This window comes from Lactuca saligna, chromosome 9 (assembly GCF_052625555.1).
Source record: "Lactuca saligna cultivar CGN05327 chromosome 9, ASM5262555v1, whole genome shotgun sequence".
NCBI lineage: Eukaryota > Viridiplantae > Streptophyta > Magnoliopsida > Asterales > Asteraceae > Lactuca > Lactuca saligna.
Genome location: NC_136425.1, coordinates 118,704,060 through 118,776,148, shown reverse-complemented (window position 1 = coordinate 118,776,148; position 72,089 = coordinate 118,704,060).

Here is a 72,089-nt window from a genome sequence, read left to right as displayed (position 1 = left end):
CATATAGTTTTGTGTATTAAACTATACTTTGTGATATACAACTGACCTTACAATTAGGAAAATATGGGATTTTCCTGGGGTAAAACACAACACATAATCGAATTGGTAACAGATGATAACTAAACCAACTTCACATAAGAAAATATGGGATTTTCTTGGATAACAAACCTTTTCAGAAACTAAAGGAAACCGATACATTTTCATAAAACAAAACCGCTTATGAACTCACCAGCTTTATGCTGATTTTCAAACCGCTTGTATTCTCAGGTCTAAATTAGACAGGTACCCGGTGATCTCTTTTGGTGAAGACGAAGTGCGTGGAAGACTCGCCTCAACTTTTTTTATATGATGCATATGTATATCTTGTATAACTTTACTTTTGAAAACAAATGTAAACTTTCATATATATGTAATGTAATGGTTGTTTACTGTGATTACTATGTACATTGGATTTGATACACAATGTGGTAGTCCACCCCGGAAATGTTTCCGCCTTCGATTTTCGGGGTGCGACAGATTGGTATCAGAGCCCTTGTTTATAGTGAACGGAGTATACCAAACCTTACATGGTATAGAACTATAAACACAAAAGGGCCTCAGTGCTCTGAACTAAAAGTATCTTCAAAACTATAAGTATTTTCAAAAGTATACAAGTATACCAAACCATTGAAATCCGTAACTACAAGTAGAACAAAACATAAGTAAATGGGTGTTGTACACTGCGGTTAAACCTGGGCAGTTATGTAGTCGTGTCTAGGATCAATATAGCCTGGCCAACTATATTCGTTCGAGACACGGCCAACATGTGCTTGGGAGTGACTGTGGTACGCAGCATGCCTAAAACTTACCTAATATCTCAAACAACGAGTCGTCGCTGCAGCGAACCATGAAATACTATGGGAGTATTTCTCGAGTCAATCCTTCGTAGAAAATCCTCGTATACGCGATGTTATTTGATCATTCCTCTAGCGATAAAATGTTCTGTCTTGATAACTCTTTCCTGCTTTATCGCTTAGTATGATGTTATATCTGTCTTGATGAGATATCCCCTGTTCCATATCTCTTGATACAATTCAGAGGACTTATAATCCTCTCTTTCCTGATCTTTTTAGATCAAGATGCCTCCGAGAAAGAGACCCAGCTCGAAGAACAACGACAATCCTCCTCCGCCACCACCTTCTCCTCAATTTGATCTCGTATCACTTCAAACAGTTCTGACTGCTGCAATGGTGGCAGCCATGTCACAAATGAATCCCGGTGGCTCCAGAGGTGGTCCTCAACCCCAAAATCCAGAAGACAGCCAGGAACACCGAAGAGGGAGTTCCTACAAAGACTTCATGAACGCGAAGCCCACAACCTTTGATGGCACTGGAGGTTTCATTTCCCTAACTCGATGGTTCGAGAAAATCGAATCAATCTTCGAAATATGTGCCTGTTCGGAGTCTGACAAAGTAAAATTCGCCGCCTGCACTTTCCTTGACAAAGCCCTGACTTGGTGGAACGGCCGAGTCAAATCCTTAACTCTACCTGAAGCGAATGCCAAGGGTTGGGAAGCTATGAAGGAGCTTCTTCTCGCAGAGTATTGCCCTCGGGGCGAAATTCAGAAACTAGAACACGAACTCTGGAACCTTAAGATGAAGGGTTCCAACATAGCTGCTTATACTTCAAGATTCAATGACCTGGCATTACTCTATCCGGGAATGGTTACCCCGGAGAGTAAAAAGATCGAAAGATTCATCTGGGGATTTACCGAACCAACTAAAGGGAATGTCTTGGCTGCAAATCCAGACACGTACGACAGTGCTAAATGCCTTGCAAAAATCTTAATCGATCACGAAGACAACTCCAATGAGGAAGCTACCACTCCTGATTCGGAAACAAGCTGAGGTGAAAGTAAAAAGAAATCTCAGAACAAGCAAAAGGCCCCGAGTACAAAAGGGTCTTCTAAGAAACATCAAACGGTAGCAGTCCATGCTGCTACTGCCCCTATTGCTGTCTCAGCTGTTGGATCCACAGCCCAAACTCCCACCAGTGGATACACTGGTAGTCTTCCGTGGTGTGGTAAGTGCAACTACCATCACCGCATTCCTGGCCCATGTCGCGAAAGGATCTGCGACAGCTGTGGCAAGAAGGGCCATCTGTCTCGAACCTGTAGAAAACCGGCCAAGTCAACGAACCAATCATCGGGGGTAGGAATCAGTCCGGCCTGCTACAATTGTGGTGAAGCAGGGCAATTCAAAAGGAATTGCCCCAAAGCAACTACCACCACTGATCCCTCTGTCGCCGCAAGTATACTTCTCTTTGATAACTCTTATGCCTGCAACTCTTTTCGATTCCGGTATTTAGAGGGAAACATGTTACCTATCTATTTGAACGTTCTCTAAACTCCATCCTTCGTATGTGATCAAAATGTGTATCATCGAAACGACTAACCAATGAGATTGAGAACCCTAACTTCGTACCTATAGATTAAATCCTCGGTCCGAAGGACTAATCTGTTCCATTCGATTTAAAAGGGGGAACACTTTTCACGAGAATGCTTTGATGCTACGTTTAACATGGAATGACTGAGCCTCATTCATGTTGTTATCTTGGTTTCGAGAGGGTCGCCTGTCCATATCTTTTCCCCGACCTAACTCTCATGATCTTCGGCATCAAACTTTCGTATTGTGTCATGCTTTAAAACTCAAGAGTTTTCCTGATACGAATTATCACACATCCCTCGTTTCTGTGATCATTGAGAAACGAGAAGTTAGTAGCCCTTTTCTACTAAATGTTTGTCCCGAAGAGTTTCTGGGAATTTCATTCGAACGTCAATTTTAGTCTCACCTTAGACTTTTCAAGGTCTTCGTAGAGATTGATTCTGCAATCTTCAGGGTTCGGATGCTCTTAGAGCTTGTTAACATCTATCCAGTACATCATGTCTCGAATTCTTAGAAGCTTCTACCCAACGAAACCCTAGTGATTCCTTGAGGAAACCGAAGTTGTCCAGAGTTGGAACTTCCATAAGAAAACCAATTGATAATATAGATTAAGAGAGAGTCAAGGTCCGAAACAAGGACACGTCCCGATAGTGAGAATTCACTAGAAAGCCCAGTATAGACCCAATTCCACTTGAGAAAGTGAAGATCCGAAGTAACAAACTCCTTCGTGTCTCATTTCAAACTCATGATCTATATCTTATTCTTTGAATTTCGGGACGAAATTCCCTCTAACGGGGGGATAATGTAACAACCCGAAATTGTTCGTCGCCAAAACCCGTTCTACCCGAAAAGTCGCCATTATCAATTTCGTTCCGTTTTCTCTTTGGAGTTAATTATTTAAACTTATATGTTTATTTTAATTTAATCAGTGTATAAATCACTTAGGAACTCACATAATTAGCCCAAAATCATTATTTTCATAAGTTTTAGAAATGTCCCCGCCGGGTGACGGAAACTTAATCGGGTGCGACCAAAAGCCGCGTTTAATGTCGGTATCGGGTAGAATTCCACCGTGTACAAGTTTTAACAACTATATAAACGTGTTTTAGCAGCCATTTGAAGCTTTTACCTTCTCTCTCTACTCTCTCTCTCTAACCTCTCTCCTAAATCCAAGTTTAAGGGTCCAAAACTCAAATTTAAGGCTTCAAATCTCTAAGGTACTTTCCTTAGCTTGTATTGTAACCTTCTTAGCCTTCGAATTCGAGTTCAAATCATGATTTGTGACCACATTCATGAGTTTACGGCCATGGAGCATTCATGGGCCATAAACTCATATTAAATGGGTTTTTGAGCCCTTAAACCCCTCCTTGACAAGTTTGGGACTTAGATATGGCTTAATGGCTTCAAGATATGGACTCTAAACAATTAAAACATGAACTTTGTGAAGTTTGAAGGAGTTTACGGCCAAGGATCATTCTTGGGCCGTAAACTCATATATCTAGGGTTTTTATGCCCTTAAACCCTTCCAAATCACTCATATGTCTTAGTTATGAATTATAGAACGTTGATAATTGCATTTGGACACTTGAAACATCAATTTTGGAGGATTATTGTGAGTTTACGGCCAAGGCTTGTGCTTGGGCCATAAACTCCATAAAACATGGTGCAAATCCATTTCTAGGGTGTTTGAAAGCCATCCAACACCACCAAAAGCCTTGGAATAAATCAAAGGACCAACCAAAAATAGTTTTAGGGCTTTACAAACATCAAAACCCCACAATTGAGAGTTTACGGCCATAGAACATGTCTCATGGCCGTAAACTCATAAAAGGGTGTCAAATGGTGCCCTAAACTCATTTCTAGGCTTGTGGGAATTTTTAGAATCACATGTGATTAATTTTAACACCTTAAAAACTATAAATCAAGGGGATTTGAGAGTTTACGGCCAAAGACCCCATGCCTAGGCCGTAAACTCCCTTAAGTATCTCAAATGATGTTTTTAATTCAATCCAAGCCTTAAGTAAAATTTATCCAAGCATTTCCAAGTGTCCATATCCATTTATGACCCAAATTTGCACCTTAAACCACCCTACCACGAGTTTACGGCCGTAAACTCATGGGGAATGGGTGTTCTGGACCAAAAACTCTTGTATAAGTTTATTCATGGGGAATAAACTCAAGTCCCAAGTCCCTCGCTTCAATTCCCATCCTTAAACGCCACCCGGGTCCCTCCAAACACTTGTATCGGAGTGTTTTCACGACTTGAAACAATTGTCCCTATCCAACAATCAATCTAAGTCCTAATTAGATACAAATGTGTATCTTTACATCATAATTAGGAACCTCGTGTGTTTACAAGTCCCGGATCAACTCTTAGCATCCAAACCGTCACATATCTCGTCCGGTGAGTTCATACCCCTACGGCTTTTTCACTGTTTTCAATGTTTTCAGGGGGGAATACAAGCAAAACTATAACTGTTTTCAAATCATAACATTGATATGTTTCAAACAATATCTGACAAACTTATAAATTCTTTTACTCCTTATGTACTATGTTGAGCATAAACAATGATTTATCAATTACAACTAAATGGATTTTAGTTAAGGAAATAACAAAACTAATCAAATTATTATGGGAATAATTTGGGGTTATTTACTGTATTCGTTTTATCATGTACTGATATCTATATAAAGTTATTAGATAAACTATGTCTGATTCAGTTTATCTCCGTATCATTTGAATGTATTGTCAGATAATTTCATTGTATGTATCTATATTTACTGTACTATGTTTCATAATCTTCTGTATGTCGATATCTTATGAGAACCCTGTGAATAGCTTAGTACTAGTTTGTGAGATAGTCACTACCCTTTATGGATGATCAGTAAATCCTCCCTGGAAGTGTAACCAGAGTCTCCTCGAGGGAGAGCGCGGAATTTGTGAATAGATCTATTCGGGACTGACAATCCCACACCTTAACTGCTAGCTACAGTTAGGCGGGCACGCCTGGGGTGACAAATTTCTGGATATCGTTTCGACGTCTGACAAACGTCAAGGAGGTCACGCTGTCGTATTAGCATGGTTACCCGACTCACAACATGTATTAATATTAGTTTATTCAGAGTTTGGGTTTTCGAATCTATATCTCCTTCGGGATAGTGATCCCATGAGTTTGTATCTATATCTTATACGGGATAGTGATCCCATGGTTTTGTTTCTATATCTCTTTCGGGATAGTGATCCCATGGTATTATCAAACTATTTTATATCTAGTCCGGGATGTCTTTCCCCATGGTCTTTACCTATAACTTGTACGGGATGTCTTTCCCCATGGTCTTTATCTATATCTTATACGGGATAGCGATCCCATGGTTTTGTATCTATATCTTATACGGGATAATGATCCCATGGTTTTGTATCTATATTAAGTACGGGATGATAATCCCATGGTCTAAATCTATATCTTGTCCGGGATAGTGATCCCATGGTTTGCAATCTATGTTTCCATATATATATCAAATTATCTCGTGTCTAGTACGGGATGGTAATCCCATGATCTTAAATCTATACTTTCATATGTGTCAAACTATCTTATATTTCTTTCGGGATAGTGATCCCAAGATTTTCATCATATAGTTTTGTGTATTAAACTATACTTTGTGATATACAACTGACCTTACAATTAGGAAAATATGGGATTTTCCTGGGGTAAAACACAACACATAATCGAATTGGTAACAGATGATAACTAAACCAACTTCACATAAGAAAATATGGGATTTTCTTGGATAACAAACCTTTTCAGAAACTAAAGGAAACTGATACATTTTCATAAAACAAAACCGCTTATGAACTCACCAGCTTTATGCTGACTTTCAAACCGCTTGTATTCTCAGGTCTAAATTAGACAGGTACCCGGTGATCTCTTTTGGTGAAGACGAAGTGCGTGGAAGACTCGCCTCAACTTTTGTTATATGATGCATATGTATATCTTGTATAACTTTACTTTTGAAAACAAATGTAAACTTTCATATATATATGTAATGTAATGGTTGTTTACTGTGATTACTATGTACATTGGATTTGATACACAACGTGGTAGTCCACCCCGGAAATGTTTCCGCCTTCGATTTTCGGGGTGTGACATCAACTGCCTCGAAGCATACGCTATCACATGACCCCTCTGCATAAGCACCGCCCCCAAACCCGATATAGAGGCATCACAGTACACCACAAAATCCTCCATCCCTTCCGGGAGTGCAAGCACCGAAGCCTCGCACAAAATCTGATGAAGCGTCTCGAAGGAGGACTGCTGCTCCGGTCCCCATGAAAACATGACACCCTTCTGGTTCATCCTAGTAAGTGGCACAACGATCTTAGAGAAGTCCTTGATAAACCTGCGATAATATCCAGCCAAACCCAGAAAACTCCTGATCTCGGTGGGCGATCTCGGCACCTCCCACCTCAACACCTCCTCAATCTTGGCCGGGTCGACCAATATCCCTTTCTGGTTAACAAGATGCCCGAGGAACTGGACCTCTCGTAACCAGAAATCACACTTGGAGAACTTGGCATACAGTCTCTCCGATCTCAAAACCCCAAGAATCTCCCTCAAATGTTCCTCATGTTGATCCCTAGTCCTCGAATACACCAGAATATCATCGATGAATACGATCACCGACCGATCCAGCATCGGCCGGCACACCCGGTTCATGAGATCCATGAACGCGGCTGGGGCATTGGTGAGCCGAAAAGGCATCACCACAAACTCATAATGTCCATAACGAGTTCTGAAAGCAAGCTTCTAGATATCTTCCTCTCAAACCCTCATCTGATGGTACCCCGACCTCAAGTCAATCTTGGAGAACCAAGATGCCCCCTGCAACTGATCGAACAGATCGTCGATCCTAGGTAACGGATACCGGTTCTTAACCGTCAACTTGTTCAACTCCCGGTAATCGATACACATCCGGTGTGAACCATCCTTTTTCTTGACGAACAAAATCGGCGCTCCCCAAGGTGAGCTACTCGGTCGAATTAATCCCTTTCCCAATACTTCCTGAAGCTGCGAAGATAACTCTTGCATTTCCGGTGGAGCAACACGATAAGGCGCCTTGGCGATGGGCGCCGCTCCCGGAACCAAATCGATACGAAACTCCATTTGCCTCTCCGGAGGCACACCCGGTAACTCTTCGGGGAACACATCCGAAAACTCGCATACAACCGGAATGTCATAAATCGAATTGGGCCTCCCCGCAGCCACTCGAGTATCCATCACGTAGGCTATGAATCCATTACATCCCTGCTGCAAACTCTGCCTTGCCCTGGCAGCCGAACAAAACGCCGACCCACACCGGGTCCCCTCGCTATAAACCGTGAGCACTCCCCCACTAGGGTCTCGAATCATCACCAGCTGTCTCTCGCAGTCAATGACTGCTCCAAACTTACTCAACCAGTCCATGCCCACGATAATGCAAACATCTCCCATAGCTATAGGAACCAATTCTATAGGGAACTCGACCCCAAAAATCTCGAGCACGCATCCTCGAATCACCTCAGTGGCGTATACCGCTTTCTCATTTGCTATAGCAACTTAGAGGGGTCGACTCATCACCTCCCGATCAATACCGATGTGCTGGCTAAAACCCAACGAAACAAAAGACTGACTCGCACCCGAGTCAAATAATACCAAAGCAGGCACATAATTCACAAGAAAAGTACCTACGCATATCATAATATAAGCACAATATCTCAGTATAAAGGTAAATACATGAAAGAATACATACCGGCTACGACATCAGGCGTCGTGCGGACCTCCTCTGCAGTCAACTGGAAAGCTCTCCCACGAGCCTTCGGAGCCTCGGCCTTCACTGGCCGAACCTCGGGAACCCTGGCAGCAGGCGTAGATCCCTGGTGAAGCTGGGGGCACTTGGCCTTCCGATGGCCGGTCTGGTTGCAATGAAAGCAAACCATGAATCCCTTGGGGCAATCCCTAACAATGTGCCCCTCCTTGCCACACTTGTAGCAAGCACCCGATCGACATGCCCCCTCGTGACCCTTGCCGCACTTTCCGCAAGTGCGGCCTTTTTGACCTCCGAACCTCGAATCGGCGAACTTGGTCCGCTTCGCTGCCGGCTGAGACTGAGCCGGCCGCCGATCCGCCCGTTGAGACTCGGCCTCCTCCCTGGCCTGGGTCTCCAACTCGATCTCACGCTTCCTGGCATTCGCCTGAAGCTCAGCAAAAGTCTGATATGACGAGTTCGATACGAACTCCTGGATATCCCTCCTCAGCACTCCCAAATACCGACTCATCCGAGCCTGCTCCGTGGACACCTGCTCGGGGCAGAACATCGCCCTCTCATGAAACTTCCGAGTGATCACCGTAACAGAATCATTACCCTGCTTGAGGGTCAAGAACTCCTGAACCAACCGTTCTCTCTCCACCTGGGGAACGTACTCATCTCTGAACATAGTAGTAAACCTCTCCCAATTCACAGCTGAGACCTCTACCAGAGTGAAGTTCGCTATCACGAACTTCCACCAATCCTTTGCCCCTAGGCGGAGCTGGTTCAAGGCGAACCGTACCCTCAGATGCTCCGGACATGAACAAGTGTAGAAGCATCCCTCGATATCAGCAATCTATCTCATCGCAGCGATCGGATCCTGCGTCCCGTCAAACTCCGGTGGCTTCGTGTTGCTGAACTCCCGGAACAGCAACGAGTCACCTCCCTGTGGTCTGGCAGCGGCCACAGCTGTGGTAGCTGCAGCGGCGGTGGCCTCAGTCAACGCGGCGTACCGCTCATCAAATGTCTCCATCAGCGTGGTCTTAATAGACCCAAACATCTCCAAAATCTCAGCTCGGATCGCTGCAGCTACCTCCTCATGAATCATTTGACGAAGCTCCTCGTCAGTCACACTACTCATACCAGGTCTGTGGCGTGGTCCAACCATGATGTCTCTGAAATACAACATAAAAATATCAGAGACTCTATCGGGCATAATCGCACTCGATAACGCAGTCCTACTCAGTCTCCGCTACCCAGGGATTCTTACATGGGTTGCCCACTGACCCGGTGTCTTTAGTAGTACGGGCCCAATACTACCAACTACACCGCGTCAGTATTCACCCCAAGTCCTCCTCCCCAAGCCCCGAATCCTAAGTACTCTATTCTTGCCATGCACTAGATACCTATTCGCTCTCAAAGCACTCATAGAAGCAGGTTTCCCTAGACTAAGGCATCGCATAATCAGGCCACTCTAGTCCTAATATGAATACCTAGTCTACTAGCATGCGTATCATATCATATCATATCTCATAATACATATTGTAAGAGTATTTTGGGGATTTTACCGTTTGGGCGATGGCTGACCGTACACACTCCTTCTTCTTTGGTTGCCTCAAAATCACTTATCAAATTTTATTGATTTATTAATTAAAATTTTCTCAAATCCCCGGTTTGAGTTCAGTTACGCCCGAAGGTGTACCCGAATCCCTCAAACTAAGGCTCTGATACCAACTTGTAACGACGTAAATTTCAAAACCAATTTTTCATTTTTACAAACATCAAAAACATCGAGTAATAAATTTAGGTTCCAATGTAAACAATATTGTCAAGACCGATTACATAACAAAGATCACAAAAATGGTTTCCCCCGAGTGTGTGTACGATCACGCCGGCACCTTCCCACGGTCCTCGCTAGTACCTGAAACACATAACACAACAACTGTAAGCATAAATGCTTAGTGAGTTCCCCAAAATACAACCTACGCACATACGCCTTTCCAGGCCCTGACCTTCCGGTCCATGTGTCTCAGGGGACTTCCGTCCCGACTGGGTAAACCTTCCAGTCCTACCCACGTCAACCTTACGGTCCATTTTACAACGCCTTCCGGCCCATAACATAATGCCTTCGGGCCCATATCAAGCATATCATACATGGCACATATAACGATTAACTTATCACACATAATGCACATATCTCATATCATATTCGACCTTCCGGTCACACAGTTAAACCCTTCCGGGTACAGTATAGTGAGAAGACTCACCTCGTATATCTCGATAACTCGCGAACCCTGGAAAATCACTCGTGCTCGAACCCCCGAGCTATAATCCTCCTATAACATCATATATCTATAATTAATACTTGTACCACTAAGGTTGACCATCCCTATCAAGTCAACACTGGTCAACAGTCAATGGTCAATTTGACCGGACTCGGCGAGTGCACTAGAGCGACTCGGCGAGTCTACGCGTTTTCACCAACTCACAAGGATTTTCCCTTTGACACGTCGAGTACTCCCCTGACTCGACGAGTTCCACCTGGGCATGAATCACGGGGCCACCGCAACTCAACTCACCGAGTCGCAAGGACAACTCGGCGAGTCCCAACTCAACTCGGTCCACCTGTCAGATACCTTTCTAACTCTCTGCGACTCACTGAGTCACCCACAACTCGGCAAGACTACGCACTGGGTGGTCTTAAGGACAATCTTCAAGCTACTCGTCGAGTCTGTTCTTCAGACTCGGCGAGTCCATGCCATGCATCAGCTAAAACTTGCTTTTACAGTCATATCCGTTCCATACACACATAGATCTGGCCTTCCCAAGCTCATTTATCACGTAAAGTCTCAATCTTGGCCGCCATGCAACACATACAAGGCTCGTTTTGGGGAAATAACCTCTAATATGGAAACCCTAGCTTCCAACTCAAAAGAATGGACATAAAGCATAACATTTGGGGCATTCTGGACCTACTAAGGTCCAAATCTAGGTTCCATATCTCCATAGGACCTTTAATACTTCAAATCCAAGCCAAATAAGGCAAGAAGAAACCCTAGATTTGACACATCAACCAAAACACGAAGTTCAGCTCTGAAAGTTACCTCAAGAAGGTTCCCTTGATGAAATAGAAGCAGATCCATGCTCCCCAACTCTTCAAGCTTGATCTTCTCCTTCCTTTCTTGCAATAACACACAAATTGATGAACAAATAGCCTCTTATCTCACTCACAAGGTCTCTCAGCCGCTTGGGTGCACTCAAGGCTCAAGGTGGCCGCAATGAAGGGCCATAAGGTCCTTTAAATAGGGCTTAGGACCGGGAAATTAGGGTTTCATTAAACAGCGCGGACTCGCCGAGTCCATCCCTTGGACTCGCCGAGTCCGGACGCGAACCTCCGTCCAAACCGCGACCCGACTCAGCGAGTTCGATGTCCAACTCGCCGAGTCCCCTCACAGAATACCAAAAATATGAAAGTAAAGATACCTGGAGATCCGGGCTGTTACAATTGGAGGGCAGAGACTACACAGGGGTAGAGGCCCATGCTAGTAGCACCAGTGCTCGCCCTTGTCTTCATTCACTTTTGAGCTCATCATAGGGTAAATCTCCTTATCGTTGGCAATCCCCATATAAATCGACAGTATAAAGAGATATTCACCAACGAACAGGCACATCATTAGAGAGTAGACCAAAGGAAAGAGGATTGGGATGGATTGTTTAATGCCTCGACTGGATGAGGCTATGGAATGAATAGGGTTTTTTATTTCCTTTTAGTCACTCTTAGCCCGCTCCTTAAGTTTCCATCATTAAACGTGTGAATCCTCTAAGATCAAGTATCTATCCATGGGAGGTCTACCGCATTGCCATATGGTTGGCCTAGATTGGGCTATACAAATATTAAAGGGAATATAGCCCATCCTACAAAACAAAGTCTTTGCGGAATAAAAGAAGTATAAAATCCCTTCACACAATGAATCGTCTCGCGCAACCAAATATCCTCCCTATAGTAGTAGGAAAATAAGACTCGTCATCTCTATGAATAAGAGTCGGAAGTATTGGCAGTCGCCTCCTTGTGCCCGTTGTTGTGACAACCCGAAAAATTTTCCGTCACGATAACCCGTTCGCGTCAGCAAAACCCGTCTATCTTTCAATTTTTCCATTAACATTTTGGATTTGGTCATTTAATTTAAGACTTTTATAATGACCTCGTGAGTGTCCAAACCCATTAGAAACACATGAAAACACCCCAAATTATTAATTGGAAAACTTTTAGTTTCGACCGCATCGGGTTAGGACAACTTAATCGGGTACGACCAAAAGCCCCGTTTAACGTCAATATCGGGTATAATTCCACCGAGCCTCAAACCTGAACCCTATTTAAAGTTAAGCGGGCTTCATTTGAAGCTTTTCCACTCTCTCTCTCTCTACTCCCTCTCTAAAAACTCAATCTTGGATCCAAAATCACCTCTTTCAAGCCCCAAATTGGTATGTAATCCTTCCAAGCTCATAGTATTATACATTTAGCTATCAAATTCGTATTTAATTCATGAAATAAGACCAAAAACATGTGTTTACGGCCCAGGAACACCCTTAGGCCGCAAACACACATAAATGGGGTTTTTTAGCCTCAAAACCCTTCCAAACCACTTTTGGAGCTTAGATATGACTTAGGGGCTTACAATACTGGACTTAGAACACCAAAACCTTAACATTTGAGGGGTAAACTTGAGTTTACGGCCCAAGAACATGCTTGGACCATAAACACCCTTTCATAGGCTGTAAACCCCTTTTAAGGTTTTAAAATTCCCCTTAAACACCTCATAAGCCATGGAATAAAGTCTAGAATCATCCAGCAATGTGTTAGGGACCATAAACATCCTAGAAACCATCCCCTAGGGAGAGTACGACTGTAAACCCCCCAAGGAATGGATCCTGGGCCATAAACTCCTATAAGATGGTCAAATGGTGCCCTAACTTCCTTCCATGGCTTGTACTTTGGACTAGAAACACTTGGACTTAACCTAGGATCACCAAAACACAATAAGAATGAGTACTTGAGAGTTTACGACCGTAAACTCCTAGTTTACTGTCGTAAACTCCATAATTGTTCCATATGTTGCTCAAGTTCCCTTCCAATGCCTTAAAACCAAGCCTAGCATTACCCACAAGAGTTTTAAGACCATTAAGCACCCAAGAACACCCCCACCATGAGTTTACGGCCGTAAACTCATGGGGACATGGTATTAGGGCCGTAATCTCCATATGGAGTTTACTCTTGAAGAGCAAACTCCATATTTAGGCCATACACACCCTTAGATGCTACCCGGGTCACTCCTAACACTTGGAATGAAGTGTTTTCGCGCCTCGGTGTGTATATTCTTATTTGATTAGTAGTTCAAAGCCTAATTTGATAAAATTATGTATTTCCTCATATTACCTAGGAACCTCGCACGCGTTCAAGCCCTGAATTGTCATTTAGCATCCAACTGACACCTTTCCCGACCGGTGAGTTCATACCCTTACACCTTTTTCCGTGTTTTTCAATGTTTTCAGGGGGGGGGGGAATACAAGCAAAAGTACAAGAATATCTTGTACTTAAAGTTATTATTTCATTTGAAATGTTTCATATTTCATATATTTATAACATTGGAAACCATTTTAACCAACTGTTTGACTTGCAGAGTTAGTTTTCAAACTAATTACAAACCTTATTATATAGTGTTATATTGTATATTTTACCAATGATTTTCCACTTCATTTATGTTAAAATCATTAACCTAGAACTTTAGAACACGTCCTCGGTAACACTCCACAGAGATACGCGAGTGGAGGACCCTCTTTGTAACCAGATTCACAAACAGGATTTTCCGCAGTATTACTTGTAAATTTGTTAATCTTAATCATTCGAGACACGTCCTCAGAAACACTCCATAGAGATACGTGTGACAACCCGAAGTTGTTCTGTCACACCCCCAAACCAAGGATGGCGGAAACGTCCGGGGGTGGAGGACTTCATGTATAGCATCATAACCACAATTTCAATAGTAATTCAAGCAAACACAACCAACATATATATAATTGAAAAAGTTACATCACTTGTATGAATTACATGTTTCAAAATCAATTACAATATGTTGTCAAAATATGAAAAGTTTGACACCTTAACGTCCCATCCTCAAAAGCACTTGATAACCTGATTAGTGTTTTCCTGTGAATACAAGTTGTTTGAAAAGTGTCAACACAAAGGTTGGTGAGTTCATAAGCTTTTATTAATAAACTTAGTAGAAGTCTTTCACATGTAAATGTCGCGTTTGTTTCAGAAAAATCCGATATTTTCCTTGAAATCCGAAAAATGTAGCCTTACAACCAAAGACTAGAATGTATGAGAAATCATCGTTTCTTAGTAGAAATGTTGTGAGTTTAAAATGAAATGGAAAGTAAATTTATTTTATCAACCTAAAACCTACTTCGGTTTTATGAAACCCCGTAAACTTTATGAATTGTTGTCTCCCTAAGTGAGTCGTTATAATCATACTGTGACTATGTGAACCTGCCACAACGTTTCTCAGGCGTCGCGAAAATGAAATGACATTTGTCACCCGTAGACCTGCAGGTCCCACTGTAGCTAGCAGCAAGGTGTGGGGTGTCAAACCCAATATAGATCTATATACAAGTATCACGTTCTCCCTCAAGGAGATTCTGATTATAACTACCAGGAATTATATCCCGCACTCGGACGTACGGGGAGAGAGAGAGAGAGTCTCACAACATAGGTTAACAAGTTTACTTGAAATGTGTGTGAATATAAATCTTTCTTGTATGAATGTACCCTTTTTGTACGAGTGCGTTGAGTGATGTATCACAAACTATACCTATTATAGTTTATCTAAAGTGTATGTAGTATGTATGAACTCTTTTATGGAAATGTATTAGTGTTATGAATTTATCAAACTATACTTTTTATAATTAAATAATCCGTGTTCTAAAATGAATGAATAATATTTAATATGAATGTCTTAGTTTCAGTTCATAATGATAAACTAACATGGAAACACATTCAAATATTGGAACTTATGATTATACACTTTGCTCAACATAATACAAAGTGTTATGATATTTACATGCTGCTGGCTAACTTTAGCCATTCTGCCCTGTTTTTGAAAAATCATAGAAAAATCATACGAAGTCAAAAACTAGATCCGTAAATTCTGAGAGTTCACAAAATGTGTCTAGTTTACTCATAATGTTTATCACAATTTTTAATGACCCCCAACTTGGGTGAAAAAGTCCAAAATCACAGACTGGTCCGGATTGTTGTTTGAAATGATAGGCAGTTTTGTAAAAATCACCATAAATTGTAGAAAAATCGTATGGAGATGTGCAAGTAGCCATTTTAAAGCTAAAAACTTGAACTATTTACACCTTGTACAGTTTTGAAAACAAAAATGTTTAAGATGCCCAAAACAGTCCGTGAATGGAGTTGAACTTTTCTGATGAAAGCTGTTAGCAAAATTTAGTTATGTTCTTAGTGTTTTAACTTGTATTCCCCCCCTGAAAACTTGAGAAAACATGAAAATGTAGGGGTATGAACTCACCTTAAGTGATTTCAGTAGATGATTGTTGAAGAATGGAAGTGTTTAATTCAAGAACACTTGGAGATGCCTTGAAGGTTTTCGAGAATCTAACATCATAGTTAGGGAGTTTGTGTAAGCAATCAAAGATTTGAGTAGAATGAAGTGAAATAATAATAGGGAGGATGAATTTTTACTTACTAAGTGTGGAAGAACACTTGAAATCAGCCTTGGATCTCGAAAATTTGTGTAGAAGAGTTTGAGAGAAAAAGTGATGTTTGTTACTTAGTGGAATGAGAGAAATGAGAGAAAATGAGGAGTGTGGTTGTTTGTTCCAGCTCAAAAACGTGGGAGTGAGTGAAATTTGAGTGTAAGGGAACATTGAAGTGACCTAGGTAAGGTGGGGAGGTATGGCTGGTCATAGAGTGGGTGTGGGGTGGTTGCTTGTGTCATAAGTTAAGGCAAAGTCAACACTCCACCTTAAATAAATCCCCCATTAGATCTTTATTATTTAACTAATGATTTTCATCAAAATAAGTTTAAATTATGAATATTTAGAGTTTATTATGTTAAAATATAATTTCTGGAGAAAATCCCGCTTTAAAATCACGAAAAACGGGCTTAAAATGTTAAAAATATCAAAAATGGGCTAAAAGTGACAAAAATGCGAAATCTGGCCGAGGCTCGGCCTTCTGGTGCTAAACCGAGAGGGAGAGAGGCAGAAACCGAGAGGGAAGGAGAAGGAGAGAAGGAACAGAGAGGGGGAAGGAGAGAACAGAGGGGGCGCGAAGAGAGACAGAGCGAGAAGAAGGAATAGAAGGCGCGAACAGAGACCGAGCGAGAGAAGGAACAGAAGGCGACCGAGCGGAGCAGAGCGTGAGCGACAGAGGCAGAGGCTCGGTCTCTGGTCTCTTAGCCACCAGAGGCTCGGTCTCTGGTCTCTAAGCCACCAGAGGCTCGGTCTCTGGTCTCTAAGCCACCAGAGGCTCGGTCTCTGGTCTCTTAGCCACCAGAGGCTCGGTCTCTGGTCCTAAGAGGCCTCTCACTCCGGTTTCGGTTCCTAAAGCCTATTTTTCTCGTTTTCGCCCCGTTTCAAGCTGTTTTTGACCCGGTTAAGGGCCGGAATGACCCGAATGATTCCAAAAAGTTACGGGAAACTTTTGAGAGAGATTTGGGAGAGATTTCTCACACTTGGAGAGAATTGGGAGAGATTTGACATTCTTGGAGAGATTTCTCATACAAAGAGATATTTGAGAGAGGTTTCACATACTTGGAGAGATTTGAGAGAGATTTGACATTCTTGGAGAGATTTCTCATACAGAGAGATATTTGAGAGAGATTTCACATACTTGGAGAGATTTGAGAGAGATTTGACATTCTTGGAGAGATTTCTCATACAGAGAGATATTTGAGAGAGATTTCACATACTTGGAGAGATTTGAGAGAGATTTGACATTCTTGGAGAGATTTCTCATACAGAGAGATATTTGAGAGAGATTTCACATACTTGGAGAGATTTGAGAGAGATTTGACATTCTTGGAGAGATTTCTCATACAGAGAGATATTTGAGAGAGATTTCACATACTTGGAGAGATTTGAGAGAGATTTGACATTCTTGGAGAGATTTCTCATACAGAGAGATATTTGAGAGAGATTTCACATACTTGGAGAGATTTGAGAGAGATTTGACATTCTTGGAGAGATTTCTCATACAGAGAGATATTTGAGAGAGATTTTAAGTGTGGCATTTGTGAGTGTTTGGCTCCGTAATGCGAGTCTCTTGAGCCCGTTAAGTCATGATTAAGGATCCCACACACTCCTAATGAGTATGCAACATGGTTTTCATCAGTTTAGTTCATTGATTAGTACTAAGGCTTAGGAAATTTTTAACACAAGACTTTTCTCAAGTGATGTTTTCCCATTAATATAGCAAGTTATACAGTACGAACATAACACAAACCCTAATACACAAGGTTTAATAGAGTTGACCGGCTTGACTTGATGACTTGACTTGACTCAAGATTGACGATTGTCACATCATCCCCCCGTTAGAGGGAATTTCGTCCCGAAATTTAAATTCGGCTAGGACTTCAAGGGTTTGGGAAAAGATGTGGATACTTTTGCTTCATTTGATCTTCACGTTCCCAGGTAAACTCAGGCCCTCGTTTCGCGTTCCAACGAACCTTCACTATGGGAATGCGACTTTGTTTTGTTCTCTTGATCTCTCGATCCATGATCTCGACGGGTTCCTCCACAAAGTGGAGATTTTCATTAACTTCGATTTCTTCGAGTGGTATTACGAGTGTCTCGTCAGACAGACACTTCTTTAAGTTGGACACGTGGAAGGTAGGGTGCACATTACTAAGTTCTTGTGGTAGCCGGAGTTTGTACGCCACAGGTCCAATCCTAGCAAGGATTTCGAACGGACCGATGTACCTTGGGTTTAGTTTCCCCCGTTTACCGAAACGTATCATCCCCTTCCAGGGGGAAACTTTTAGTAGTACCCTGTCTCCGACCTGGAATTCTAACGGTTTGCGTCGCTTATCCGCGTAACTCTTTTGTCGATCACGAGACGCTTTTAGTCTTTCTCGAATTTGAATGATCTTTTCTGTGGTTTCCCTTATGATTTCAGGCCCAGTAAGGGTGCTATCAGGGACTTGCCCTCTGGCTAGCTGAGTATCTCCAACTTCGGCCCAACACAGTGGTGATCTACACTTGCGACCGTAGAGAGCTTCGAATGGAGCGACTCCAATGCTAGTGTGATAACTGTTATTATAAGAGAATTCGATAAGCGGTAGATGGGTATCCCATGCCTTACCGAAATCTATCACGCAGGCTCTCAGCATGTCTTCCAACGTCTGGATGGTTCTCTCGCTTTGTCCGTCCGTTTGTGGATGGTAGGCCGTACTCATGTCTAACCTGGTTCCCAGAGACTTTTGTAGGGACTGCCAGAAACGCAAGGTGAATCTACTATCTCGATCCGAGATAATGGATGTTGGTACACCATGTAGTCGCACGATCTCCTTAATGTACGTCCTGGTCAACTTTTCCATCTTGTCTGTTTCCTTTATTGGCAGGAAGTGTGCGGACTTGGTCAATCTGTCCACAACCACCCATATGGTATCCATCCCACCTGATGTCTTAGGCAATTTGGTTACGAAGTCCATGGTTATCCGCTCCCACTTCCACTCGGGTATATCCGGTTGTTGAAGTAGTCCTGATGGTTTCTGATATTCCACCTTGACCTTCGCGCAAGTGAGGCACTTGCTCACATAAGTAGCAATTTCAGCCTTCATGTTTGGCCACCAGTATAACCTTTTGAGGTCTAGATACATCTTATCTGACCCCGGATGAATGGAGTATCGAGTCTTGTGGGCCTCGTTCATTACAACGTCTCGGTACCCACCGAACTTCGGTGTCCAGATTCGATTCATGAGATAATGAGTTCCATCCCCTTTGACTTCCAAATTCTTATCCATCCCCCTTAGTGCTTCGCTTGCCACGTTTTCTGGTTTCAGGGCTTCTAATTGGGCGTCCTTGATCTGGGTGGCCAGTTGGGAGTGGATGGTCATGGCTAGGGATTTTACTCGGCGACCCGAGTATTCTTTCCTGCTTAAGGCATCGGCTACTACATTAGCCTTGCCCGGGTGGTAGCGAATTTCACATTCGTAGTCATTCAGTAATTCCACCCATCTTCTTTGGCGCATGTTTAGTTCTTTCTGATTGAGAATGTGCTGAAGACTTTTGTGATCAGTGAAGATGGTGCACTTGGTGCCGTAGAGGTAGTGCCTCCAAATCTTCAGGGCGAACACCACAGCTCCCAATTCAAGGTCGTGGGTTGTGTAATTAACTTCATGTGTCTTCAGTTGCCTTGATGCATAAGCGATGACCTTTCCCCTTTGCATGAGCACACAGCCGAGGCCTTGATTTGAAGCATCGCAATACACCACAAAATCATCAGTTCCTTCTGGAAGATACAAGACTGGTGCGCTGCATAGGGCTTGCTTTAGTGTCTGGAAGGCGGCTTCTTGTTTATCTTCCCATTCGAACACCACCCCTTTCTGAGTCAAGGTGGTGAGAGGCTTAGCGATTTTGGAGAAGTTTTGTATGAATCTTCGATAGTAGCCTGCGAGTCCCAAAAACTGTCGGATTTCTGTTGGCGTTGTAGGTGTTGACTAATCTTCGATTGCTTTGATCTTCGAGGGGTCCACATGTATTCCTTCCTTGCTTACTATGTGGCCAAGGAATCCTACTTCTCGGAGCCAAAATTCACACTTTGAGAATTTAGCGTAAAGCTTCTCGGTCCTTAAAACCTCCAGAACTAGTCGTAGGTGATGTCTGTGCTCTTCTTCGCTCCTCGAATAGACCAGGATATCGTCGATAAATACGATGACGAATTTATCCAAGAAGGGTCGACACACTCGATTCATCAAATCCATGAACACCGCAGGCGCATTTGTTAACCCGAATGGCATCACTACAAACTCATAGTGCCCATAACGAGTTCTGAATGCCGTCTTGGGGATATCCTCTTCCTGAACTCGCAGTTGATGATAGCCCGACCTCAGGTCGATTTTTGAAAAGTAGCTGGCTCCTTGGAGCTGGTCGAAGAGGTCGTCGATTCGGGGTAGGGGATAACGGTTCTTGATAGTGAGTTTGTTTAGTTCTCGATAGTCTATGCACATGCGAAAAGACCCATCCTTCTTCTTTACAAATAAGACTGGTGCTCCCCAGGGCGAGAAGCTTGGCCTGATGAACCCTTTGCTCAATAGTTCATTCAACTGGCTGGATAGTTCTTGCATTTCTGCCGGTGCTAAGCGATAGGGAGCCCTGGCGACGGGGGTAGCTCCTGGGATTAAGTCGATCCGAAATTCGACTTGTCGTGCGAGTGGTACACCAGGCAGATCGTCTGGGAAAACATCAGGGAAGTTGCATACTTCTGGAATTTCTTTGATGTCCTTCACCTCCTGTTTCTTGTCTACAATGTGAGCTAAGAAAACATGGTATTGCTTTCGGAGGTACTTTTGGGTTTTAACACAAGAGATGATTTGTAGGTTCGCACTAGGTTTATTGCCATAAACGGTGAGAACGTTGCCATTCGGCAGATTGAGGCGGACGGCCCTTTCGTAACATAGAATGTCGGCACGATGAAGGCTTAGCCAATCCATACCAATGATTATATCGAAGCTTTTTATGGTGACCGGCATAAGGTCGATTTTGAACAAATGGTTGTCTAGAGTGAGAGTACACCCTATGTAAATATCATTAGCGCGCTCAACCTTTCCATTTGCCATTTCTACGATGTAAGAATCTTCTAGTGGTTGAGAATTTTGCTTAAGTATATGTTTGAATTGGTGACTTATGAAACTTCTTTCTGCCCCACTATCGAAAAGTACGCATGCATAAGAGTTATTGAGGAGGAACGTACCAGTAACCACAGAGGGATCCTTGACTGCTTCTCCCTGCCCTAAAGTTAGGACTCTCCCTACACCCCCAGCATTAGGGGCTCGTGCCTTGGGGCAGTTCCTCCTGAAGTGTCCCGTTTCACCACATCCATAGCAGGCTTGGCTTGCCCCAGTGTTGGCGGTCGTAGCGACTTGTGTGGCGGGTTGGGTAGTCGCTCTACAGAATCGTGCAGTGTGCCCCTTTTTGTTACAGTTATTGTAGTGTAACTCTCGACAAGCACCGTTATGGTGGTAGTTACACTTGTTGCACTTAGGAAGAGTTCCTGTATACTGTTTCGGTGGCGCTGGAGCGACAGCAGTAGTGGCGGCACGTACAGCAACAATCGGTTGCTTTTTGGCGGGGTCTTGAATTGGTTGTTTCCTTTTATTGCTCCAGAACTTCCTCTTGTTGTTCCCTCCTTTTGTTCGGTCGGTAGTGGTTATCACGGTACCACGGCTAGCCCTGTGATCTATGAGTTGTTGTGCCAATTCCTTGGCACTCTCAAAGGTAGTGGGTTTCGAGGCCAAGACACTATCTTGAATCTGGGATGATAGGCCCCAGAGATATCGTTCCACCTTCTTCTCTTCTGGAGTGACCATTGTTGGACAGAGGAGTGCTAGGTCGTTGAAACGGGCAGTATAAGTTTCAAGATCAGTGCCTGTCATCCTGAGGTTCCAAAGTTCTTCTTCAAGTTTTTGTATTTCGCCCCTCGGGCAGTATTCCTTTAACATTAGGGCTTTCAAATCCTCCCAGCTGATCGCGTTAGCTACTGCAGGAGTAAGTGACTTAACTCGGCCATTCCACCAAGTAAGTGCTTTTCCAGTGAAAGTGAATGCCGCATACTTGACCTTGCTCGCTTCGGGACAAGCGCAGATTTCAAAAACTGCCTCGGTCCTTTCGAACCATTGCACCAGTGTGATAACGCCCCCGCTTCCATTGAAAGGATCGGGTTTGCCATTCGTGAAGTCTTTGTAAGAGCACTCCCTCGTACGCCCCGTGCTGTCCCCATGAATGGAATTGGTAGCTCCGGATCCAGAACCGCCAGAACCATGGGTTCCCATTTGCGACATTGCTGCCACCACGGCTGCCGTTACTGCAGCCTGGAACATTGCAGGATCAAACTGCGGAGGTGGTGGTGGAGGCGGCACTGGGTTGTTGGAAGGCCTTGGTCTTTTCCTTGGTGGCATGGTTCTGTCATAAAAAAAAATGACTAGTCGGTAAGACTTCAATAGTGATAACGAGTCGAGTGATACTGGTTTCATCCCTCTTGTATTTTATCATAACTTTATTATTCGTAAACTGTTTGTGTGATCAGGTTATGACGTATAGTGCCAAACATTCAATAAATAAAACATATGCCAAATTTCATTGATAACTTTTAGTACATAACGTTTAGAGGGAAAAGTTTGACCTCATAAGGGTCTACATTACATCGTTACAAAAGGTAGTTTTTGGCATTACAAAAGCCCTTTGAATAGTGTAATCACATAGTCGCAGGGTCGACCTACATACAAGGAGTAGCACCAACGCGTACTCATAAAATTCTACTACCAAGACGGGAGAATAGCAACGAGTTCTAATCACTGCGACCCTTCTTTGACGGAGGCTGCGATGATGTCGATGCGCCCTGTAGTTCCGCCAATTTGCGTTCGGTTATAACCATTCTCTCTTCGAGTGCCATGTATCTTTCCCGATACTCTCTTGTTTCTGCTTGAGCCGCGAGAAGGTCTCGAATGAGTTGGTCTCGGTGGTGGGAGTCTCGTTCCAGGTTTCTGGTGCGATCCGTAGTAGACTGTACAATGGCACTTAACTCCCGGACCTGATCTGTCGTTGTCCTACCACGATCATCCATTCTTGCCATTCGTTGTATCGTGACGGGGAGAGCCCTGTCAGCCGGTCCTCCATGAGTGAGATCATAGTAACCTCGTTGGTAGCCATATGGTGACCGTTGGCATTGTTGTCGGCTCCATCTTTCGATCGTTGTTACCCAAGGGGGTTCAGGTCCTTGTAACCAAAACGGTGCGCGGGTACCCTCGCGATGTAGGGAGGGTTGAATACTTCTGGTGGTTCCTCCGCTTCGTTCCCAATCATGACTACCTCATCACCTTCCTCTACTTCCTCTTCTTCCTCTTCTTCTTGGTCGTCTTCCTCTTCTTCTTCTTGTTCGTCTTCCTCCTCGGGCTCCTCCTCGGGATCCTCTTCGGGATCTTCCCCGGGATCCTCTTCGGGATCCTCCCCGGGATCCTCTTCGGGATCCGCTTCGGGATCCTCCTCGGGTTCCTCTTCGGGATTCACCTCGGGCTCGTCTTCAATCCATCTCGCGTTTCCCTGATTGGGAAAGTAGGGATCCCCGGGTATATGAAATCCTGCCATGTCGTCTGCACGAGAAACGGGGTTAAGAAGTACGTATCGGAAAATAATAATTTGGCGCTATAGAAACGTACAAATACTCCTATAGTATTTTTTTAATGTTTATATTTGGTTCTTAGCGTGTTCTTCATGGAGTGTTATTAGGTTTTCAGATTTGTCGCTCATTACGACTATTCCTTAGTGTGCGTAAGTTACTTCTTGGACGGATATAGTTGATCAGGCTATATCCTTCCCAGAACTGATTACACATGCTAAGGTGTATTAATAACGTTCGACTCCTCCTTTTTCAATTTATGTTCTCCTAAGTTATGACACCATGCTAGTATAGAATGCATGCAAGTATACTTTAAAACAAGAAATTATTTGTTTTCTAAAAGTACAACTCTTTAAATCACTTTAAGAATCAGAGACTTTTAGTCCCAAATGTGTTTATAGTTTGTATATCTTATGTGGTTGACATACTTAATTCACTATAAACCGTGCTCTGATACCAATCTGTCACACCCCCAAACCAAGGATGGCGGAAACGTCCGGGGGTGGAGGACTTCATGTATAGCATCATAACCACAATTTCAATAGTAATTCAAGCAAACACAACCAACATATATATAATTGAAAAAGTTACATCACTTGTATGAATTACATGTTTCAAAATCAATTACAATATGTTGTCAAAATATGAAAAGTTTGACGCCTTAACGTCCCATCCTCAAAAGCACTTGATAACCTGATTAGTGTTTTCCTGTGAATACAAGTTGTTTGAAAAGTGTCAACACAAAGGTTGGTGAGTTCATAAGCTTTTATTAATAAACTTAGTAGAAGTCTTTCACATGTAAATGTCGCGTTTGTTTCAGAAAAATCCGATATTTTCCTTGAAATCCGAAAAATGTAGCCTTACAACCAAAGACTAGAATGTATGAGAAATCATCGTTTCTTAGTAGAAATGTTGTGAGTTTAAAATGAAATGGAAAGTAAATTTATTTTATCAACCTAAAACCTACTTCAGTTTTATGAAACCCCGTAAACTTTATGAATTGTTGTCTCCCTAAGTGAGTCGCTATAATCATACTGTGACTATGTGAACCTGCCACAACGTTTCTCAAGCGTCGCGAAAATGAAATGACATTTGTCACCCGTAGACCTGCAGGTCCCACTGTAGCTAGCAGCAAGGTGTGGGGTGTCAAACCCAATATAGATCTATATACAAGTATCACGTTCTCCCTCAAGGAGATTCTGATTATAACTACCAGGAATTATATCCCGCACTCGGACGTACGGGGAGAGAGAGAGAGAGTCTCACAACATAGGTTAACAAGTTTACTTGAAATGTGTGTGAATATAAATCTTTCTTGTATGAATGTACCCTTTTTGTACGAGTGCGTTGAGTGATGTATCACAAACTATACCTATTATAGTTTATCTAAAGTGTATGTAGTATGTATGAACTCTTTTATGGAAATGTATTAGTGTTATGAATTTATCAAACTATACTTTTTATAATTAAATAATCCGTGTTCTAAAATGAATGAATAATATTTAATATGAATGTCTTAGTTTCAGTTCATAATGATAAACTAACATGGAAACACATTCAAATATTGGAACTTATGATTATACACTTTGCTCAACATAATACAAAGTGTTATGATATTTACATGCTGCTGGCTAACTTTAGCCATTCTGCCCTGTTTTTGAAAAATCATAGAAAAATCATACGAAGTCAAAAACTAGATCCGTAAATTCTGAGAGTTCACAAAATGTGTCTAGTTTACTCATAATGTTTATCACAATTTTTAATGACCCCCAACTTGGGTGAAAAAGTCCAAAATCACAGACTGGTCCGGATTGTTGTTTGAAATGATAGGCAGTTTTGTAAAAATCACCATAAATTGTAGAAAAATCGTATGGAGATGTGCAAGTAGCCATTTTAAAGCTAAAAACTTGAACTATTTACACCTTGTACAGTTTTGAAAACAAAAATGTTTAAGATGCCCAAAACAGTCCGTGAATGGAGTTGAACTTTTCTGATGAAAGCTGTTAGCAAAATTTAGTTATGTTCTTAGTGTTTTAACTTGTATTCCCCCCCTGAAAACTTGAGAAAACATGAAAATGTAGGGGTATGAACTCACCTTAAGTGATTTCAGTAGATGATTGTTGAAGAATGGAAGTGTTTAATTCAAGAACACTTGGAGATGCCTTGAAGGTTTTCGAGAATCTAACATCATAGTTAGGGAGTTTGTGTAAGCAATCAAAGATTTGAGTAGAATGAAGTGAAATAATAATAGGGAGGATGAATTTTTACTTACTAAGTGTGGAAGAACACTTGAAATCAGCCTTGGATCTCGAAAATTTGTGTAGAAGAGTTTGAGAGAAAAAGTGATGTTTGTTACTTAGTGGAATGAGAGAAATGAGAGAAAATGAGGAGTGTGGTTGTTTGTTCCAGCTCAAAAACGTGGGAGTGAGTGAAATTTGAGTGTAAGGGAACATTGAAGTGACCTAGGTAAGGTGGGGAGGTATGGCTGGTCATAGAGTGGGTGTGGGGTGGTTGCTTGTGTCATAAGTTAAGGCAAAGTCAACACTCCACCTTAAATAAATCCCCCATTAGATCTTTATTATTTAACTAATGATTTTCATCAAAATAAGTTTAAATTATGAATATTTAGAGTTTATTATGTTAAAATATAATTTCTGGAGAAAATCCCGCTTTAAAATCACGAAAAACGGGCTTAAAATGTTAAAAATATCAAAAATGGGCTAAAAGTGACAAAAATGCGAAATCTGGCCGAGGCTCGGCCTTCTGGTGCTGAACCGAGAGGGAGAGAGGCAGAAACCGAGAGGGAAGGAGAAGGAGAGAAGGAACCGAGAGGGGGAAGGAGAGAACAGAGGGGGCGCGAAGAGAGACAGAGCGAGAAGAAGGAATAGAAGGCGCGAACAGAGACCGAGCGAGAGAAGGAACAGAAGGCGACCGAGCGGAGCAGAGCGTGAGCGACAGAGGCAGAGGCTCGGTCTCTGGTCTCTTAGCCACCAGAGGCTCGGTCTCTGGTCTCTAAGCCACCAGAGGCTCGGTCTCTGGTCTCTAAGCCACCAGAGGCTCGGTCTCTGGTCTCTTAGCCACCAGAGGCTCAGTCTCTGGTCCTAAGAGGCCTCTCACTCCGGTTTCGGTTCCTAAAGCCTATTTTTCTCGTTTTCGCCCCGTTTCAAGCCGTTTTTGACCCGGTTAAGGGCCGGAATGACCCGAATGATTCCAAAAAGTTACGGGAAACTTTTGAGAGAGATTTGGGAGAGATTTCTCACACTTGGAGAGATTTGGGAGAGATTTGACATTCTTGGAGAGATTTCTCATACAAAGAGATATTTGAGAGAGGTTTCACATACTTGGAGAGATTTGAGAGAGATTTGACATTCTTGGAGAGATTTCTCATACAGAGAGATATTTGAGAGAGATTTCACATACTTGGAGAGATTTGAGAGACATTTGACATTCTTGGAGAGATTTCTCATACAGAGAGATATTTGAGAGAGATTTCACATACTTGGAGAGATTTGAGAGAGATTTGACATTCTTGGAGAGATTTCTCATACAGAGAGATATTTGAGAGAGATTTCACATACTTGGAGAGATTTGAGAGAGATTTGACATTCTTGGAGAGATTTCTCATACAGAGAGATATTTGAGAGAGATTTCACATACTTGGAGAGATTTGAGAGAGATTTGACATTCTTGGAGAGATTTCTCATACAGAGAGATATTTGAGAGAGATTTCACATACTTGGAGAGATTTGAGAGAGATTTGACATTCTTGGAGAGATTTCTCATACAGAGAGATATTTGAGAGAGATTTTAAGTGTGGCATTTGTGAGTGTTTGGCTCCGTAATGCGAGTCTCTTGAGCCCGTTAAGTCATGATTAAGGATCCCACACACTCCTAATGAGTATGCAACATGGTTTTCATCAGTTTAGTTCATTGATTAGTACTAAGGCTTAGGAAATTTTTAACACAAGACTTTTCTCAAGTGATGTTTTCCCATTAATATAGCAAGTTATACAGTACGAACATAACACAAACCCTAATACACAAGGTTTAATAGAGTTGACCGGCTTGACTTGATGACTTGACTTGACTCAAGATTGACGATTGTCACATGTTCCATCACCATAACCCGTTCCGCCAATCCTGTCTTTAGCAATTCGTTTCGATTTCGTTTTTGGGCCAAGTTATTTAAATTTATATGTTTATTATAATCTCAAGAGTGTCCAAACTCCCTACAAACTCATGTAAATGGCCCAAATTATTAAATTGAAAATTTTTAGAATTGGTCCCGCTGGGTTACGATAACTTAATCGGGTGCGACCAAAAGCCCCGTTTAACGTCGGTATCGGGTAGAATTCCACCGTGTCCCAAACCCGAACCATATATAAAGTTGATTAAAGGCCATTTGAAGCTTTTTCACTCTCTCTCAAACCTCTCTCCTCAAATCCAACTTCTTGATCCAAAATCACTCATTTCAAGCTTCAAATCACCAAGGTAACTATCCTAGCTCCTAGTATAACATCTTTAGCCTTCATTTTCGAGTTCAAATCATGATTTAGGACCATAAACATGTGTTTACGGCCCTGGAACACTCTTGGGCCGTGAACACATATAAAATGGGTTTTGGAGCCAAAAACCCTTCCAAACCACAATAGGAGCTTAGATATGACTTAGGGACTTACCAAACCGGACATAGAACACCTTGAACTTAACTTTTGGGGAGTAAACATGAGTTTACTGCCCAAGAACATGTTTGAGCCGTAAACTCCATATCATGGGGAGTAAACTCATTTTAAAGTGTTAAAATGCCATTTAAACGCACCAATAGCCTTGGAATAAAGTCTAGAAGCAACCACAAACAAGTTAGAGGCCTTAAACTTCATGAAAACCACTCCCATAGGAGCTTATAGCCGTAAACCCCCCATGGATGGGTTCCTAGGCTGTAAACTCTTAAAGCATCATCAAATGATGCCCTAAATTCCATCCAAGGCTTGTAAAATGAGTTTAAATCACATGTGATTGTCCTAGAACACATAAGGAATGGGTATGAGGGAGCTTACAGCAGTAAACTCCTAGTTTACTACCGTAAACTCCATTAAATGGTCCATAAGTGAGTTTAATCCACTCTTATTGTAACATACACGTTTTGAAATCGTGTTATAAGTAACTAATATTATGAAATATTATGTGAATTTGAACGTTGAGTTCTAACAGATAGTTTTTACTAGAAATGAAGTAAAACTATGTTTAGAATCACTCATAAAATGTTGGAAGTCTTATGAGATTCCAATTAAAACCCAAATAGTGAAATATAGCGAAAATATAAAATCTGGAATAAGTAAAATTTTATTATTGAAAGTTGTAGATAATCTCGTTTGAAACACTTAGGCGAAAACCTCATCGAAATCCGAGTTATAACGAAGAAGTTATGACCAAACGAAGATCAGTGATAAATCCGGAAAATACTTTGTTGCGTAAAAATTTAGTTTTCGATAAACTAATTTTTTTTGCCTTAGTAATGTAAATGAAAGTTGTAGAACTCGTGAAAATAATCAACTTTCATATAAAGACCGTTTGAATCTCACTTCGTATGAGGAAGTTATGATTTTTCTAAGTTTCAGCGTAGTAGTAGACAGCTAAAAACTCGAATTTTAGATCGAGTGATTTTTAGCTGACACAACCTAAATGAGAATTGAAGGTCTCGTCATTAGTAGTGCAACGGTAAAAAGTCTGATGAAAACGGATGTCGAATGAAGAAGTTGTGAATTTTTAACGGATTTTCCTGTCCCAGTCTGTTAAAAATAATAATATTAAAATTAAATTCAAAATTAGCCGACGAAGTCTAAACGAAAGTTGTAGAGCATAGTTTTAGCTTCACGTGCATATGAGGAACGTCAAAAATGGAGCTCGTATGCAAACGTTATGGATTTTACAAGATTTGGTACATTTTTCGAGAAAATTCGCATGAATAGTACTACCACGTCACCCTCGTATGCGAGGTTTCCACGTGTTGGACACGTGTTTGCTGCTGATTGGACCGTAGCCTTGCGTGTTACCTTCTAATTGGACCAAGTCCGAGGTCCACTAAGCGAGGGACACCTTCGCAGGAGACACCCCCGGATCACCCTCGCACCCTCGTGCCTTCCTCCCATTGGACCGAAGTTAGGTCCAATCCGAGGCTGCCGTCAGCGAGCCTGTTGTTTCGAGCCGAAGACCGAGCTGATGACGCGCCTGAAGCTGATGACTCCTCGCATCCGAGCCTCGCCGAAGCTGCCACCTGGTCCGAACCTCGCAGACGCGTGCCTCCTTCCCTTCGCTTCGGATCCGAAGCTCGGCCCTATATAACGGGTGCGAACCCTCTCGGCTAACTTTAGAAATTTCACACCTTTTCACCCCTAAACCTATATTTTTACTATTCCAACTTCCCCCGAAGCCCTGGTACTGATTCCAAAGCCCGAAACACGCCCCGAGACTCCCGAGAAGCCCGAAAAATTTATCTTTTTGGTTTCGAAACTCTACCTTCGCAGAGCCTGGTTTTCAAGAAAACTCCCGATTTCAACGACGAAAGTCATATTTAGAGCCGAAGTACTCCCCAAATTAATATTTAGCCCTTGGTTATTTCACGATGAGTTTAATATATAGAAATAATTGTATGTTATGTGTTATATGTGCTACGTGCATTTTAGTGTTATTATTCTGGGTTATTTTCCCGTGTTATATATATTTGCTATTTTTAATAGCAAAGAAATACCTTTGACCATGTGATCAGTGAAAGGACTTAGATTCACGTTGGTATTGGTATGTAGCCTCTGGCCATGTGGAATATGTCTCCGTAAGAAAATGAATTATATTCTATGGTAGTAGCAGAAGGTTAGATAGGGCTATAAGCATGAAATGTACCGAAATGTTAATCCGAAGTTGTATATCTTCTGTGCCGTTTGGGCCAAAGCTTTATTGATGTATATCAAGCATGGAAATTGTTATGTCTCATTGATTGTATATCTTTAAATCAAATCAATGATTGATATGGAATGTTTGTCACATGATTCACATATGCCCTTGTTGTTCCTTGTTCCTCTTTGCTTCTGCCCTATTAAAGTGTATATATATATATATATATATATATATATATATATATATATATATATATATATATATATATATATATATATATATATATATATGGCATAACGTTATATTGTATGTATTATTGAACTCACTAAGCATCACCGCTTACCCTCTCGATGTTTAACAAATTGTAGGAGATAAACATCCAGTATAGTTATATATTGGTAGAAGATTTTTGAATAGTTTGAAACTATTGTATCGATAGAAGCTTATGAATAGTTTGAAACTATTTTATTTTGCACTCCCATATGTATAAAACTATAGAATCCTGGGAAGTTATGGAATATATAACACTTTAAAATAGTCGGTTTGTATCCAGTAGTTTGTAATCTCTTTATCAATGTAAAATATTGTTTTTATGGATATGCAAGTAGCATGTTTTGGAGTAACTATATTGTCGAGTATGAAAGTTTGGGTCTTTCATAAATACGAAAGTTAGGGTCTTGCAATCATGGTATCAGAGCAGTAGTTTGAGTGAACTAAATTCCACGGATTGGTATTTAGACTTAAACTATTGGAAGTTCAATATATGAACTAAATCATTGTAAGTATAGGGATATAAACCATAGGAAATATATAAGTAAGAGTATTAGGTAATAATAAACCCTAATATTCTAAAATACAATGTTACTCCATATTGCAGAGCAATGGTTGAACAGGTTAGTAGCTATACCCCTGAGGTTGGTGGAGGTCCTCAACCTGAGGAAGTGAATACTCCAGTATCTCCTCGTGAGGAGCAAATCTTGGGTAAACTTACCGGTGTTATTCGACAGACTCTCGAAGAACACAAAAAGAATGGTGATAAGGGAAAAGAGAAAGCCACTGGAGAATCTTCAAAAGGAGAGCTGAAACGTCCCTCGTTCAAAGATTTCAAGAGTAGTGGTGCTATAGAGTTTTCCGGTGTTCTCAATCCCATTATTGTTCTTACTTGGATCCAGAACATAGAGAAAGTGTTTCGTATTTCTCATGTGGATAATGAAGACAAGGCTAACTATGCTTCTGCAATGCTCATCGGAGAAGCCTTGGTCTGGTGGGAAGCAACATATGAAGCTCTCAACGGGTTTGACCTGGAGAATTTAGCCTGGGAAATGTTTAAAACTCGTTTGCTAGAGAAGTATTGTCCTCTAGACATGAGGATGAGATTGGAGAAGGAATTCCTCGAGCTTAAACAAGGAGGAATGACTGTGAATGAGTATGAAACTCAGTTTAATCAAAGAGCAAGGTTTGCTACAAAGTATATTCCAACTGAAGATGAGAAAATTCAGTTATTCATGGAGGGACTACGACATGAGATCCACGATTTCTTTGCCAATCAAGAATTTCTATCATTCGATAAAGCCGTTGAATATGCTCGAAGGTGTGAGCATGACTTAGAAATACGTGGTGCCACTGTTACTGCTCCAAAGCATCCACGTACTGAAAGAACTGTTCCTTCTTTTCTACCAGCTCAATCCATTCGTACTGAGCCTGGTAATCAAGTTCAAACTCAAAGTATCTCTCGTGGACGCGGTAGATCACAATCTTTTTCTATGGAATCGCCTTCATGTCGTATTTGTGGCAGGAATCATCCGGGCCAATGCAAAATAGACAAGGAATCCATTGTTTGTTATGGATGTGGAGAAAAGGGTCATATAAAGCCAGCTTTGCCCAAGAAAAGATGTTACTTGCTATGCATGTGGTATTACTTGCCACAAGAAGCGTTTTTGCCCTACTCTTACTAGTCAGATGATAGGAAGTCAAGTTCAACAACCAGCGAGAATTCAAGTCCCTGTTCAACAATCAAAGGGTACTCCAACTAAAAAGGAGGAGGTGCCAAAAGCTAGGGGTCGTGCATTCTAGATTACCTCAGAGGAGGCACGTGAGGACCCGAATGTTGTGACGGGTACATTTCTTGTCAACTCTAGACCTGCTCACATCTTATTTGATTCTGGTGCCTTAGATTCTTTTGTGTCTTATGAATTTGCGCATTCCTTTCAAATTGTTTGCTTTGTACTCGCGCAACCATTTCACGTAGATATTGCGGGAAGTATATTATTACTTGCTGATAAAGTCTATAGGGATTGTGTTATAGAAATTGAAGGCTATACTTTTCTCGCTAACCTGATCCCTATCTCCTTGCCCAACTTTGATATTATTCTCGGCATGGATTGGCTATCAAAGAACCACACATAACTCTTGTGCTATGAAAAGATAGTACGCATTCCTATTGAAGGGGAGAATCCTATCTATGTCTACGGTGAACAAAGACTCTTAAAAATAATCTCTTTCCTTAAAGCTCGTAAATTCATATCGAAAGGGTGTTCTATCTATCTAGCCTACACAGTTGATGTCTCAAAAGAGGAGAAGAAAATTGTAAATGATGTTCTAGTTGTTAACAGATAACCTGACGTTTTCCCCGATGACTTGCCTGGTCTTCCTCCGGATAGGCAAGTAGAATTTCGAATTGACCTTGTGCCTGGTGCTGCTCCGATTGCAAAGACTCCTTATCGTCTTGCGCCAGCTGGGATGAAAGAAATGATGATCCAACTGCAAGAACTACTTGACAAGGGTTTCATTCGACCGAGTACCTCTCCTTAGGGTGCTCCGGTACTGTTTGTCAACAAGAAAGATGGATCAATGCGGACGTGCATTGATTATCGTGAGCTGAATAAGGTGACTATCAAGAACAAGTACCCACTACCTCGCATCGACGATTTATTCGATCAACTTCAGGGTGTTAGCTATTCCTCAAAAATTGATTTAAGATCTGGCTATCATCAGTTGAAAGTTCACGAGCAGGATGTACCGAACACTGCTTTTCGTACTCGATATGGGCATTATGAATTCCTTGTTATGTTGTTTGGTTTAACAAACGCTCCGGCTGTATTCATGGATATGATGAATCGGGTATGCCGCCCAATGCTCAATAAATCAGTCATCGTATTCATTGATGATATTCTAATCTATTCCAAGTCTGAAGCTAATCATGCCATTCATATTCGTGCGGTATTGGAACTTCTTCGAAAGGAGAAACTATATGCTAAATTCTCGAAATGTGAATTTTGGCTTCGCCAAGTTCAATTTCTCGGCCATGTTATTTCTAGTGATGGTGTATCCGTAGATCCTATCAAAATCGAAGCCATTCAAAATTAGGAAGTGCCCCGTAATGCTTCCGAAATTCGTAGTTTCTTAGGTCTCGCGGGATATTACCGGAGATTCATTAAAGAATTTTCTCGTATAGCCGTACCTCTCACGAGTCTTACACTGAAAGAAGTGAAGTTCGAATGGGGTGAAACCCAAGAAAGAGATTTCTCAACTCTAAAAGATCTTTTGACTCATGCTCCAATCTTATCACTCCGAGAAGGTGATGATGACTTCTCCGTATATAGCGATGCTTCAAGATTGGGACTCGGTTGTGTGTTGATGCAACGTGGCAAAGTGATAGCCTATGCCTCAAGATAACTGAAAGATTATGAAAAGAATTATCCCACTCATGATCTCGAACTCGCTGCAGTGGTATTTGCCCTAAAACTTTGGAGGCATTATCTTTTTGGTACAAAGTGCCAATTATTTACCGACCACAAAAGTCTCAAGTACATATTCAGTCAGCAAACTTTGAATATGATACAACAACGAGCCATGGAGCTGATCAAAGATTATGATTGTGAAATCCTATATCATCCTGGAAAAGCTAACGTGGTGGCTGATGCACTTAGCAGAAAAGTTTATCGCAATAGTATGTGTTATGCCATTACTCATACTACAGTAAAATTCACTATTTTAGATGAATTAGAGAAATGGTAAGAAGAGGCCCTAAAGCCAGAAATGTGAAGAAAGAAGGGATGATACATTATAATGATGCTCTACTTGATGATCCGTGAGGATTAAAAGTATTCAAGAATCGGCTATGGATTCCAAAGACTGGTGGATTGAGACAAAAGATTTTAGATGAAGCCCATAAATCTAAATTGTCGATCCATCTTGGTACAAGTAAAATGTACTATGATGTAAGAGCTGATTATTGGTGGCCTGGATTGAAGAAAGACATTGGAAGATATGTACAGGAATGGTTAGTATGCTTACAAGTCAAAGCAGAGCACCAAAAGCCTTATGGAACCCCAGAAAGTCTTAGTGTTCCTGTATGGAAATGGGAAGAACTATCCATGGATTTTATTACCAAATTACCAAAGACTGCTAGACAGCATGATAGCATTTAGGTAATTGTCGACCGCCTGACTAAAAGTGCTCATTTTCTTGCCATGCGTGAAACGGCTCCAATGGAGAAATACACACAAGTATACTTGGATGAAATTGTGGCAAGACATGGTGTGCCACTAAAGATCATCTCCAATCATGATACTCGCTTCACTTCTCACTTTTGGGCCAGTATGCAACGTGAATTAGGATCTCGAGTTGCTCTCAGCACAGCTTATCATCCCCAGACAGATGGTCAAACAGAGAGAACAATCCAAACAGTAGAAGATATGCTTCGTGCATGTGTCTTGGAGTTCGGTGGTAACTGGGATAAATACTTACCTCTTGTCGAATTCTCGTATAATAATAGTTACCACGCTTCAATAAAAATGTCACCATATAAAGCATTATATGCTCGCAAGTGTCGTACTCCATTATGTTGGCGAGACATAGGACAGAAGATCCTTGGAGGCCCTGAAATGATTGAAGACACCACCGAAAAAATTCAAATCGTACGAGAAAGAATGAAAGCGGCCCAAGATCGACAGAAGTTCTATACAGAAAAGAGAAGATGACCCATAGAATTCCAAGTGGGTGATTTCGTGATGCTGAAGGTATCTCCATGGAAAGGCCTTATGAGATTTGGGAAGAAAGGAAAGTTAAGTCCTAGATTTGTTGGTCCTTTCAAAATCATCCAGAGAATTGGAAAGCAAGCATACCGCTTAGAATTACCTGAAGATTTGGCAGGTATTCATGATTTGTTTCATGTGAGCTATCTGCGCAAATGCTTGAGCATCAATGATGAGACAATTCCATTATCCGAAGTGAAATTGGATGATAAGTTAAGATACGTAGAAGAGATCGTGAACGAAAGAACAACTAATCTACGTAACAAAGAAGTGGAGTTAGTGCTTGTCAAGTGGAAACACCATCGAGGCCCAAATTATACTTGGGAAAATAAGAATGAGATAAGAGCAAAATATCCCCATTTATTTTAATTGATGTAATTTCGAGGACGAAATCCTCAAAAGGAGGAGGTATTTGTAACATACACGTTTTGAAATCGTGTTATAAGTAACTAATATTATGAAATATTATGTGAATTTGAATGTTGAGTTCTAACAGATAGTTTTTACTAGAAATGAAGTAAAACTACGTTTAGAATCACTCATAAAATGTTGGAAGTCTTATGAGATTCCAATTAAAAACCAAATAGTGAAATATAGCGAAAATATAAAATTTGGAATAAGTAAAATTTTATTATTGAAAGTTGTAGATAATCTCGTTAGAAACACTTAGGCGAAAACCTCATCGAAATCTGAGTTATAACGAAGAAGTTATGACCAAACGAAGATCAGTGATAAATCCGGAAAATACTTTGTTGCGTAAAAATTTAGTTTTCGATAAACTAATTTTTTTTGCCTTAGTGATGTAAATGAAAGTTGTAGAACTCGTGAAAATAATCAACTTTCATATAAAGACCGTTTGAATCTCACTTCGTATGAGGAAGTTATGATTTTTCTAAGTTTCAGCGTAGTAGTAGACAGCTAAAAACTCGAATTATAGATCGAGTGATTTTTAGCTGACACAACCTAAACGAGAATTGAAGGTCTCGTCTTAGTAGTGCAACGGTAAAAAGTCTGATGAAAACGGACGTCGGATGAAGAAGTTGTGAATTTTTAACGGATTTTCCTGTCCCGGTCTGTTAAAAATAATAATATTAAAATTAAATTCAAAATTAGCCGACGAAGTCTAAACGAAAGTTGTAGAGCATAGTTTTAGCTTCACGTGCATATAAGGAACGTCAAAAACGGAGCTCGTATGCGAAAGTTATGGATTTTACAAGATTTGGCACATTTTTCGAGAAAATTCGCATGAATAGTACTGCCACGTCACCCTCGTATGCGAGGCTTCCACATGTCGGACAGGTGTTCGCTGCTGATTGGACCGTAGCCTTGCGTGTTACCTTCTGATTGGACCAAGTCCGAGGTCCACTAAGCGAGGGACACCTTCGCAGGAGACACCCCCGGATCACCCTCGCACCCTCTTGCCTTCCTCCCATTGGACCGAAGTTAGGTCCAATCCGATGCCGTCAGCGAGCCTGTTGTTCCAAGCCGAAGACCGAGCCGATGATGCACCTAAAGCTGATGAATCCTCGCATCCGAGCCTCGCCGAAGCTGCCACCTGGTCCGAACCTCGCAGACGCGTGCCTCCTTCCCTTCGCTTCGGATACGAAGCTTGGCCCTATATAAGGGGTGCGAACCCTCTCGGCTAACTTTAGAAATTTCACATCCTTTCCACCCTAAACCTATATTTTTACTATTCTAACTTCCCCCAAAGCCCCGATACTGATTCCAAAGCCCGAAACACGCCCCAAGACTCCCGAGAAGCCCGAAAAATTTATCTTTTCGGTTTCGAAGCTCTACCTTCGCAGAGCCCGGTTTTCAAGAAAACTCCCGGTTTTCAACGACGAAAGTCATATTTAGAGCCGAAGTACTGCCCAAATGAATATTTAGCCCCTGGTTATTTCACGGTGAGTTTAATATATAGAAATAATTGTATGTTATGTGTTGTATGTGCTACGTGCTTTTCAGTGTTATTATTCCGGGTTATTTTCCCGGGTTATTTATATTTGCTATTTTTAATAGCAAAGAAATACCTTTGACCATGTGATCAGTGAAAGGACTTAGATTCATGTTGGTATTGGTATGTAGCCTCTGGCCATGTGGAACATGTCTCCGTAAGAGAATGAATTCTATTCTATGGTAGTGGCAGAAGGTTAGACAGGGCTATAAGCCTGAAATCAACTGAAATGTTAATCCGAAGTTGTATATCTTCTGTGTCGTTTGGGCCAAAGCTTTATTGATGTATATCAAGCATGAAAATTTTTATGTCTCATTGATTGTATATCTTTAAATCAAATCAATGATTGATATGGAATGTTTGTCACATGATTCACATATGCCCTTGTTGTTCCTTGTTCCTCTTTGCTTCTGCCCTATTAAAGTATATATATGGCATAACGTTATATTGTATCTATTATTGAACTCACTAAGCGTCACCGCTTACCCTCTCGATGTTTAACAAATTGCAGGAGATAAACATCTAGTATAGTTATATACTGGTCGAAGATTTTTGAATAGTTTTAAATTATTGTATTGATAGAAGCTTATGAATAGTTTGAAACTGTTGTATTTTGCACTCCCATATGTATAAAACTATAGAATCCTGGGAAGTTATGTAATATATAACACTTTAAAATAGTCGGTTTGTATCCAGTAGTTTGTAATCTCTTTATCAATGTAAAATATTGTTTTTATGAATATGCAAGTAGCATGTTTTGGAGTAACTATATTGTCGAGCATGAAAGTTTGGGTCTTTCATAAATACGAAAGTTAGGGTCTTTCACCTATGCCCTAGATTTGATCATAGCTAATTTCCCCAAGTGAAATTTGACCATTTAGCACCATAAAACCCCTCATCCATGAGTTCACGGCCGTGAACTCATGTGGAGTTGGTCTTAGTGCCGAAAACTCCATAAGGAGCTTACTCTTGAAGAGTAAACACATTATCCAAGCCATATACGTCCTTAGGTGTCACCCGGGTCACTCCAAACACTTGATTTGAAGTGTTTTCGCGTCTTGGAGTGTATAATCATGTCTAATTAGTGATTAAAGTCTAATTAGGTACATTTTTATATGATTTCATATTACATAGGAACCTCGCACGTTATCAAGCCCCGAACTGACGTTTAGCACCCAAACCGATACGCTTCTCGACTGAAGAGTTCATACCCCTACCTTTTTCAAATGTTTTCAGGGGGAATACAAGCAAAAGTACAAGGAAATCTTGTACTCAAACTCATTATTTCAGTTCAAATGTTTATATTCTGTTTGTTTTAATATCGAAAAATTGTGTTAACTAAATAGTTCGAATTACGGAGTTAGCTTTTAGACTAATCGTAGATTTCTTGATAAAGTGTTACAATCTATATTATATTTCATAATCTACGAATAATTCATACTAATCATCAATTAGAACTAATACGAATACGAATACGAAAATACGACTAAGAACAGAACGAATACGAAAATACAACTAAGAACAGATGGAATACAAAAGTACAACTAGGAACAGAACGAATACGAAAGTACAAATAGGAACATAATGAATACGAAAGTACAACTAGGAACAGAACGAATACGAAAGTATAACTAGGAACAGAACGAATAGGAATACTAAAGTAATAATGCGAAAGTAATAATGCGAATACGAACACGAATAGGATTACGAATAGGAATACGAATACGAATGCGAATACGAACGCGAATACAAATGCGAATACAAATACGACTACGAATAGGATTAGGAATAGGAATAGGAATACGAATACAAATGCGAATACGAATACGAATAGGATTAGGAATAGGACTAGGAATAAGAATACGAATGTGAATACGAATGCGAATACGAATACGAACACAAATAGGAATAGGAATATGAAACGAATACCAATACGAATAGGAATACAAATACAAATATGAATACGAATACAAATATAAAATACGAATATGAATATGATTAAGAATAGAAATACGAATACGAATGCACACATCTAGGTACATTCAAGTATAACATAACTAGGATATCAAAATACCTAGCTAATATAATAAGTATGATAGATAATCAAACATTACATTGGGATTCAATAACTAAACTTTACTTTTAGGAAAATAAGGGTTTTTCCTAGGCTAACCAGAATCGTGTAACAAAACAGTTAACTAAACTTTAAATATAAGAAAATACGGGATTTTCTTGGATAACAAACTTTTTGGAAAACCAAAGGAAACTTGTACATTTTCAGAAAACAAACCTCTTATGAACTCACCAGCTTTATGTTGATTTTCAAACTGCTTGTATTCTCAGGTCCATATTAGACAGGTACCCGTGATCTTTTGGAGAAGACAGAGCATACAGAAGAATCGTCTTAACTTTTGTTCATATGATATATGTATAACCTTTGTAACGCTTTGCTTTCAAACAAATGTAATTATTCATATGTAATGTAAGGTTTTGTGTTTACTATGATTACTATGTACATTGGTTGCGATATTCATGACATCCTCCGCCCTGAAACGTTTCCGCCTTCGGTTTCGGGGTGTGACAGATTGGTAACAGAGCCCTTGTTTATAGTGAACTAGTATACCAACCTTACATGGTATAAGACTATAAACACTAAGGGGCCTAAGTGCTCTGAACTAAAATTATACCTCAAATATAAGTATTTTCAAAAGTATACAAAGTATACCCAACCATCGAAATCCGTAACTACAAGTAGAACAAAACATAAGTAAATGGGTGTTGTATGATGCGGTTAAACTTGGGCAGTTATGTAGTCGTGTCTAGGATCAATATGGCCTGGCCAACTATATTCATTCGAGACACGGCCAACATGTGCTTAGGAGTGTCTGTGGTGTGCGGCATGCCTAAAACTTACCCACTACCCAAACAATGAGCCGTCGTTGTAGCGAGACATGAAATACTATGGGAATATTTTTTGAGCCAAATCCGTTATAGAAATCCTTATCCCAGCATTGCTCCTCAATCATTCCTTTAGCGATAGCTTATCTGCTTGATAACTCTTTCCTGCTTTATCGCTTAATAGAATTCTATATCTGTCATAATGAGATACCCCTTGTATCATATCTCTTGATTCACTTTAGAGGACTTACCATCCTCTCTTTCCTGATCTTTTTAGATCAAGATGCATCCAAGAAAGAGACCCAGCCCAACGAACAATAATAATCCTCCTCCGCCACCACCTCCTCCTCAATTTGATCCTGTCGTGTTTTAGGAAGCTGTTGCTGCCGTTGTGACAGCCGCCATATCTCACATAAACTCCGGTGGTTCAGGGGGTGGTATCCAAACCCAAAACCAGAAAGGTAGCCAGGTACACCGGAAGGAGTGTTCCTATAAGGACTTTATGAACACGAAACCCACAGTCTTCGATTGCACAGGAGGTGTCATTGCCCTACGTGGTTAGAAAAAAATCGAATCTATCTTCGAGATCTGTGCTTGTTCAGAATCCGACAAGGTGAAATTCGCCGCCTGCACGCTCACGGATAAAGTTCTGACTTGGTGGAACGGCCGAGTCAAATCCCTAACTCTACCTATAGCCATTGCTATGGGTTGGGAAGTCATGAAGGAACTTCTGCGCGTGGAGTATTTCCCTCAGGGTCAAATTCAGAAGCTGGAGCATGAACTCTGGAACCTGAAGAGGAAAGGTTCTGATATCGCCGCTTACACTTCAATGTTTGACGTCTTGGCACTTCTTTGTCCGGGGATGGTTACACCGGAAAGCAAAAGGGTTGAAAGGTTCATCTGGGGGTTGACCCAGCCAACTAAAGGGAACGTTTTAGCTGCAAAGCTGGATACATACGACAGCGCCAAATGCTTAGCGCAAATCCTGATCGACCATAGTGAGAACATCGAGAAAGCAGCCACAACTCTTGAGCCAACAGAGAGAAGTAGTGAGAAAAGAATATTTTAGGAGACAAGGGAGAAGAGTCAACCTTCACAGGAGTTCTCGAAGTTACCACCACCACATCCCCTTTCCTTGTCGTGTGAAATTTAGCAAAAATTGTGCCCAAGAGGGTCACCTTGTGCGAAGTTGCAAAAAACTAACAAATCAAGTTTCCGGAGCGGGCATCAGTCAGGCTTGTTATGGTTGTGGTAAAGTCGGGCATTATAAGAGAAACTGCCCCAATGCAGCAACAACTGGCAACACTGGAAGAGTCCTAGCTATAGGACAAGATGAGACAACCACCGATCCCACCATTGCCACAGGTATATTCCTCTTCGACAACCCTAATACTTGCAATCCTTTTCAATTCTAGTACTGAAAGATAATCTATTAGACATTCATTCGAACATCTTCATAAGTATAGTCCTCAACTAGTAACCGAAACGTTTACCATCGAGATAGTTATCGGTGAGAAAGAAGCCACGTTACATTCTGAAACGCGTATCCCGAGGTACATAGAAATTTTCAAAATCCCCATTAGGATTGATCCCATAGCCTACAAACTCCGACAACCCTTAGGACATAGTAGCATCCATCCGGTATTCCATGTCTCTGTCCTTAAGAAGTGTCTACCCGATGAAACCCTAGTAATCCCTTTGATGAGACCGAAACCAACGAAAGTCTGAACCCTATAATAGAACCAATTGAAAGAATGGATCGAGAGACTAACGTACGAAACAAAGTCATATCCCAACAGTGAAGATACGTCGGAAAGCCACACTAGGACTCGAATTCACTTGAGAGCGCAAGAATCCAACAAAGTAGAAGTATATGTATTTCTTCTTGAATCCATACATTGTATCTAAAGTTTGAATTTCAAGATCAAATTCCCTCTAACGCGGGATAATGTGACAACCCGAAGTTGTTCCATCGCCATAACGTGTTTTGCCCATAAAACCCGTCTTTAGCAATTCGTTCCGATTTTGTTTCTGGGTTGTTATTTAAATTTATATGTTTATTATAATCTCATGAGTGTCCAAACTCCCTAGAAACTCATGTAAATGGCCCAAATTATTAAATTGAAAAATTTTAGAATTGGTCCCGCCGGGTTACGACAACTTAATCGGGTGCGACCAAAAGCCCCGTTTAACATCGGTATCGGGTAGAATTCCACCGTGTCCCAAACCCGAACCATATATAAAGTTGATTAAGCGTCATTTGAATCTTTTTCACTCTCTCTCTAACCTCTCTCCTCAAATCCAACTTCTTGATCCAAAATAAATCATTTCAAGCTTCAAATCACCAAGGTAACTATCCTAGCTCCTAGTATAACATCTTTAGCCTTCATTTTCGAGTTCAAATCTTGATATAGGACCATAAACATGTGTTTACGGCCCTGAACACTCTTGGGTCGTGAACACATATAAAATGGGTTTTGGAGCCAAAAAACCCTTCCAAACCTCAATAGGAGCTTAGATATGACTTAGGGGCTTACAAAACCGGACTTAGAACACCTTGAACTTAACTTTTGGGGAGTAAACATGAGTTTACTGCCCAAGAACATGCTTGGGCTGTAAACTCCATATCATGGGGAGTAAACTCATTTTAAAGTGTTAAAACACCATTTAAACACACCAATAGCCTTGGAATAAAGTCTAGAAGCAACCACAAACAAGTTAGAGGCCTTAAACTTAATGAAAACCACTACCATAGAAGCTTACGACCGTAAACCCCACAAGGATGGGTTCCTGGGCCGTAAACTCTTAAAACATGGTCAAATGATGCCCTAAATTCCATCCAATGCTTGTAAAATGAGTTTAAATCACATGTGATTGTCCTAGAACACATAAGGAATGGATATGAGGGAGCTTACGGCAGTAAACTCCTAGTTTACTATTGTACACTCCATTAAATGGTCCATAAGTGAGTTTAATCCATTCCTATCTCCTAGATTTGATCCTAGCTAATTTCCCCAAGTGAAATTTGACCATTTAGCACCATAAAACCCCTCATCCATGAGTTCACGGCCGTGAACTCATGTGGAGTTGGTCTTAGGGCTGAAAACCCCTTAAGGAGTTTACTCTTGAAGAGTAAACACATTATCCAAGCCATATACGTCCTTAGGTGTCACCCGGGTCACTCCAAACACTTGATTTGAAGTGTTTTCGCGTCTTGGAGTGTATAATCATGTCTAATTAGTGATTAAAGTCTAATTAGGTACATTTTTATATGATTTCATATTACATAGGAACCTCGCACGTTATCAAGCCCCGAACTGACGTTTAGCACCCAAACCGATACGCTTCTCGACTGAAGAGTTCATACCCCTACCTTTTTCAAATGTTTTCAGGGGGAGGGGAATACAAGCAAAAGTACAAGGAAATCTTGTACTCAAACTCATTATTTCAGTTCAAATGTTTATATTATGTATTTTTTAATATCGAAAAACTGTGTTAACTAAATAGTTCGAATTACGGAGTTAGCTTTCAGACTAATCATAGATTTCTTGATAAAGTGTTACAATATGTATTATATTTCATAATCTACAAATAATTCATACTAATCATCAATTAGAACTAATACGAATACGAAAACGAAAATACAACTAAGAACAGAACGAATACGAAAATACAACTAAGAATAGAATGAATACGAAAGTACAACTAGGAACAGAACGAATACGAAAGTACAACAAGGAACAGAACGAATACGAAAGTACATCTAGGAACAGAACGAATACGAAAGTATAACTAGGAATACTAAAGTAATAATGCAAAAGTAATAATGCGAATACGAACACGAATAGGATTAGGAATAGGAATAAGAATACGAATGCGAATACGAATACGAATACGAATGCGAATACGAATACGAATACGAATAGGATTAGGAATAGGAATACGAATACGAATGCGAATACAAATACGAATACGAAAAGGATTAGGAATTGGAATAGGAATATGAATACAAATGTGAATACGAATGCGAATACGAATACGAACACAAATAGGAATAGGAGTAGGAGTAGGAATACGAATACGAATACGAATGCGAATACGAATACGAATGCGAATACGAATACAAATAGGAATATAAATATAAATATGAATACGAATGCAAATATAAAATACGAATATGAATATGATTAAGAATAGAACGCGTGTACCACATTCAAGTATAACATAACTAGGATATCAGAATACCTATTCCATATAACAAGTATGATAGATAATCAAACATTACATTGGAATTCAATAACTAAACTTTACTGTTAGGAAAATAAGGGTTTTTCCTGGGATAACAATTCTACATAACCAGAATCGTGTAACAAAACAGTTAACTAAACTTTACATATAAGAAAATGCGGGACTTTCTTGGATAACAAACTTTTCGAAAAACCAAAGGAAACTTGTACATTTTCAGAAAACAAACCTCTTATTAACTCACCAGCTTTATGCTGATTTTCAAACTGCTTGTATTCTCAGGTCCATATTAAACAGATACCCGTGATCTTTTGGAGAAGACGGAGCATACAGAAGACTCGTCTTAACTTTTGTTCATTTGATATATGTATAACCTATGTAACACTTTGCTTTCAAACAAATATAATTATTCATATGTAATGTAATGTTTTGTGTTTACTATGATTACTATGTACATTGTTTGCGATATTCATGATGTCCTCCGCCCTGGAACGTTTCCGCCTTTGGTTTCAGGGTGTGACAATACACGAGTGGAGGACCGCTCCCGTAACCAAAATCTCTTGGAGGGAGAGCATGACTTGAGTGTATAGATCTATACGGGATTGACAACCCCGCACCTGGTTGCTAGCTACAGTCGAACCGAAAAGTTCAAGGGTGACGAAAGTCATAAAATGATACTAGACTTCATATTGCCATATCTAGTCTATCGTATGGTTATGGAACTTGCAATTTAGATAACAGAGATTTACTTATTCGTAATAATGAAATTAGTAAGCTAATAACTTTAAGAATTAGTTTACTTCCCACTCAATAGTTATATATATTTCAAGGATAACCAGGCTTTCAAGAAACTTTACACAAACAATTTAAGTATGGTAGATACTTGTACATTACATTTAGAACCGGTAAACAACTACAAACTTTTAAGGGAAATAAGGGTTTTTCCTGGGATAACAGAACTCGTTTTAAACTAGATCATGTAGTAACCTGATAACAAACTGTTTTCAACCAAAATGTGTAACAAATGGATAAACAATCTTTACTTATAAGAAAATATTGGATTTTCTTGGATAACAACTTTTTCAGAAAAATAAAGGAAACTTGTTCATTTTCAGAAACAAACCGCTTATGAACTCACCAGCTTTATGCTGATTTTTTAAACTGCATGTATTCTCAGGTTCTCCTTAGATAGGTATCCCGTGTCCTTTTGCAGAAGACGGAGCAGACAGAATTCACGTCTTTACTTTTGTTTAAACTTATGTATCTATAAAACATGTATTACCTTGCTTTACTACTTTCAAACAAATGTAAGGATTCTATGTAATGTAATGTAAGGTTTTATGTTTACTATGCTTACTATGTACATTGGTTGTGACACTTTAGATGACGTCCTCTGCCCTGGAACGTTTCCTCCATCGGTTTCGGGGTGTGACAGATTGGTATCAGAGCCCTTGTTTATAGTGAACTAAGTATACCAAACCTTACATGGTATAAGACTATAAACACTAAGGGGCCGAAGTGCTCTGAACTAAAAGTATACTTTAAAATATAAGTATTTTTCAAAAGTATACAAGTATACCTAACCGCTGGAATCCATAACCTTGAGTAGAACAAAACGTAAGTGATTGGATGTTGTACGTTGCGGTTAAACCTAGGCAGTTATGTAGTCGTGTCTAATGTCAATATAGCCTGATTAACTATATTCATTCGAGATATGGCCAACATGTGCTTGGGAGTGACTGTGGTATGCAGCATGCCTAAAACTTACCTAAGATCCAAACAATGAGTTATCATCACAGCGAAACATAAAATACTATGGGGGTATTTTAGCCAAAGTTGATTACGTGTAGAAATTCATTCCGGGTGTTGCTACTCACTCCTTCCTTAGCGATAGTTTATCTGCTTTGATAACTCTTTCCTGTATTATCGATTATTGGAACATTTTATCTGTTACAATGAGATATCTCTTGTTTGATATCTCATTATTCAATTCAGAGGACTTACCATCCTCTTTTTCCTAATTATTTTAGATCATCATGCCTCTAAAGAAAGGACCCAACTCCAAGAACAAAAACCCTCCGCCACCACCTCCTTCTCCATTTGATCCTGTCCTATTTCAGGTAGCTGTTACTACTGGAGTGACGGCTGCAATGGCGCTATTGAACCCTAGAAGGTCGAGTGGACCAGGAAGTAAAATCTATCCCCAAAACCATGAAGATGATCAGGGGCACCAGAATGAGTGTGTTGAGAATAAGAAAACTATCTGGAAAAAGCGAAATGGTCAAAGTTCATAAGGATCCTCCAAGAAGCACAAAACAGTGGCAGTCCAAGCTGCTACTACTCCTGTCGCTGCGTCTACAGCTCAAGCACCTACCACTAGGTATGCTGGTAACCTCCCTTGGTGCAACAGGTGCAATTACCACCATCATATCCCTGGCCCATGCCGTGAGAAGATCTGCATCAGCAGTGGCAAGAAGCGCCATCTTGTGCGAAACTGCAGAGAACCGGCTCAACCTACCAATCAAGCTTCTAGATCGAGTGCCGATCAGGCCTGTTACGGTTGTGGAGAAGTCGGGCATTTCAATAGGAACTGCCACAAGGCAACAACAACTACCAACGCTGGGATAGTTCTAGCTATAAAGCAGAAGGAGACAGTCGCTGATCCCACCGTCGTTGCGGGTACGTTTCTTCTCGGCAATTCTTATGCTCGTATCCTTTTTGAATCTAGTGTTAAAGAAGTTCTTAGTAGCCATTCATTCAAACATCTTCTTAAACATACTCCTCGTCTAGTAACCAAAACATTTACCATCGAAATGGCTAACAATGATAAAGAAAACGCCAACGATATATTCAAAGGTTGTACCCTTACCCTGAACGATCATTCCTTCCCCATTGACCTAATGCCAGTTCCATTAAGAGCTTTGATGTTATCGTTGGCATGGATTGGTTGAGTCCCAATCATGCTGATATCCGTTAATACGAAAAAGCCATCCGTCTCAATCTCCCCTCTAGTTAGACTCTCATGATCTATGGCGATAAACTTAGTTCCAATCTTCGCATCATATCTTGCATCAAATCTCAAAAGCTTCTGTGAAAGGAGTGTCACGCATTCCTAGCTCATGTAATCAACAAGAAACAAATAGTTAAATACCTCGAGAGCATCCCCGAACTCTGCAACTTTCCTAATGTTTTTCCAAAGAGCTCCTAGGAATTCCACCCGAACGTCATGCCAAGTTTCGCATCGACCTAATTCCTGGAGCTAATCATGTAGCCAAGTCTCTGTATCGCTTAGCTCCAGTAGAAATGCAGGAGTTATCAAGTCAGCTTAATGAACTGCTCGACAAAGGGTTCATCAGACCGAGTTCCTCACCCTGGGGAGCCCCGATATTCTTTGTGAAGAAGAAAGATGGATCCTTTCGGATGTGTATAGACTACCGCGAGTTGAACACGTTGACCGACAAAAAAAACCGATATCCTTTTTCCTCGAATAGACGACCTTTTCGATCAACTTCAAGGAGCCATTTACTTCTCGAAGATAGACCTTAGATCAGGGTACTATCAGCTTCGAGTCCACAAGAATGATGTTTCCAAGACAACATTCAGGACTCGATATGGTCACTACGAGTTTGTAGTGATTTCCCTTTTGTCTAATCACATTCCTTGGTCATGTAGTAAGCAAGGGAGACATACACATAGACCCTTCCAAAAGAAAGGCGATAGAGAATTAGTCGGCACCGAAGACACCTACAAAAATCTGTCAAATCTTGGGTTTCCCCGGCTATTATCGCAAATTCATCCATAAATTTTCTAGAAATTGCCAAGCCCTGACCACTCTGACAGAGAAAGGTGTACCCTTTCGTTGGAGTGAAAAGCAAGATACAGTATTCCAAACATTGAAGCAAGCCTTGAACAACACACCTATCCTGTCTCTGCTCGAAGGAACAGAGGATTTCATTGTCATCAGCGATGCATCTAATCAGAGTCTAGGCTGTGTACTTATGCAGAGAGGAAAAGTTATCGCTTATGCCTCAAGACAGCTGGAGACACACGAAGTTAACTACACGATTTACGACCTGAAGTTCAGAGCTGTGGTCTTCACACCGAAGGTTTGGAGACATTATCACTACGGAACTAAGTGCACGATCTTCACCAACCATAAAAGCCTGCAACACATCTTCAATCAGAAAGACATAAACATGAGACAACGACGATGAGTAGAGCTGCTCAATGACTATGAGTGCAAAATCCACTACCATCCCGGTAAGGCCAATGTGGTAGCAAATGCCTTTAGCCGAAGGAAGAGTTCAAGCCGCAAGGCGAAGAGATTGACGATGACTATTCATTCCCACTTATCCGCGCAGATTCGAGAAGCCCAGTTAGAAGCCCTAAAACTAGAAAACATGTCGAGCAAAGCATTGAGAGGAATGAAGAAGAAACTTGAGATCAGAAGTGATGGAGTCTACTATTTCGTGGATAGAATCTGGACCCCAAAGTTCGGAGGTTTTAGAGAAGTTGTTATGATCGAAGCTCACAAGACCAAATACTCTATTCACCCAGGTTCGGACAAGATGTACCTGGATCTCAAGAAACAATACTGGTGGCCAAACATGAAAGCCGAAATCACAACCTTTGTGGGCAAGTGTCTGACTTGCGCCGAGGTAAAGGTTGAGTATCAGAAGCCCTCGGGTCTGCTCCAACAGCCTGAGATACCTGAATGGAAAAGGGAGATGATTACTATGGATTTCATCACCAAGTTACTCAGGTCTCCGAGTGGGTATGATACCATTTGGGTAATTGTCGATCGTTTGACAAAAATCCGCTCACTTCCTTCCGATTGAAGAATCATTCAAGATGGAAAGACTCATGCGAGTCTACATCCAAGAGATAGTCCAAGTGCACGGAGTACTTGTGTCCATTATCCCCGATCGAGATAGCAGGTTTACCTCAAGGTTCTGGCAGTCCCTTCAGAAAACTCTTGGAGCCAAGCTGGACATGAGTACAACTTATCATCCTCACAGATAGACAGAGTGAGAGCAAGTCTTAATTGATTCGTGAAAATGAGGTTAATATACATTTGACATAACTTTACTGACAAGATACTTTAAAAAAGTAGATAGCAAGTCTTAATCATGTGTGATTGATACTGCAATGTATCGGATTCAACTTGCATTCCCCCTCCCCCCATAAAAGTAGTTAAAAACATTTGAAAGGTTAATTAAGGGGTATGAACTCACCGTTTAAGGTAGGGTTCGAGTATGCGATTCGTATGAGTGTCGAGTATCAACAGATGCTCTGAACATGAGTAGCCCCTATTAATTGTATGGTAACACATATATAAGTTAGAGCTAAGGTGTTTTACGACTAAACATGATGGGATATCTCTCCTAAGGGCTTGGAATCACTAAGACTAAGTGTCCCATGTTCTATACTCAATGATCTATGCAAGTTTAAGCCCAAATATGGGTATTAGGGTGTGTGTATGGCCATAAAGGTGAGTGTGCGGCTGGGGTATGCGGCCAGACTTATGAATGAGGTTGCACACTAGAGTGTGCGGCCGTACAGGGTGTGTGTGCGGCCGTACATAGGGGTGTGCGGCCGTACACTCCTTACTTGAGTCCTATGTGTCGATTGTGTGGCCTTACTCTCACTTTGGAGAGTATTATGAGTGTGTGCAACCATCTGATGAAGGTGTGTGGCTGCACTCCTTCATAGGATGAAGATCATGAAGAACATTATGAGTTTGAGGCTTGGATTCAAGAGTTTTACCTCTATGACAAGCTAAATGGTGGTGTTCTTCACGTTTTGGAGGCCTTCTAGGTGTTCTTGGGTGGTTTTCTAGAGAGAGAAAGTATAGAGAGAGAAAGGATACAGCTAAACGTGAATGGAAGGGGGTCCTCCACTTTATATAGGGTTAAGTGTGAGGCTAGAGGGGTTTGCTGCTGAGTGTGCGGCTGGTTGGCCGCACACACCCCTCTTGGTGTGTTTGGCTTGATTTTACGATGTAACACCCTTCCTATATATACTAAGCCTAAGACACTCGTGCGGGCCCAACATATTGTTAAAAGATGCTAATATCACGTGAATTATAGATATATGGATCGATTTCACAATTAAAAAAAAATGTCGGGTTGTCACAGTAACCAACATAGTGGGAAAGTGTGTTACATCTCACATGGAGAAAACAACTTTCAAGCCTAGTGTTTACACTCCTTTGTCGGTTCCTATTCGTCCTTGGCAAGATGTATCCATGTATTTCATTATGGCTTTACCTAGAACTCATTGGGGGAAGGATTCCATTATGGTGGTGGTGGATAGGTTTTCAAACATGGATCACTTTGTGCCATGTCATAAAACCAATGATGCATCTAATATGGTAGATTTGTACTTTAAAGAGGTGGTTCGTTTGCATGGTATTCATAAAACAATTGTTTCTGATAGGGCTTCCAAGTTTCTAACTTACTTTTGGAACACTTTGTGGAGGAAAGTGGGTAATAAGTTACTTTTTAGTACATCCCGTCATCCAGAAACGGACGGGAAAACAGAGATGACTAATAGAACTTTGGGTACTTTGTTGAGAGGGTTGGTTGGCAAAACTCAAAAAGATTGGGACATCAAACTTCCACACGCTGAATTTACCTATAATCGTTCTCCTACTTATTATATAGGTCACTCTCCTTTTGAGGTGGTATATGTCTGAATCCTTACATGCCTTTGGATTTGATTCCATTGCCAAAGGATGAATTGGTTCACAAGAATGCTAATGACAAGTTCAAGGCCATGATGAAACTACACTAACAAGTTCGTGAGAAGATTGAAGTTGGGAATGAGTTGTACAAACAGAAGTCCAACAAGCATAGGAAACCACGTGTTTATGAAGATGGTGACTTGGTGTTGGTGCATATAAGGAAAGAATGTTTTCCTAACAAAAGGAAAAACTAGTTGATTCCAAGACCTGAAGGTCCTTATAAAGTGGTGTCACGTGTTAATGATAATGCTTATAATGTAGATTTAGGAGAAGACTATGGAGTGCATGCTACGTTTAATGTGGGAGATCTTTCACCTTATCTTGAAGATGATGAACTTGATGAATTGAGGTCAATTCCTTTCAAAGGGGGAGGGGATGATCCATGCATGGATCATAAACGCCCAAAATGTGATGGAGTAGTGATAACTAGTGGGCTAGAAGGTTGTTTAGGCTCAATCGTTGGGTTGTGCATGGTAACCCAAATATTGAATTAGCGTTGCATGAAGGATAAGGCAACATTTTTACGGCTTCATAAGTGCCAAAAACATTGCTCATGAACTTAGTAGTGGTACCAAAGAAACTAGTTTGGCAAAAATTAGATGTTTCAAGTGTCAAGGTTTTGGTCATTACCATAATGCTTGTCCAAACAAAAAGGTGTAACACTTTAAGGGAATCCATATGACGAAAGAACATTTTCCATAATGCTTGTCCAAACAAAAGGGTGGTTAGTTTAAGGGAGGCCATTGAATGTCATCAAGAGCTGGAAGAAGAAGAGAGGTTGGCGGGTATTATTCATGAGACACAACTAGAAGAGGAAGAAGAGGATGAGGTAGGGTATGAAGCACCGATGTATGATATAGTTTTGGGTAGGTTTGTGGTGGTGTACCTTGATGATATATTGGTATAGCAAGAGCTTAGAGGATTATTTGGTGCACTTAAAACAGGTTTTCGAGACGCTTAGAGCTCAAAAACTCTATGGGAAGTAAGAAAATTGTTCATTTTTGGTGGTAGAAGTGGCATTTTTGGGTTTTGTGGTGTCAAGAAATGGCGTATCCGTGGACCATCCAAAACTGAAGCAATCAAGTCATGGCCTATTCCTACTAACATTTCTAAAGTTAGCTCATTTCATGGTTCTTTCTATAAAATATTTGTTCGTGATTTTAGCACCATTGCAAGTCCGATAACTGGTTGTTTGAAGAAAGGAGTCTTTGCATGGGGAGAAGAAGCTCAAAAGGCGTTTGAGAAACTCAAGTCATTGTTGTGAGATGCTCCTATTTTGGCTCTTGCTGATTTTTCTCAACCATTTAAAGTGGAGTGTCATGCAAGTGGAATTGGTATTGGGGCTGTTTTGATCCAATCCAAACTTCATATGGCTTATTTTTCTGTAGAGTTAGGTCGTGCTCGTTTGAATTATTGTACTTCTGATAAGGAGTTTTATACTATTGTTCGTGCTTTAGATCATTAGAGCCATTATATGCGTGCAAATCATTTTATTTTGCATTATGATCGTGAATCCTTAAAGTACATCAATGGGCAACAAAAGTTGAGCACAAGACATGCAAAGTGGCTAGAGTTCTTGCAATCCTTTCATTTTTCATGCAAATACAACGATGTCAAAAGCAATGTGGTGGCTGATGCACTCTTGAGGTGTTTCTCATTATTGGTGGAAGAAGTGGCATTTTTGGGTTTTGTGGTTTCAAGAAATGGCGTGTCCGTGGACCCATCCAAAACTGAAGCAATCAAGTCATGGCCTATTCCTACTAACATTTCTAAAGTTAGATCATTTCATTTCCTTGCTTATTTCTATAAATGATTTGTTCGTGATTTTAGCACCATTGCAAGTCCCATAAGAGGTTGTTTGAAGAAAGGAGTCTTTCCATGGGGAGAAGAAGCTCAAAAGGCATTTGAGAAACTCAAGGCATTGTTGTGTGATGCTCCTATTTTGGCTTTTCCAGATTTTTCTCAACCATTTGAACTAGAGTGTGATGCAAGTGGAGTTGGTATTGGGGCTGTTTTTATCCAATCCAAATTTCATATTGCTTATTTTTCTGAAGATTTGGGTGATGCTCATTTGAATTATTTCACTTATGATAAGGAGTTTTATGCTATTGTTCGTGCTTTAGATCATTGGAGCCATTATTTGCGTGCAAATCATTTTATTTTGCATTCTGATCATGAATCCTTGAAGTACATCAATGGGCAACAAAAGTTGAGCACAAGACAAGCAAATTGGGTGGAGTTCTTGCAATCTTTTCGTTTTTCATGCAAATACAAGGATGACAAAAGCAATGTGGTGGCTGATGCACTCTCGTGGTGTTACTCATTATTGGTGACTTCGGATGTTCGCTTCTTGGGATTTGAAACTCTAAAGGACCATTATCAAATTGATATGGACTATGGAGATAGTTTTTTGAAATATGTAGGTGGTCCTAATGATGAATTTATGATTCAAGATGGCTTTCTATTCAAAGTTAAATTGCCTTTGTGTCCCAAAACATGCAATATAGGAGTTGGTGATTCGTGAAGCTCATGGCGGTGGTTTTGCTGGTCATTTTAGCATTACCAAAACTTTGGAGGTGCTTAAAGTACATTTCTTTTAGTCGAAGATGTTGGGCGATGTAACCAACATAATGGGCAAGTGTGTTACATCTCACATGGCAAAAACAACTTTCAAGCATGGTGTTTACACTCTTTTGCCAGTTCCTATTCGTCCTTGGGAAGATGTGTCCATGTATTTCATTATGGCTTTACCTAGAACTCATAGGGGGAAGGATTCCATTATGGTGGTGGTGGATAGGTTTTCAAAAATGGATCACTTTGTGCCATGTCATAAAACCAATGATGCATCTAATGTGGCAGATTTGTACTTTAAATAGGTGGTTCGTTTCCATGGTATTCCTAAAACAATTGTTTCTGATAGGGATTCCAACTTTCTAAATTACTTTTGGAACACTTTGTGGAGGAAAGTGGGTACTAAGTTACATTTTAGTACATCCCATCATCCAGAAACGGATGGGCAAACGGAGATGACTAATAGAACTTTGGGTACTTTTTTGAGAGGGTTGGTTAGCAAAACTCAAAAAGATTGGGACATCAAACTTGCACACACCGAATTTACCTATACTTGTTCTCCTACTTATTCTACAGGTCATTCTCCTTTTGAGGTGGTGTATAGTGTGAATCCTTACATGCCTTTGGATTTGATTCCCTTGCCAAAGGATGAATTGGTTCACAAGAATGCTAATGACAGGTTTAAAGCCATGATGAAACTACACCAACAAGTTTGTGAGAAGATTGAAGTTGTGAATGAGTTGTACAAACAGAAGTCCAACAAGCATAGGAAACCACGTGTCTATCAAGATGGTGACATGGTGTTGGTGCATATGAGGAAAGAACATTTTCCTAACAAAAGGAAAAACAAGTTGATGCCAAGACCTGAAGGTCGTTATAAAGTGGTGTCACGTGTTAATGATAATGCTTATAATGTAGATTTAGGAGGAGACCATGGAGTGCATGCTACCTTTAATGTGGGAGATCTTTCACCTTATCTTGATGATGATGAACTTGATGAATTGAGGTCAATTCCTTTCAAAGGGGGAGGGGATGATCCATGCATGGATCATAAACGCCTAAAATGTGATGGAGTAGTGATTACTAGTGGGCTAGAAGGTGGTTTGGGTTCAATGGTTGGGTTGTGCATGGTAACCCAAAAATTGAATTAGGGTTGCATGAAGGCTAGGGCAACATTTTTACGGCTTCATAAGTGTCAAAAACATTGCTCATGAACTTACTAGTGGTACCAAAGAAACTAGTTTGGCAAAAATTAGATGTTTCAAGTGTCAAGGTTTTGGTCATTACCATAATGCTTGTCCAAACAAAAAGGTGTAACACTTTAAGGGAGGCCATTGAATGTTATGAAGAGCTGGACGAAGAAGAGAGGTTGGCGGGTATTATTCATGAGACACAACTAGAAGAGGAAGAAGAGGATGAGGTAGGGTATGAAGCACCGATGTATGATATAGTTTTGGTGCTTAGAACCCTAAAAACTCAAGGGGCTCAAACCGGGGCTGATATGGATCAACGAGACCAATTGTTTCACACCAAATGTTTGGTTAGAGACAAGTGGTTTAGTTTGATTGTTGATGGTGGAAGTTGTACTAATGTTGCTTCTTATGAAATCATGACCAAATTGGTTTTGTTTACTACAAACCACCCAAAACCATATGTTCTTCATTGGTTGGATGATGGAACCAGAGTAAAGGTGACAAAACATGTTAGAGTTGGTCTAACTATGGGGTCTTATAAAGATGAAATGTTGTGTGATGTTATTCCTATGGATACGTGTCATATTTTGTTGTGACGTCCTTGGCAATTTGATAAGGATGTGTTACATCGAGAGAGGAGCAATGAAAATGAGTTGAAACACAATAATCAAAATTTTATGTTAAAACCCATGTCCCCAACGGCGATAAGGTCCATGAATTCTAAACAAGTAAAAAAACCTAATCTTTTTGATATTTGCTAGTGAAGGGGAGATGGAGCAAATTCTTGACAAAGGTGATGTGATTTACATACTTGTGGCCAAAGAGCATGCAAAGTTGGAGAAGATGGTGCGTGGAGAAAACGCTATTGCTGATTTGCTTTTAGAGTTTCAAGATGTGTTTCCAAGTGAATTACCACCGGGTATGCCTCCAATCTATCGTATCGACACCAAATTGACCTTATTAAGGGTACCCCTTTACCTAATAAAGCTGCCTATAGATGTAATCCGGAGGTGACAAAGAAGTTGCAAAAACAAATTGATGAACTCATGAAAATGGGTTGTGTTCGTGAAAGCCTAAGTCCTTGTGTTGTTCCAATTTTGTTGGTTCCAAAAAAAGATGGTTCTTGGAGGATGTGTGTTGATAGTAGGGTTGTTAATAACATCACCATTAAATACTGATTTCCCATTCCTAGAGCTGACGATTTGTTAGACGAGTTGCGTGGTTCTATTGTGATCTCAAAAATTGATTTGAGAAGTGGTTACCATCAAATTCATATGCATGAAGGGGATGAATTGAAAACAACCTTTAAAACTAAACATGGCTTGTATGAATGGATCGTGATGCCTTTTGGTCTAACTAACGCACCAAGCACTTTCATGCGACTAATGAATGAAGTGCTAAAATCTGTTTGGGCAGGTTTGTGGTGGTGTACCTTGATGATATCTTGGTATATAGAAAGAGCTTGGAGGATCATTTGGTGCACTTAAAACATGTTTTCGAGACACTTAGAGCTCAAAAACTCTATGGGAAGCAAGAAAAATGTTCATACTTGGTGGAAGAAGTGGCATTTTTGGGTTTTGTGGTGTCAAGACATGGCGTGTCCGTGGACCGTCCAAAACTGAAGCAATCTAGTCATGGCCTATTCCTACTAACGTTTCTGAAGTTAGATCATTTCATGGTCTTGCTTCTTTCTATAAAAGATTTGTTCGTGATTTTAGCACCATTGCAAGTCCCATAAGAGGTTGTTTGAAGAAAGGAGTCTTTCCATGGGGAGAAGAAGCTCAAAAGGCGTTTGAGAAACTCAAGGCATTGTTGTGTGATGCTCCTATTTTGGCTCTTCCTGATTTTTCTCAACCATTTGGACTGGAGTGTGATGCAAGTGGAGTTGGTATTAGGGCTGTTTTGATCCAATGCAAACATCATATTGATTATTTTTCTGAAGATTTGAGTGATGCTCGTTTGAATTATTGAACTTATAATAAGGAGTTTTATGCTATTGTTCGTGCTTTAGATCATTCCAGCCATTATTTGCGGGCAAATAATTTTATTTTGCATTCTGATCGTGAATTCTTAAAGTACATCAATGGGCAACAAAAGTTGAGCACACGACATGCAAAGTGGCTGGAGTTCTTGCAATCTTTTCATTTTTCATGCAAATACAAGGATGTCAATAGCAATGTGGTGGCTGATGCATTCTCGAGGCGTTACTCATTATTGGTCGAAGAAGTGACATTTTTGGGTTATGTGGTTTCAAGAAATGGCCTGTCCGTGGACCCATCCAAAACTGAAGCAATCATGTCATGGCCTATTCCTACGAACATTTCTTATGTTAGATCATTTCATGGTCTTGCTTCTTTCTATTAAAGATTTGTTCATGATTTTAGCACCATTGCAAGTCCCATAAGAGGTTGTTTGAAGAAAGGAGCCTTTGCATGGGGAGAAGAAGCTCAAAAGGCATTTGAGAAACTCAAGGCATTGTTTATTTTTTTGAAGATTTGGGTGATGCTCATTTGAATTATTTCACTTATGATAAGGAGTTTTATGCTATTGTTCGTGCTTTAGATCATTGGAGCCATTATTTGCGTGCAAATCATTTTATTTTGGATTCTGATCATGTGACATGGTGGTGGATAGGTTTTCAAAAATGAATCACTTTGTGCCATGTCATAAAACCAATGATGCATCTAATGTGGCAGATTTGTACTTTAAATAAGTGGTTTGTTTGCATGGTATTCCTAAAACAATTGTTTCTGATAGGGATTCCAAGTTTCTAAGTTACTTTTGGAACACTTTTTGGAGGAATGTGGGTACTAAGTTACTTTTTAGTACATCCCATCATCCACAAACGGATGGGCAATCGGAGGTGACCAATTGAACTTTGGGTACTTTGTTGAGAGGGTTGGTTAGCAAAACTCAAAAAGATTGGGACATCAAACTTGTACACGCCGAATTTCCTATAATCGTTCTCCTACATATGCTACAGTTCACTCTCCTTTTGAGGTGGTGTATGGTGTGAATCCTTACATGCCTTTGGATTTGATTCCATTGCCAAAGGATGAATTGGTTCACAAGGATGCTAATGACAACTTGAAGTCCTTGATGAAACTACTCCAACAAGTTCGTGAGAAGATTAAAGATGTGAATGAGTTGTAGAAACAAAATTCCAACAAGCATAGGAAACCATGTGTCTTTCAAGATGGTGACTTGGTGTAGGTGCATATGAGGAAAGATCGTTTTCCTAACAAAAGGAAAAACAAGTTGATGCCAAGACCTGAAGGTCCTTATAAAGTGGTGTCACGTGTCAATGATAATGCTTATAAGGTAGATTTAGGAGGAGACCGTGGAGTGCATGCTACCTTTAATGTGGGAGATTTTTCACCTTATATTGATGATGATGGACTTGATGAATTGAGGTCAATTCCTTTCAAAGGTGGATGAATTGAGATCTTTCACCCTATATCTGTCCCCTTCATCTTGAGGTTCCAGAGTTCCTCCTCAAGCTTCTGAACCTCGCCTCTAGGGCAGTACTCCTTTCTCAGTAGGACCTTTAGTGTGTCCCAGCCCATGGCATTGGCTGTTACTAAGGAGAGTGAATTGAGATGGCCATTCGACCATGTTAGGGCCCTTTCAGTGAAGGTAGAAGGAGCGAACTTGATTTTGCTCTCTTTGAGGCATTAACAAATTTCGAAAACAGCTTCGGCTTTTTCGATCCACTTGGATAATGCAAGAATTCCTCCAGTCCCATTGAAGAAGGTTGCTTTCTAGTTCATGAAATCCTTATAAGTGCATCCATGTGCCCGTGGATGATCTTCACCATGTCTAGAATTTCCGCCCATTCTAGCGCCACTTGCATCACCGGAATTTATTTGGGCCAAAGCTTCCATCAGTGTTGCAGTTACAGCCGTTTAAAACATCACTGGATCGAACTGTGGAGGGGGTGGTGGTGGAGTTTGAGTCGTAGGTCTGCCTTTGTTTGGGCGCTTACGGGGAAGCATCTTTTGCTGAAAATTTTGTATGGATAATGATAATGGTGAGAAACAATGTTGAGTATGATGAGAGTGTTTTATGAATTAAACCACCATACACAAGTTGTCAAACATGGTCATATATCGAGTAGGGAGACATAAGAGTATAGACTTTTCCCAATAGGTTAGATAATTGTCGATATTAATGGTATTACTGATGCAAATAAGTTCTGGAAAAATGGAATAACGGTATACCTTACATCAAACCATGAGGAGAAAATGATTGACAGTTTAGATAACTACATAACATACTAAGAGATGGGAATATTATATAGACAAGTGTTTCATTCAAAAGCAAATGTTAAAGACTATCCCTACGTCAAAAGAAAAGATGTGCTAGTCATCTTTCATCGGCGGCGGCGGATGTTTCTCGGGCGGACTCGAAGATCAGCCGGTTGGCGCTCCATGTCAAGGAAGTGTCGCTCGTAGACCCTCTAGCGAACTCGGAGTTCTACAACTTCAGCCCGGGTCTCGGCCAATGCTTGCAGCAAGGCCTCGCGACTTGCTGCAAACCTCTCATTGGCATGTTCCAGGCAGTTGGTGCGAAGGGAGTGCAGTCCTCCATTTGTATCAACCTCCGTGATGCGCTGGAGAGCACTCCTACCTTGAATTTCGTTGTAGGAAACTCTTCAGACTAGAATGGATAAAACTCTATCCGCAGTTCCTCCTTCACTTGTGTTGTAAAGGCTTCGGTCTCCATTGAAGGGCATTGGTTGATTTTGCTCTTCACCCCAGGTCTCTATGCATTCCACCCATGCAGGCATCGGGCCGTGGAAGGCCTGGCGGGGGTTAGGGTTCGGGACCGGGGCTGCAGGGGGTAGGTTATTGACTTCGGGCTCGGAGTTTGAACCATCCGAGAAACCTTCTGCTTGGTGGTCATCCAAAGCGATCTGATGTTCCTCATCAGGGTCTTCTTCAAGCCACCCCGCATTGCCGTGATTTGGGAAGTATGGGTCACCATGATGAAATCCGGCCATGATATCTATGCGAGAAAAGGGGAAGAATAGTTAATAGACGTACTAATCTAAGATACTTATAACAGAATCATTATTAGCCAGACCAATACTTGCATAGTGCATACTAATTATATGCGACCGAAACAAGATAGAACTTTGAATAAGCGATCTTAACGCTAAATCCACTACCAAACAAGGAACAGGAAGTAAAGCAAATATCACAGATTCTAATTCTATATCGTCTTAATTACATGTAACCGTAGTGTATCCACTTAGCAACTATTGCTCTCCTGATAATGACATTTTTAGTTCTCATTTACGTAAATTATAGTAATGCAGAATACTCCTATAGTATTCCCGTGTTAGAGTTATTGGGATAGTGTTGGTAAGTTTTTAGACTTGTTGCAGCACCACAACCATCCTTAGGTACATGCTAGTCACTCCTAGAAAAATGTAGTTGATCAGGCTACATCCACACAGATGTGACTATATGTCTGTAAGCCTAACGGTGCTACTTAACAATCTTAATACTTTTGTTTTGTTCTAGTATGATACTGACCCTTTGTATTCGTGAATGTATATACATATACTTAGTTAAATATTTTAGTATTTAAAAGTATATATTCCTGGTCAGAGTGTTTTAGTCCCGAAGTGTTTATAGTACGTATATCTCTTATAGGTTGATATACTTGATTCACTATAAACCTGGCTCTGATACCAATCTGTCACACCCCAAAACCGAGAACGGCGGAATACGTTCTGAGGTGGAGGACTTCATGTTCAGTATCATAGCAATGCATAATAGTAAGAACAAGCAACAACATTCATTACATTAATATGTTAACTGTAATACATGTGTGTTATGTACATTTAAGTAGACACCAAAAGTATGAACAAAATAAAAGATGAGTCTTATATGTACTCCATCTTCCCAAAAGCTGCATCTGTACCTGTTTATTTTTTACCTAAGAATACAAGTTATTTTGAAAACGAGTATCAGCGTAAAGCAGGTGAGTTCATAAGTATTTAGTGTCATTACTTGTATAAAAATGTTTACAATCATGTAGTGTAATGGCTGTTATCTAAATTTGAAGTAGTTTGATTCGTAGAAAATCCCATATTTTCCGACAAAAGTAGTATTTTACCAAAACTAGGTTATTTGTAAGTTCGTGTCTTTGAAAATGTAATAATCTTCTCATGAAAATATCAGTAATGAAAATACAGTTTTAAACTCGATCATTTTAGAGAAGGAATGGAGTTTCACCACAGCAGCGTCCCTGCCGGTTAAATGTAATAATGAATGTAACTCCGGATAGTATTAGTTTTGTATACACCTCGGGATGTGTGTTTAATTAAGGTTTGAATGTGAGCTCATATGAAATCATACTGAGAGATAATAGCATAGCGGTTGACCCTCCAGGTCACCAATAGTGTAGTAGTGTTTTGTCATCCCTAGGCCAAAAAGGCTCGGACTGTAGCTGGTAGTCGGGATAGGGGAAAATCCGTCCAATATAGATCTATACACACAGTGGTTGCTCTCCCTCCAAGAGGCAATGGTTACCCGACAATTGCATAGCAAAGTGTCGTATACAGAAATTGTGCATCACATTCTATTGTAGTATTTTCTCTCGTATAGTATATAGTATTCTCTTAGGGTACTATGTATTGTTCTATTGATGTAGTTTATAATGTTTCTTCATATAGTGGATAGTGTTACCTTAGTATAGTATAGTATATAGCGTTCTTTTCACATAGTGTATTCTAGATATAGTCTTGTAATTGTACTGGCCATAGTGTGTATCATAGTAACATCGGTAATGAGCAGTAATCCTTAACTATACCTATTATAGTTAAATAGAGTACTTTAGTTTAGTGTCTTCGATAAGTAGGAGTATCGAACTAGAGTGAAAACTTTTATATCTAACACAAATATACAAGGTATATAACTAAGTATTAAACAATAGTCGGATAGATACCCTAACACCCTAAGTTCACAATCAAACAAGAACTGGAAATAAGGCCAGTTATCAGTTCTAAGTCCTTCAATACTTACTTATATAAATATATTGGCGTAGACATGATTTCGAAATAATTTAAGGTTTGAAAACATTGAAAATCAGTTTCGAGACAATTGATTCGTGAAAATGAGGTTAATAAACATTGGAAATAACTTTACTGACAAGATACTATAAAAACGTAGAAAATTCTTTTTGATAGCAAATTTTAATCACATGTGATTGATACTGCAATGTATCGGATTCGACTTGTATTCCCCCCCCCCCCCCCCATAAAAGTAGTTAAAAACATTTGAAAGGTTAATTAAGGGGTAGGAACTCACCGTTTAAGGTAGGGTTTGAGTATGCGATTCGTATGAGTGTCGAGTGTCAACGGATGCTCTGAACGCGAGTAGCCCCTATTAATTATATAGTGACACATATATATAAGTTATAGCTAAGGTGTTTCATGACTAAACATGATGGGATATCTCTCCTAAGGGCTTGGAATCACTAAGACTAAGTGTCCCATGTTCTATACTCAATGATCTATGCATGTTTAAGGCCAAATATGGATATTAGGGTGTGTGTATGGCCATACACGCATCACGCACACTCATCTTTATGGCCATACACACACCCTAATATCCATATTGTTCATATATATACTATGTATCACAACTGTACAACTTTACTTTTGAAACAATTGTAAAACTTTTCTTTATGTAATGTAATGGTTGTTTTACTTTACTTACTATGTGCATTGGATTTGATAAACAACGTGGAGTCAACCCCGGAAATGCTTCCGCCTTCGGTTTTCGAGGTGTGACAATCCTATGAAGGAGTTCGGCCGCACACCTTCATCAGGTGTGACAATCCTAAGTGTCCCATGTTCTATACTCAATGATCTATGCATGTTTAAAGTGCGGCTGGGGTATGCGGCCAGAATTGTGAGTGAGGCTGCACACTAGAGTGTGCGGCCGTACAGGGTGTGTGTGCGGTCGTACACAGGGGTGTCCGGCCGTACACTCCTTACTTGAGACCCATGTGTCGATTGTGTGGCCTTACTCTCACTTTGGAGGGTATTATGAGTGTGTGCGACCACCTGATGAAGGTGTGCGGCCGAACTCCTTCATAGGATTGTCACACCTCGAAAACCGAAGGCGGAAGCATTTCCGGGGTTGACTCCACGTTGTTTATCAAATCCAATGCACATAGTAAGTAAAGTAAAACAACCATTACATTACATAAAGAAAAGTTTTACAATTGTTTCAAAAGTAAAGTTGTACAGTTGTGATACATAGTATATATATGAACAAAATGAAACGGTTCTTCTGAGTACTCCGTCTTCGGACAATAAGGATCTTCGGGTACCTGTTCCAACGCTGACCTGAGAAGACAAGCAGTTTGAAAATCAGCATAACGCTGGTGAGTTCATAAGCGGTTTTTGTTTGTGAAATGTTCAGGTTTCCTTTCTGTTTCTTAAATGTTACGCACACCAAGAAAATCCCATATTTTCTTAAAAAGGTTGGTTATTGTTTGTCAACATGTATAGTAAAGTTGTACACTGAAAACATGTTTTCTCTTGTGTAAATGTACAGTTAGGTTATCTGGTTTGACATGCTGTCCTGGTTATGTACCAATGTATTCCCAGGAAAGTCCAATACTTTCCTGATTATGTTACCAATTGTGAAAGATGTAAAGTTATCCGGTTTGTTAACCTTTTTCTGGTTATGTAAATGTTTCCCCAGGAAAGTCCCATACTTTCCTGAATGTTGGTTATCACTGTAAAAGATGTATTTGTAAAATGTGGTTATGTTCAATGTTTTCCCTTGGAAAGTCCCATACTTTCCTGAATGTTGGTTATCACTGTAAAAGATGTATCTGTAAAATGTAGTTATGTTCAATGTTTCCCCAGAAAAGTCCCATACATTCCTGAATGTTGGTTATCAATGTAAAAAATGTATTACGTTATTCATTATTACTATTGAGTAAATCTCTGTTATCCTAATTGCGAGTTCCATAACCATACAATAGACTAGATATGGCAATAAGTAGTCCACATCACCTTATGACTTTCGTCACCCTTGAACCATTTCGGTTCGGCTGTAGCTAGCAGCCAGGTGTGGGGTAGTCAGCCCCGTATAGATCTATACACTCAAGTCACGCTCTCTAAATCCCAGAGATTCTGGTTACGGGTGCAGTCCTCCACTCACGTATCTCTGTGGAGTGTTCACCGAGGACGTATCTCCAATCATACAGGATTAACAAATTTACTAGTAATAATATGATAGTCCTCCACTCGCGTATTTCTGTGGAGTGTTACCGAGGACAAAACAGTACATGTTTTATGTTCAAATGTTCTAATGTCATGCTTTTAACTAATAAAGTGTGGGAAACCATTTGTGAAATATATATATAACATAAGAGTTTAAAATCCATTTCACAAATATATGTTTACGTGATCTGCATGTTCAAACGGTTATCAGTTGTAGCAATCAGTGTTAAAAGCATATAAAATGTGAAACACACACATGAAAACATGTTTTGAGTACAAGTAATCCCTTGTACTTTGCTTGTGTTCCCCCTGAAAACAGTGAAAACAATGAAAAAGGGTAGGGGTATGAACTCACCAGACGAGAAGCAACTGTTATGGACACTAAACGTTGGTTCGGGGCTCATTAACACGCGAGGTTCCTATGTAATATGAAATGGTATCCAAAGGTATCTAATTAGACTTTAAACCACTAATTAGATAGGATAGCACACTCCAATGAATTAAAACACCTCAAAATGAGTGTTTGGAGTGACCAGGGTGACATCTTCGGATGTGTAATGATGCGAGGGACTTGGAATTTGAGTTTACTCCTCAAGGGTAACCTCCCTAATGAAGTTTTCGGCCATATACCCCTACATACATGAGTTCATGGCCGTGAACTCATGTTTAGGTGGTTTTGAGTGTTTAATGGCTTGAATGGACATGGGGATTGCTAGAATGGATTTATCAAATGCCTTGGATTAATTTGTATGGACTTATACACAATTTATGGGAGTTCACGGCTGTAAACATGGAGTTTACGACCGTAAACTCCCCCAAGCTCAAACCAAAATTAATTTGAGGTGCTTAGGATAATCACATGTGATTCTAGTTAATTTTCCAAGGTTTGGTATGACTTTAGGGCACCATTTAACATACAATTAGGAGTTTACGGCCCAGGAGCATGTGCTATGGCCGTAAACTCTCAAATGGAGAGTGTTTGATGTGTTTAAGGTCCCCAAACTATTTTTAGATGGTTCTAGGATTTATTCCAAGGCTATTGGTGAAGTTACAAGGCATTCTAACATGTTTAAAACAGTTTATGTCACACCACCAAACCAAGGATGGCGGAAACGTCCGGGGGTGGAGGACTTCATGTAGAGTATCACAACAATGAGTATAATAGTGCTCAAAGTAAATACAACCATCACAAATATAATTGAAAATGTTACATCAAAGCACATGTTTACATGATTCACATCAATTACATTATGATACAAAATGAACTGTTTGACGTTTTATCGTCCCATCCTCAAAACGTTGTTGATTTCCTATTTTCACTGAATTCATGAGAATACAAGTAGTTTTGAAAAGTGTCAACACAAAGGTTGGTGAGTTCATAAGAGATTTCGTTAGAAAAATTAACCGTTTTCCTTGTAAAAGCGTTAGAATATGTATCGAGAAAATCCGATATTTTCTTTAAAATCTGTGTAATGTAGTCTTATGACCGAAGACCAAAATGTATAAGTAACCTTTCTTACTAATAGAAAATGTTATGTGTTTAAATGGACATGGACGCGTTTGAATTAATACTTTAAAATCCGTATGTTCTCATGTTTGTTAATACTTTATGTATATGTAGTCCTAAATCCGAGGACCGAGAAAGAACAAGTATTGACTATACTTAAAGGTATAAATGTGGTTTCAAATGATGTGTAGTCATAACTACCAAAACCAAAAGTGTACAGTAATATCTGTACTCATTGAGATAAAAAGTGATTTTAAATCGACATAAAACTCATTTAGGTTTTATAAATAAAATCCCGTAAACTTTATGGATTGTTATATCCCTATGTGAGTCGCTATAATCATACTATGACTATGTGAACCTGCCACGACGTTTCTCAGGCGTCGCGAAAATTGAAATGACATTTGTCACCCGTAGACCTGCAGGTCCCACTGTAGCTAGCAGCAAGGTGTGGGGTGTCAAACCCAATATAGATCTATGTACAAGTATCACGTTCTCCCTCCAGGAGATTTTGATTATAACTACCAGGAATTATATCCCGCACTCGGACGTACGGGGAGAGAATGTCTCACAATATAGGTTAACAAGTTTACGTGAAATGTGTGTGAATATAAATCTTTTCTGTATGAACGTACCCTTTTTGTACGAGTGTCTTGTGTGATGTATCATAAACTATACCTATTATAGTTTATCTAAAACGTTTGTAATATGTAAGAACTCTTTTATGGAAATGCATAAATGTTATGAATCCATTAAACTATACTTTTTATAGTTTATTATACGTGTTCTAAAATGAATGTATAATATTTATTACAAATGACTTAGTTTCAGTTCATGATGATAAACTAACAAGGAAACACATTCAATAATTAGAACTTATGATTATACACTTTGCTCAACATAATACAAAGTGTTATGATATTTATATGTTGTTGGCTAACTTTAGCCATTCTGCACTGTTTTGGAAAAATCATACGAAGTTGAAAACTAGAGCCGTAAATTCTGAGAGTTCAAAAAATGTGTCTTGTTTATTCATAATTTTTATCAAGATTTTTAATGACCTACAACTTGGGTGAAAAAGTCCAAAATCACAGACTGGTCCGGATTGTTGTTTAAAATGATAGGCAGTTTTGTAAAAATCACCATAAATTGTAGAAACATCGTATGGAGATGTGCAAGTAGTCATTTTGAAGCTAAAAACTTGAACTATTTGCACCGTGTAAAGTTTTGAAAACAAAAATGTTTAAGATGCCCAAAACAGTCCGTGAATGGAGTTGAACTTTTCTGATGAAGGCTGTTAGAAAATTTTAGTTATGTTCTTGGTGTTTTAACTTGTATTCTCCCCCTTAAAAACTTGAGAAAACATGAAAATGTAAGGGTATGAACTCACATTGAGTGATTTCAGTAGATAAGTGTTGAAGAAGAGAAGTGTTCAACCCAAGAACACTTAAAGAATCACTTGAAGATTCGAAGATCTAACACAAATATGATGGAGTTTGTGTAAGATATCTTTGATTTGTGTAGAAGGAAGTGAAATAATCATATGGAGGATGGATTATACTTACCAAATGTGGAGGAAAAACTCAAGATCAGCCCTTGAATCTCGAATTTTGTAGAAAAAGTTTGAGAGAAAAGTGGTGTTTGATTCTTGGTGAAATGAGAGCAAATGAGAGAAATGAGGAGAGAGGATGTTTTGATCTAGCTCTAAAAACGTGGGAATGGGTGGAAATTGAGTGTAAGGGATATTGAAGTGACCTAGGTAAAGTGGGGAGGTGTGGCTGGTCATAGAGTGGGTGTGGGGTGGTTGCTTGTGACATAAGATAAGGCAAGGTCAACACTCCACCTTAAATAAATCACCCATTAGATTTTTATTATTTAAATAATGATTTTCATGAAAATATGTTTAAATTATGAATATTTAGGGTTTATTATGTTAAAATATAATTTCTGGAGAAAATCTCGCTTTAAAATCACGAAAAACAGGCTTAAAATGTTAAAAATATCAAAAATGGGCTAAAAGTGACAAATTTCCGAATTCTGGCCGAGTTTCGGTCTTCTGATGCTGAAACCAAGAGGAGAGAGGGCAGAAACCGAGAGGGGCGAGGAGAGAGAGCAGGAACCGAGAGGGGAGAAGAGAGACCGAGAGAAGAGAAGAGACAGAGAGGAGAGAGGAGAGAACAGAGACCGAGAGGGGAAGAGAGGCGGGAGGAACAGAGAGTGAAGAAGCGACCGAGAACGAGAAGCGACAAAGAGGCGAGAGGGGAAGAGAGACAAAAACCGAGAGGCGAGGCCGAGAGGGAGGAGCAGAGACCGAGAGGCTTCTCTCCTTACTTTCGGTCCGAGAGGCTTCTCTTCTGTTATAGGGTTTCGGTCCTAAGAAGGGTTTCGGTTCCTAAAGCCTATTTTACTCGTTTTCAGTCCGTTTTGAGCCGTTTTTGACCCGGTTAAGGGTCGGAATGACCCGAATGATTCCAAAAAGTTATGGAAACTTTTGAGAGAGATTTGAGAGAGATTTCACATACTTGGAGAGATTTGGGAGAGATTTGACATTCTTGGAGAGATTCCTCATACAAAGAGATATTTGAGAGAGATTTCACATACTTGGAGAGATTTGGGAGAGATTTGACATTCTTGGAGAGATTCCTCATACAAAGAGATATTTGAGAGAGATTTCACATACTTGGAGAGATTTGGGAGAGATTTGACATTTTTGGAGAGATTTCTCATACAAAGAGATATTTGCGAGAGATTTCACATACTTGGAGAGATTTGGGAGAGATTTGACATTCTTGGAGAGATTTCTAATGCAGATAGATATTTGAGAGAGATTTCACATACTTGGAGAGATTTGGGAGAGATTTGACATTCTTGGAGAGATTTCTCATACAAAGAGATATTTGAGAGAGGATTCACATACCTGGAGAGATTTCTCATACTAAGAGATATTTGAGAGAGGTTTTACATAATTGGAGAGATTTGGGAGAGATTCTTGATAAGAAGAGATAGAGTGAAAACGATTGAGAGAGGTTTCATGTGTGGTATTTGTGAGTGTCCGACTTCGCAATGCAAGGTTCGTAAACCATGTTAAGCCTTGTTTAAGGGTCTTACACACTCCCGATGAGTATGCAATATTGTTTTATTGGTTTGGGCTCACCACGTACCACAGTTTAAGGTTAAGGATATCTAGATGTTTGCACCTTTTTGCTTTATGATCTCTCATTAGAATAGAGAGTTGTGTAGAAGTTTCATAATGTAAATTCTAGTACCCACGGACAAATTAAGTCAAACGGTTTGACTTGCTGACTTTAGTTGACTTTGACTTGACCGAAATTTGACGGTTGTTACAGTTTACTCCCCATTTTTGAGGAGTTTACGGCCCAAGCACATGTCTTGGCCGTAAACTCATGTTAATCCATCAAAATCCAAGTTTAAGGTGTTCCAAGTCCAGGTTTGTAAGCCTCAAGGTTGTATCTAAGTCCTAATGTTGATTTGGAAGGGTTAAATTGCTCAAAAACCCCAATATTATGTGTTTACGGCCCAAGCATATTCCTTGGCCATAAACACATGTTCCAGGTCCAAAATCACAATTTAAACACAGATTTGAAGGCCTAAGAGGTTGAATAACAAGTTAGGAAGGTTACCTCTATGATTTGAAGCCTTAAATCTATGTTTTTGGACCTTAATCTTGGATGAGGAGAGAGGTTAGAGAGAGAGTAGTGAGATGAAGCCAAAAGCTTCAAATGAAGGCTTAGAACACTTTATATAGTCTCTAAGTTTTGGACACGGTGGAATTCTACCCGATACCGGCATTAGGCGGGGCTTTTGGTCGTACCCGATTAAGTTGTCGTAACCCGATATGGTAAATTCTAAAAATGTTCCGATTACTAGAATGGGGTGTTAGAATGATTGCTAAACGCATTAGGACACCCCTTAAGTCATATTAGATACGTACAATTTAATGACTTAATTAAATAACGAAATCGGAATCGGATTTGAAAACTACGATTGGTTGGTCGAATTGAATTACGAAAACAGTTACAAGTAATGATACGGAATTTCGGGTTGTTACATTATCCCCCCGTTAGAGGGAATTTCTTCCCGAAATTCAAAGTTAAGACACGAGACAAGATACGAATCATGGATTTGGAAAAAGTTGTGGATACTTCTGTTTCATTGAGTCTTCCCGCTCCCAAGTGAATTCCGGTCCCCGCTTGGCACTCCAGCGAGCCTTCACTAACGGGATGCGACTTTGCTTTGTACGTTTGACTTCTCGATCCATGATTTCGATCGGTTCCTCCACAAAGTTGAGGTTTTCATTGATCTCGGTCTCGTCTATAGGAATCACTAGGGTTTCATCGGATAGGCAGTTTTTGACATTTTAGACATGAAAGACGGGATGAATGTTACTGAGTTTGTGAGGTAAACGAAGTTTATAGGCTACCGGACCGACCCTGGTGAGGATCTAGAAGGGTCCAATGTACCTAGGGTTAAGTTTCCCACGTTTACCAAAACGTACAGTGCCTTTCCAGGGCGAGACACTTAACAAGACACGGTCTCCAACTTGGAATTCTAGAGGTTTCCAACGGTTATCAGCGTAACTCTTTTGGCGATCTCGTGAAACTTTCAATCGGTCTCAGATTTGGATGATCTTTTCGGTGGTTTCCCGGATGATTTCAGGACCAGTGAGAGCACTGTCAGGGACTCGACTCTTGGCTAACTGTATATCCCCCACCTCGACCCAACACAGAGGGGATCTGCACTTACGACCGTATATGGCTTCAAACGGAGCAGCCCTGATGCTGGTGTGGTAACTGTTGTTGTATGAGAATTCGATCAAAGATAGATGTGTGTCCCACGACTTACCAAAGTCAATGACACATGCCCTAAGCATGACCTCCAGGGTTTGGATTGTTCTCTCACTCTGTCCATCGGTCTGGGGATGATACGCTGTGCTCATATCTAGCTTGGTTCCAAGGGCTTTCTGAAGGGACTGCCAGAATCTATAGGTAAACCTGCTATCTTGATCAGAGATAATGGATTCAGGTACACCGTGCAGTCAGACTACCTCTTGGATGTAGATTCGCGTGAGTCTTTCCATCTTGTATGATTCTGTGATCGGAATGAAGTGGGCGGACTTTGTCAAACGATCGACAATTACCCAAATGGTGTCGTACCCACTCGGACACTTGGGTAGTTTGGTGATGAAATCCATGGTAATCATTGTCACACCCCGAAAATCAAAGGCAGAAACATTTCCGGGTGGACTCCACGTTGTGTATCAAATCCAATGTATATAGTAATCACAGTAAACAACCATTACATTACATATATATGAAAGTTTACATTTGTTTCAAAAGTAAAGTTATACAAGATATACATACGCATCATATTAACAAAAGTTGAGGCAAGTCTTCCACGCACTCCGTCTTCACCAAAAAGAGGTCACCGGGTACCTGTCTAACTTGGACCTGAGAATACAAGCGGTTTGAAAATCAGCATAAAGCTGGTGAGTTCATAAGCGGTTTTGTTTTATAAAATTGTATCGGTTTCCTTCAGTTTCCGAAAAGGTTTGTCATTGTTCTTCGAGCTGGGTCTCTTTCTCAAAGGCATCTTGATCTAAAAAGATCAGGAAAGAGAGGATTATAAGTCCTCTGAATTGAATCAAGAGATATGGAACAAGGGATATCTCATCAAGACAGATATAGCATCATACTAAGCGATAAAGCAGGAAAGGGTTATCAAGACAGAACATTTTATCGCTAGCGGAATGATCAAGTAACATCGCGTATACGAGGATTTTCTACGAAGAATTGGCTCGAGAAATACTCCCATAGTATTTCATGGTTCGCTACAGCGACGATTCGTTGTTTGGGGATATTAGGTAAGTTTTAGGCATGCTGCGTACTGCAGTCACTCCCAAACACATGTTGGTCGTGTCTCGAATGAATATAGTTGGTCAGGCTATATTGATCCGAGACACAACTACATAACTGCCCAGGTTTAACCGCAGTGTACAACACCCATTTACTTATGTTTTGTTCTACTTGTAGTTACGGATTTCGACGGTTCGGTATACTTGTATACTTTTGAAAATACTTATAGTTTTGAAGATACTTTTAATTCGGAGCACTGAGGCCCTTTAGTGTTTATAGTTATATACCATTTAAGGTT